This window comes from Seriola lalandi, unplaced genomic scaffold (assembly GCF_002814215.2).
Source record: "Seriola lalandi dorsalis isolate HSWRI2012SDOR001 ecotype SW California unplaced genomic scaffold, Sedor1 jcf7180002054249, whole genome shotgun sequence".
NCBI lineage: Eukaryota > Metazoa > Chordata > Actinopteri > Carangiformes > Carangidae > Seriola > Seriola lalandi.
Genome location: NW_019524802.1, coordinates 1 through 55225, shown reverse-complemented (window position 1 = coordinate 55225; position 55225 = coordinate 1). Strand labels below are relative to the sequence as shown.

At 37.3% G+C, this 55225-nt stretch overlaps 1 protein-coding gene across 1 annotated transcript; it reads left to right on the top strand.

Annotated features, from left to right (window-relative positions):
* Nucleotides 1-3322: 3322 nt before the first annotated feature.
* Nucleotides 3323-39896, top strand: synrg (synergin, gamma; the record flags this gene model as incomplete). Its single annotated transcript, XM_087173531.1, has 23 exons — nt 3323-3391; nt 10714-10754; nt 11971-12107; nt 12588-12715; nt 13687-13792; nt 13898-14009; nt 15026-15436; nt 17072-17350; nt 18581-18661; nt 18845-19041; nt 20341-20586; nt 20701-20840; nt 22679-22803; nt 23413-23475; nt 24904-25890; nt 31317-31868; nt 33170-33333; nt 33487-33540; nt 33994-34090; nt 34452-34600; nt 35331-35441; nt 35568-35606; nt 39864-39896. Coding segments are annotated over exons 1-23 (4287 nt in total), but the record flags the coding sequence as incomplete, so codon positions are not given.
* Between the last annotated feature and the right edge of the window lie 15329 nt (nt 39897-55225).

Here is a 55225-nt window from a genome sequence, read left to right as displayed (position 1 = left end):
CACAGTGGAGAGTGACAGGAAACAGGGAGGCAGAGAGAGGGGGAATGACATGCAGCGAAAGACCGTCCGATGCGGGATTCGAACCGGGGCCAACTGCAGCGAGGACTGTAGCCTCTACACACGGGGCGCCTGCTTAAACCACTACGCTACACGACGCCCCAATGTGAATATTTTTGATTAGATAGGAATAGTTTTCGCTCTGTGGTAGTAATCTCAGAAAAAAAGATTAATTAAATCCTGAGGAAAAACCTCCCACACAGTGTCGTCACCACCTGCATAAAATACAGTAAAAACAATGCTTTTCTCCTCATGTGTTAAAATGAGTTTTTCTCCCAGTCATGAGTCACTCTGAGGCCTACATGGTTGCATTCGTCCCTCTGTCATGTATATGGACTCTGAATCATTGCTGCTGAATAGAGCTGAGGTGTAGGAAAGGTTGAGGGCAGACCAGGTGATGGATAGCAGTGGATCTTGTCATCTGACGCCTTACACTGCTCTCATTAAGCTGTAAATCTTTCACAACAACTCCCGCTAAGACAATGCCAGAGAGGCTTTTCCTTGTTGCTCCACCTTGTCATTGGTGTAACAATGAAACCGCCAACTGAATCACTTTTGTCCAGACTCACAATAGTCCTCAATACTTCAAGCAGCCAGTAAAAATGTTGGACAAGATGTCAGGTTATTAATGCAGCTACTGTCCAATACACCAAAAAACAAGAATATCAGTATAAATAACATATTGCTCATCAAGCAAATCAGAGATAATCATTTATTGACAAAATTTGAAATCAGTGTCTTACACAGACAAGCTGTTAGTACAACAAGGAGTGGATCAGGTGACTAAAGATTTCCCTCTGTTTGAAGAAGTGACAGAGACAGTTTAAATTTTGGATAGAACATAAGTGATACAATAATGATACTGATGGTCTATGTGCAACTTTAGGAATTACACTGTGTTGTATTTATCAAAGAATATACAGTGTATTTAGCATCATCTTGGCGCATAAATATTCAGCATTACAATCCTCTGGCACACTTAAACAATCATCAACAACACATGCATGTAATTCCAAAATGTTTATGGTACTTAAACAAAGATTGAATACAACCAAGTAAATTACAGGAAAGTGTCAATAAAATGACACAAAAGACTTCTTGAGTATTTACATTTCATATAATATTTGGTTGAATACTTCAGTTAACCTACAAATCACATATCTTTAATAATGCATTGGAACAATTAGATACAGAATATAAGATATTGTAATACGGTGTGGATAATTTTAAAGCTACTTTTAAGGTGGAAATGTTGTTCAAAAGGTTACTTGTGCTGCAGTGAACTATCACAGACCTTTAATATTTAGTTTACTGACACCATCTGTTGGGACGTGCAGAACACAGCTTTCTATCTTTATGATCCATGTCTAGTCACAGCAAGGAACAGGGTCCAGGGCATGAGCAAAGCAGCAAACAAGATGAATACTGACCTCTGCTGACTGAGGACATAGATGTGCTGGAAATTTGTTTCCCTGTGTTCTACCCCTCAGGTGGAACTAGATAACAAGGTATGTAATATATATCTGTTTAGGGTTAGTTAGGGTGAGGTTGAGTAAGAGGACAGACACCAACCAATATCAAACCCATGGCATACTCATGACCAACCATGACTCGAGGGTGTCTTTCCTCCTGCTTATTCCCCTCTTACTACCACTATCCTTCTGCATGAAGGTGGCAGCACAAAAGGAAGAATATTATATGGGAGCAGGAGAGTTAGCAGTTTTTGAACTTTCTTTCATTATCATAAAAGCCCACATCCAAGGATGTAATAGTTTCATCTCAAAATTAATTGTGTTCAATAGGCACTTATGTGATTTATAATAAAACAAAGTTAAAATCAACTTTTATTTGAACACAGTAGCTACTCTCAAATGATTTCCATTTCATCTATTGGCTGTGGCTTTGAAAGGCAGAACATATCAACTAAAGAGAAATGAGTCACAAAGTGAAAAAGCTTAGTGTGGAGGTAAATTAATCAAGAGTGGCAACAGGACTGGGATAATGAAGCCAAAGGGAGACATTAACATTCAGTACAGAACAAGGTCGGGGTGACGGGGATCAATAATGTAATAAAAGGAAAGAATGAGTCACAGTGAGCAGAATGAGAACCGAACCTTAACAGCACACTTTTCATCAGAGGGAAACATCCCACAGTCTGTAGTGAGCAGTGTCAGGAAGTACAACACATAGGATATACAGTGGAGTCCAAAAGTCTGCTCTTGTTACTGAGTGTGGTCACTCTCATAAACATAATATCAGAAACAATCCCTGTGCAATTACTCTTTAACACTAAAGCACCCTCTGTGTCCACAAATCACATTCATATTAATTTAAAACTCATACTGTGAAATAACACGTACATATCATCCTTCTCGTGGCTAATACAAGCGGGCCTTACAACTGTAGGCTACATAGATGTGTATACATGCACATACTGTACATAACCATCTACTGTATGTATATAAACAAACTAATTACATTACGCTTTTGATATTCATTTCAGCACTCCTTGCACCTGTCCATACTGCACCACTTGATTCCTTGTTTACAGACATATCTTTTTCTTAACTATATGTATATGAGTGTCTATTTCGTCTCACCTACTGGTTTGTGTAGTAGCCATATGTTTATTCGTTTAGCTTTGTTGTCCTTGTTTTCACTGTATGTGCATGTTTATCTTCCTGAGCATTTATTGTTATTGGTAATATGTACTATGTATGTACATTGAGAGCCACTACAAACCAGAGTCAAATTCCTTGTATGCACAAACATACTGGGCCAACAAAGTTGATTCTGACATTGACGAGAACCAAAACCAGAAGGTGGCAGTAATGCAACGTTAAAGATGCCAGCTGCTGTAAAACACCAAAAAAGAAGAAGAGGAAGGAGAAGTTTGAGGAACAGTAACGATGTTAGTAAATAAATGTAAAGGGCCTACAGAGAGCTGTCCCTGACAGACAAAGCTCAGGGCTGTAAAATCCCAATTCTCCAGCCAGAGAGCTGTGCCCTGGAGGCAAGAGTAGGGCTGTAAACTGCCAAAATTTACCAGGCAGAGAGTTGTGCCTGAGACGCTGAACCCAGGGCTGTAAACTCAAATTTTTTTCAGGCAGAGAACTGTGCCTGAGAGACCAAACTCAAGGCTGTAAACTCCCACTACACTGGGCAGAGAGCTGTGCCCGAGAGGCTCAATTCAGGGCTAAAGAGCTGTGCCTGTGAAACCAAACTCAGGGCTGTGAACTCCCAACGCACCCCTCGTCACTGCTGACATCATCCTCCTACTAGTGACCACTGATATCAAGATGGCGCTGCGGCCAGGATCTGGAGGAGGCAGCAGGTATTTTAGTCTTTTAAAATTAACTCTGTCCCGAAAAATATAATATTTTCGTGAAGTAGCCACCTCTGAAAGCCGTTTAGCCTCACATTTAGCGCACAGGAGGGACCCCAAAGACGGCGCTGACGGCTGTTTTTGTAGTCGAGGCTTGATGTGTTGAGATGAGATGGCTGGTTGTCAGGTGTCACAGCTAACGTTAGCTAGCTGTTCCTGCTTCTGCCTATCAAAGTGGATAACAAAAACGCCATAATGTTAATAAAATTAACGCATTCAACGTGTTAAACCCCGTCGTGCTGTCTGCAAAAGTTATTATCACTGGAGCTTTCCGGATCCAGTGATAAAACCATGATATTTATTGAAAATAAATGCACACAACTCTCTTCCAGATAGGCCTGTGGACGGCTGATAGTGTTGATATCTGGCCTTATTAGCTTCGATTTTCTCACTAAAATATGTCTGTTTATTTAATATTGTGTTGGTACACTGTAGTATTTAAGAAGGTGAAGCAGATGGCACATGAAGATCTTACAAAAAGCTGCTAAATTAGTTAATATTTTCTCTTCCAACCCCAGCTGCTTTCCCCTTTCTGGATTCAGACTGTTCTGCTGTATATGTCCTCTATAGTTCCTCAATAATCAATTCCGTCACTCGTGCATCTTTCATATCTCCAGCCAATAAGAAGCTGCTAGTGTCCAGGTGATGTTCAGGTATCTTATCAAAGCAGTAGGATAATGGTCTGCAGAGGAGATGAAAAGGCCAGCCTCATGATTTTTTCATAAGCTGAGCTGGAGCTGCTTGAATAATAAATATGCTCTGGCTACAAGCAGACTAGCCAGGTGATACTGATCCGACAGGTGAAACCAAAGCCCTCAAGACTGTGTAATTGAGCTTGGGCAGCAAGAAAAAGCAATGGGAAGGCAGATGTGATGAGAGGAGCTGGATATAGTTCTGTTTTATATGATAACCATTTTGCTAATGTCTGATATTGACTTGTGCTACATATCTCTTGACTAAAGTCAGTTTTGTTTGCTTGATGATGGTTTGTAGATTGTCAATCCTCTTCTCAAGTAAAGTGGGAGTTCAGTGGGAAAATTTGACCTAATTTATCAGACAAACAGGGTCAGTGATACGACTATAGGAGGAAATAAAATATATCATTGCTACTAAAGATTATCGTCATTGTTGATTTATAAATTATGTTCTTGATAAATAGTTTGGTCTATTAAAAATGACCAAATGGTGAAAAACACCCATTACAATAGCCTAGAATCCAAGATGACATTTTCTACTGTCTTATTTTGCTGATCAACTGTCCAACACCCAAATATTAAAATGAAAGTAATATGAAACCAAGAAAGTCTGTTGGAAAATAGTGAAATATGTCTGTTATAATTCACCACAGCCCAACAAAATATATTCAGATGTTTTATTTGACCAAAAGTCCAAAACATCAACAACATGTATGACAAAGAAAAACATCAAATCACCATAATGAGACTTGCATTTTTACTTGAGAAATTACTACAACAACTCATCATTATCAAAATAGTTGAGAATTAATTTTTAGTTTATCAACTAATGGATTCTTTTAGTAATCGTTGCAACTCTACAATATATGCCATCAGATGGTTTTTCTGTACTGTTAATAAGGCAACAGCTATCACTGTAATCTCTCTGGTTGTATCAGACAGTTGTGGGCTATGTTGCAATAAAAAATTTTTTTTACCTCAGAAAATGTACTATATCGTGATAATAATGGAGTTATTTACAAAAACACTGGTTTGATACCATATTTTGTTGATTTTTGAAGTGAAAAGAAATAAATACAACCCCTGCAGTAAACGTTTAGCCTTTTTTTAAAATTTGAATGCACTGTTACTTTTTATCTCATGTACTTAAAAATGAAAAATGAAAAACATTGAACAGTAATTGTGGCATAATTAAATGTATGGACATCTGACTAAATAAGTACTTGCAGCACTAATAAAGCAGAGTTGAAGATTTGAAGAAAGGCAAATCTTTTTAATGTTTGTTTGCTGCAGGGAGTTTTACTTCTTTTCACATCCAAAATCAGCAAAATGTGTATAATGAAAAAAACTTTACATACAACTCTATATTGATGCACTGCGATGATGATGATTTTCTCCATATTGGCCACTCCAAGCCAAGTACTGCTTTTGATAAGGCCTTAAATTTAAGAGTAGCTCTGTTAAAAAGATGATTATTATTTATTATTTATTATGTCTGCCAGGGGCATCTGTTATCTTTAGCACATTCAAATCCCTTTTCATCTTTTTGTAAGCTTTTCAATATAAAGGATATGAATTAAGGACTGTTTTGGATAGTTTTGGTGCACTGTTTTTTTACTGCCAGACATGATAATTCAGCACTAATAGAGTAAAATGTGTCAGGAGTGCCAGAGTGGAAAGCCAGGAGGTGGAGCAGTGGTGCAGCTTAAAATACCTGCTTCACAGCTGAGGCGTTTGGAGTAAATGTGTCAGTGTAATGGATAGATATAAAGAAGCCAAGTTGTTAAGTCAAAGTTGCAGTGGATGTAGTTTCCCCATGTGAGACTGTGACAGAGATGCATAATATCAATATGATGAGGTGATGATGGCCCTATGTAAAATTCTCTTTCTTCAACAGGCCATGTGATTACATCTTTCATCAGACAGCTGACTTCCTGAATGTCAGATGATGTCCTATTGTAGTATCCCATTAGTCAAGAGTGTCTTACTGTTGCCTGTTCATGGAGAATTGTGGACATGATTAATACATTTATTGTATGTTATGACAGCCAGAGCTGAATTTATGTCGGGTCACAATGTTAATAGACAACTTAATTTGTCTTTGCCATCTTAATCTGTGGTAACAGGAGAGGGGCCTTTGGGTCCAATACCTCTGGTGGACTTCAAAGGACCCCAATTAATAAAGGGTCCCTGGCCACATGAGTGACTAAAATGATCCAAATTAGACCTGCTACAATTAGTCGATTAACTGATTAGTTGATTAACAGAAAAATAATGTAAACATTATCTGGTTCCAGTTTCTCAAATCAAAGAATTCAATACTTTTCTCTTCATACACAATAGAAAACTGAATATCTTTGGGGTTTTTGACTCTTGGCAAAACAAGACATATGAAGACATCACCTTGAATGGGAAATTGCAAAAGGCATTTTTCAATTTTTTCTGACATTAACAATTTATTGATTAATTGAGAAAATAATCACTAATCATCTGAGGTATGTCAAATCCAAATCAGATCTTGTTTCGCGTTTAGGCTTTTAATGTATTTAATTAATAAATATTCATTATTGATTAGTCTGCTTATTATCTTCTTGATTAATGATTAAGTCAGTAAAATGTCAAAAAAGTGAAAAATGCTTATATTTTCCCAGAGTCCACACAGTCCGAAGCCTAAAGATATTTGTTCATTATCATAAATGACAAAGAAAAACATGAAAATACTTTCATTTTAGAAGCTGGAAACAGCAAATGTGAATGAGTATTTAACAATAATTAATATATAATTTAATTTTTTTTTTTTTAAATGCTTGCTAATTACCTTTCTTTTGATCGACTCATCAATTAAGCGACTTATTAAATGCCAAAAGATGTGAAAAATGCTGGTTAGAGTTTCTCAGAACTCCACGTGACGTCTTCTTATTGTTTGTTTTTTTTGTCTGTCAAAGATATTCAGTTAATGATATGAAATAGAAAAACAGCAAATAATTGCATTTTTGTGTTTGGTAATGTTTTACTTGATAAATCACTTAAATGATAAATAGATGGGCAAAATTATTGATCATCAAGCAGGACATTAATTGTGAACTGATGAACTAATTGTTTCAGTGATAGCCTCTCAATCTGCGTAGGTTTGTAAACGAGTACTTGTCATATCTACAGTAGCAGTTTCAGAATAAGCCCAAAGTAATTTTAGGGCGAGTGTTGGCGTCCTCTGTGATGATGACATTGACTGAAACTCCTGACCCTACCTTCTGTCTCCCAGCTTTCCCAGCAGTTTGATGATAGCTGTTGGATGATTACAGGTCTTTTACAAGCCACTGGCCTGCCTGGCGGCCACAGCTGCTATCACTGCTTATCTCCTTCTATGTTAATCTGCTCAGCCATGACCTGTTATTTGCTGCAGGATAGTGGGCAGCAGTGCCTTAGTGCTCCTGTAAAAGCTTTTTAAGCTGCAAATCTTACAGGGAGCAGATGTGAAAAACCCTACAAGTCAAGCGTCATCATTGAAGATAAAAACCCAGTCATACATCAGTGCTCTGTGAAGGGTAACCTCTGCGTCTTTGTCTTTTAAATTATGATTTAGCAAAATAAATCTAAATCACTATTGCGTTTAAATACTCAGAATATTATCTGAATCATGAGTGATGCTCCTGTAAAGGTTTTCATATAATCTCATTCAATTAGAGCTGAAACAATTAGTCAATTAATCGTTTTGTCCATCACCTATTTTGATCAATTATTCGTTAAAAAGGGAAAAAAAACTACACATTCTCAGGTTCCAGCTTCTCAAATAATAAGATTTGCTACTTATCTTTGTGATACATTATAATGACTTTGGGTTTTGGACTTTCGATCAGACAAATCAAGACATTTGAAGACATCACTTTAGATTAGAAGTTGTTGTGGGTTTATTCTCTTTTCTTTTTAACATTCATACACCAAACAACTAATTGATGAATCAAAAAATAATTAGAAGATTAATAGATAATGAAAATAATCCTCAATTGAGTCTCTATATTAAACACTAAAACCAAGAAAATTTCTCTTTAGTTTTCAGGCTGGTCAATTTTGGATCTATATTTGTAGAAAAGAAGCCATATGCATAAAATGTGTGTGCAGCCCTGCATTGAATATACGAAGCTGCCATCCTGTATCAGAAGTCTTTATTTATTTACCACCACCAGTGCACATAAATTGACATTAGTATAATGTCAGTGTGCCAGTAGCAGCAGCAAACCTAAGGCATGTTGAAATAAAAGGCAGACAAACAATAACGCACACTACAGTAGTTCTGTGGATTACAGCCTTATTCTGGCATAGCATTACTGAACTGAAATGTCCTGTCTCACTTTTTTGGTCCACTTGGGGCAGTGGAAACAACGCTGCTATATTATCATTTAATACAGGTGATATTGGACTAAAGTTGTTTATTCACACATGCAACAGACATGGAGCATCAATAGTCTTTGTGTCCACCCACTGAAGTCCAATATTCACTTTCCTTTTAGCTCTGGTTTTGGTCTCTACCAACTCCTGAGGAAAGAGATATCTCTCTTTGGGCAAATCACTGCAAGAGACCCGTTTCCCATTACACAGTCCATTTGATCTATTGTTAATTTAGAATTTAGAATATTGATAATATCAGCTTTAAAGCTTATTTATTAGCTTGATAATATTTCTGTGTATTGACATTTTGCCTCTTATATAGACAATGTGTGGCTGTAGGACCTGTTAAATATAGCTGATATCAGTTGATTCTCAAAAATGACTCAACAACACCTTTGAGAAAAAAAAAAGTCATTTATCAGCTAAAAATCCAAAAACTTGTGTCTGAAATGTGAATTTTCTGCTTCTATCTGTTATATATTTGTAAATCTTTGAGTCTTGCATTGTTGGTAAGACAAAAGAAATAAATAAGAAAGACATCATCTTGGGCTCTGGGAAACTGTGATGATAATTTTCCACTTTCTGTCACTGTTTATGACAAAAAAAATATTTGATAAATCAACAAAATGATCAAAAGGTTTATTTCATGATGAAAGTAAAAACATTTTTGTAATAAAAAATGATTCAAAATTCCAAATCTTAATCTTGCGTGTAGAAGTCAAACACAAGCTAAATGTATTCCTTATTTGCCATGGGGAGCTGATAATTGCATTAGTAAATGCTTGAACTGTCTTACAATTAGTTCCTTGCTTTTAATGTCGCTCACCTATTAGATTAGAGAGGGTACTTGCAGTCACAGGAGAGGCTGGCTGGCTTATTCTTCTGTTTGTTTCTGCATCGTCAGTTTCGGCCTGAAGAACAGAGCTGTAATAAGTTATTTGACAAATAGCTGAAGGCCTGTGTGGGTTGGCTCTGGTGAGGGAGAGACTTGGCTGACTTGTAGAGACTTCCTCTGATTATTTCTTGAAGGCCTGTTTCTCAGCCCAGACCCAGTGACAGAGTCCAAGTTGCCTGTGGAAACTAAACTGCACCAGTTTGGATGCTTTTTGGCATTAATGTTAAAATTTCAAAGGATCAGTATTTGAAAGCTGACTTTGAATCTGGTCTTTGTGAATAAATTGAAACTACTATTAGGTTGCTGAACAAAGGCTCATTGGAAGGCTCGTTCTGTAACTGCTGCGTTTTGCTGACAGCAAACATAGTGGTTTTTCCCCTTATGTGACAGATTTAATGTTTGTAGTCGAAGTGGTTTTTATTAACGTGGTGTTTGGAGATGGAATGACAGCATTAGCACAATAAGATTCATGCAGCATTCAGATGTGATTTGACTCAATGAAGCAGTAAATGATTAAAAACATGTCAAAAACTGAACAGCAAGTCATTCTCAAGCAGCTGTTTGTACACACATCTAATAATGTAATTGAACAATTAAGAATAGCAAACAAGGCTTTTATGTTCTGTTCAGTTGAGTCATTTCAAATAAATCCAGATCCATTTGTGTAAATAATAACAACAGATAGGCATTTACACTTATATACACAATGGAACCACATCCAGTTAAAGAACCATTTCATGGAGATATAGCTGTACTGTCAAACATCTCATTCACTTACATGTTTTACCTTTACCCTACTTTTTAAGTGTTCTTTTTACCCACCTAGCCTTAAAATATTAACTTACAAAACATCAACACTAACATTAAATGATTATTGGTTCCAAAATATCATTCACAATGCCATTCATTTTATATTTTAAATCTATTTTAGATCTTAAACTGATCATTTGCCACTTTTTTTTACTTGCTTTTACTTACTTGCTTTAGGTGTGGGAAAACATGAACGATGCAGTAATACCCTTATACTATGCATTTTTCAAGACTTATGAGGACATTATGCAATTGTATATTAGATTAGATTAGATTAACTTTATTTATCCCACAACTGGGAAATTCATTTCATTTACCACAGCAGAAAATAAACATCTACAGAATAAAACATCTATGGAATATGTATCTCACTTTATGAGTTCGTATAGAAAGTACACAACTTACCTAATGTGATATTAGTATATTACATTAGTTTAGCTTTAGTTTGAATCCTATAACTTGTATTTATCTTTTTTCTCTTTCAGTTTTATGTATCCTGTTGGAGGGGGCTTGGGACCGCCACAAGGTGAGATGTTCTGCAGTTGACATTACCAGCTCTTATAAATTGTTTTAAAAAAAATAGGTTTGTCAAATTTCATCAGAAGCTGTCCAAATACAAGGGAATTTCAGTGTGCTCAGTAACATAGCATCTTTGCGTGTTGAAGGTCACTCTTTGATCATCTAGTGCGCTAAGTCTGTTATTGTATTTGGATTGAGACTAAAAAAAAGGTAAAAAGCGCAGCGTTGTGAAAAATGTTGATACAATTTCTTGATGTTTCTATGTTGTGATTGTAGTTTGAATCAAATTACTGTAGAAACTAATGAGCTGATTTCCAAACAAGTAAATACAATTTCACTTTTGAGATTCAGGGCACAACATGCACTTTGACTGATTACACACAAATGCAGAACATGTTTAATTTGTTGGGTTCACAAATGACCTAGAACAGGGATCCTCATTAAAGATTCAGAAGTGAAGTCTAAAAAACTCAGGCCAGATTGCCTCAGCTTTACTTCTCATTAGTCTTTCCTGTTAACGTTTGGTCATTGCCATTTAAGAGCACCATGAGTCATTAGGCGGAAGTAAGTAGCAGCAAGGAACACATACCTTTGTTACCCCCAGCACTGTTTACTGTGGGCCTCAGATGTAGTATGATTTAGCTGTGTGTGTGCGTCATATTTAGGCTGTTGACTTTGCAGTATGACTCCTGATAAACCATTCACACACCACTGGGACAGGCATCTCTCAGGGGTCATTACATGCTCCCGTTAGCAATGTCATTTTAGTCAGACAAATTAGAATATGTGCAGCCTCCTAAATAAGCCATTTATTCAGCCCGGTTGAGCCCTAACATGGTGAATCATCTGGAGGCTCCAGTAGAAGCTGGCTGCTCAGCTCTGGCTGTCAGCTTACACAGCATCTGTGAAAACAAGCACACACTTTTCCACTTTTTTCCCCTCCCTCCTCTTGTTTTGCTCCAAGCTGTCACAGTAGTCACCAGAAAAACAGATTTGGTTGTTGCTGAGCCTGTGTCTTTTTCCAGCTCACCAGGAAATGGATTTGCAATACTGAATTATGTCCAGACTCTGGGGGCTTTTTTTTCCAAAGTCCGGACTTGTATTAACTTTCCCTCAGTGTACTTTAAATTGGACTTACTGTCATGCTTCAAATAGTAATTGAATACACTATTCTTTGCCATGTCCACAGTACATCATAACAGTGTTTGTGTGTGTTTCTGCAGGCATGGTTCCCATGCAGCAACAGCAGCAGCAGCAACAGCAGGGCTTCCCTATCGTTCCAGTCATGCAGCCTAACATGCAGGGCATGATGGGAATGAACTTTGGAGGACAGATGCCCCCAGGAGCCATGCCTATGCAGGTGAACTTGTGAATCTGTACTAAGTTTTTGGAGTTTTTTAATCATCCTCTTGATTCTCTGTTTGTCTGTTAGTATTTTGAGGTAGAAATTGTCCTTCTTTTAGTTCCTTTAGGTGTTTTGTCATCTGTGTCATTTGTAGTATTTTCTTTTTAACAGACTTGCTAATGTGGGCTTTGGTTGGTGAATACATAATACTGAAACTCTGCTGTATTGATTTAACCAATTTCATTCAAGTGGAGGTTTGGGATTAGCGTCCCCTTTAACCCTGCTTGCATCCAAATCAATCTAGTCACAAACTGTTTAAGTGTTTTTATTCATGATTAGTACCATTAATGTGATTCTGAATTGCATTGCTTTTTCTTGGTGTGAGTGTTTAAATCAAGTGAAAGGAGTGTGACAGTAGGAATGCAAATGATCTTTCCGAGCTGCTTTCTTATGTGCTTTTTTTTTTTGTTGTTGTTCTGTTTTGGTTTCCAACAGGGCGGGATGGCGATTGGGATGCAGACCCCTGGGATGCAGTTCTTGGGTCAGCCACAGTTTATGGGTATGAGACCTGCTGGACCCCAGTACACTGCTGACATGCAGAAACAAATGGCTGAGGAGCACCAGTAAGACATTTTTTTACACCAATAAAAAGAGACTGTGTATAAGCATGAATGCTCACATCAAACAAAGAGACGCTGACGATGCTTTTAGCCACACTAGCGTTGTGGCTCTAGGGATGGCAATATTGGTCATACTCACCACACTATTAGATGGATTGCTGTGTACATACATTGTACAGCCATTCTTGGTCCAAATGACTTTGGTGATCCCCTGACTTTCTCCTCTGGTGCCAACATGAGGTTGACAATTGTGGTTGTGAGAGAAATGCCTCAATAACTATTGGATAGTGTGTCATTACATTTGGTAGAAGCATTCATTTTCTTGTCAGGATGAATTATAATTGCTTTTATGATCCTTCAAGTTTTTATTAAGTGCCATCAGGTCACAATTTTAATTTGTCCAATACTTCAATTAATGACCATGACTGTCCGTCCTTCTTTCAATATGAATTGTATCAGTCATTGTCAATAAGAATCCTTTTTGGAATTTTCTATTCGCCTCCATCCATCCTGGTCACTGCATCTGCAGTGGGGTCCAAAGGTCTGAGACCACTTGCCCATGGCTGTATGTATTGTACCGAGTATGTTATGTCTGTTAAAAGGGAGTGTACTGTTGGCCTAGGGGTTCAAGACCCTTACCATTGCAATTCCAGTGTTGCATTGTCAGTGTCACATCTCCCATTAGGCAAAGATGCCAATGAATACTTGGAAAAAAGTCCATATATGAGTCAGTATACTATGTTTATACTTAACGCACAGTGGCTTGAGTGATTAAATATAACCCTAGTAACATTCATTTACAGATAACCAATAGAATGCCATTTGACAAACAGATAAATATTGATTTTATTCCAATTAGTGTATACAATCTATCTATCTTAGTTCTTATGTTTTACCTGGCTCCCAACCCCTTCAAGAATATTATTTGTTTGGCTCTACATTTAATGTCTGTACTCTGTACTCTTGCCTGTTAGAAAGCGTCTGGAGCAGCAACAGAAGATGCTGGAGGAAGACAGGAAAAGAAGACAGTTTGAGGAGCAGAAACAGAAGCTGAGGCTGCTCAGCAGTGTCAAACCTAAGGTGAGTCTCTTCCCACATCCAGATTATCTTACTATTTTTCTGACATGTCTACTGCTCATCTTTCTAGCCCTCTGGGCTATTGATACTCTGTTGTGCTGTACTCAGACAGGGGAGAAGAGCCGTGATGATGCCTTGGAGGCAATCAAAGGCAACCTGGACGGCTTCAGTAGAGACGCGAAGATGCACCCCACTCCGTCATCACAGACCAAGAAGCCAGGTACCTTCACCTAAACACTTTTAGTTGTAATCCCTATGATTTTTCCTGTTGTGCTTCTCCATCAGCAGATCTGCTCAGTGTGGCTCTGCTGCAATGTCTCCGTCTGAGAATAATAACTGGATTGGAGACAGGTCTGCATGATAGCTACCCAGCTGGCAGCCAGACGAGCCAAATTTGGGATTTTCTGTCTGAGTGTATAATATGCAACACAGCCACTTAATCACATAATTTTTTATCATATTATTTTTACTGTCTCTTGCTTTTTCTGTACACGTCTCAGTGTTGTCATTATCACTTTTTAGCTTATCTGTGTTCAGTATAGCATCTGTTTGAGGACCTCACTCACTTTCTGCACTTTTTAGTGTCTTAGACTTGTAGAGTTCCCTCACTTTACTTACTTCTGTGCATTTCAGAATATTGTTGGCATGCATTTACAGTAACAAACACAGCTAGGAGTAATGCTGTAAGACCAGAAGGTCCCAACCTTTTTGCTTTATGAAACCTTAAAATGAAGCAGAGCTGACTAGCAGCTCCCTGTCCCAAGCTTTATACGTCTGTGAGTTACGAGCCGACTGATTTTCACCTTTTAAACCTCTCAAACTGTTTGATTTGAATAATTTTAGTGACTAACCAGCTAAAACTTTGCAAAGATTAGAGAAAAGTCAGAAAGAGAATACAGAGTTATGCTACAGAACGGTGTTTTTTCTTCTTTTATATACTGACCCCTCAAGTTGGGAACCTCTGCTTTAGAGCCGTTATTCTGGTGACAACATTTATACTAATGCTGTTTTGAAAATTGATAAACGGTATTTCAGTTAAATATATATATTTTTTTTTTTTTGCTGAATCTGAGTATCAGTTAAATGCTGTATGTTCAGATTTTATGTGAATCTGCAGTTCTACAAGGTCTTGCACAAAATAGTCGTTCACTCTTTCACTGTGCAGCCCTTAATTCATTCTCCATTGTAGTGTTTGTCATGTGATGTGCCATCATCATTATTTCTTCATTTTTGCAGACTCATCGCCATCACACTCGTCTGTCACCACTCACTCCCTCCCCCCAGCTTTGTCTGAGGACAATGACGATTTTAGTGACTTTCAGGGGCCTGTAGATGCCCCAGCCTCTTTCCCTCCGCCCTCCTCCTCCACTTCCTCCACCTACGGCCTCTCCTCTCAGGCTCACATCCAGCCTTCGCCCCCTGGCCCCAAGTCAGGTTTCTCTGAGGGCGATGATGAGTTTAGTGACTTTGTTCAGGGTCCTGTAAACACTCTCCCTTCCTCCAACTTCCACCCCTCCTCTCAAGCCCAAGTCCAACCTTCGTTCCCTTCCTCACAATCCCTCCCTCAGTCTCTCCCTGCCTCTGTGTCAATTCCCACTGCCTCCCAACACTCTGCTGTCAACACCAGCTCCCAATCTACATTTCAAGGTAACTCTTCCTTTGCTTTGTTGACACCTCCTCTCACATCCCCATAATTTATACTCAACCATTCACACTTTGTATTGGTTTAGACGGTTTTTTTTGTATTTGTAGTGCTGCTTTTATTGCTAATGCTGAATATTTTTACTTTTACCTCTGGATTTTGGTTGGTCTTGGCCTGCGCTACAGTGTGAGAGCATGCCGCCAGCACAGTAGATGGCCTCATTACTTAAACCTTTAAAGCTACCAGATACTACAAACTAGGTAAACAAGGATACAGAATTAAAAAAGAAACCCAACTTGCTTCATCCTTAGAGAATGTCAGTCTGTCAGTAAGTTTTAACCCTGTAGTAGTTGAATCCACTATTCAATCAGTTTATGGATTGTGCAGTGATAGGAGAGTGTCACTCTCCTGTGTCATCTGCTGTCTTATCTCTGAGATGAGCAGCTGCTCTGTGACATCTCTAAGTTTTTAGTCTATGAATGACAGGACAGTGAGATCACCTTCTGTCCAGAGAAATGCAACAGCTAGCCCTCCATTGAGTGTCATCCCTAATCCTCTTAAGACATTTCTGACCTAGTTGTTTAGCATCTGGAGTAAGCAGATTAGATGGCGTCAGGATTGCTTACCTGTGATAGAGCAGAACAGAGACCTGGCAGAGGCCTGTTGTTTAAGACTCCTGCTGACCATCTAATAGTGGTTGGAGACAAGATGCTTTTAGAAGCATGTATTCAAACTGCAAGAGTGGTTAAATAGCCTGAAGTTGTCAGCCCAAAAAATGTTAGTGATTGAATGGGATATAAAAATTTTTTTTTGTAAAAACTGTAAACTCCTTTGACAATTATTAAATAGATAAAGATTAAAGGTTCCCTGTGGAGTTTCCTGTAAACAAACATGTTTACAGTGATGCTCACCAAAATGTGTGTATCCTTAAAGACTAACAAACATGTTAAGTGCATATTCTTAAAACATGTGCAAAGCTGATTTTAAATCCAGTAATGTTTACATCCATATTATGTAGCTTGACGTCTTCTTCTTCCCTGCCTTTGTTGGCATATTGCAACATATCTTTGTGTGTTACCGCAACCTGTTGATCAGTGGAATAGTGCAACACCATTGGTAGGACTGTGCACTGTATCACCTGCATATGCACATGTGTGTATGGGGACTAGGGATGGTTGCTTGAAGAAAATTTCCTTATTCGATCATCAGGGAAAATTAACGATCAATTACTGATTCATTATTAATTTTTTATATTAATAAATGCCTATGGCAGAAAATACTAAATAAAAGCGTCTTTTTCCTCAATGAAATCTTTATTCCAAGTAGAAATTAACGGGGACCCACTCAGAGAAAAACAGCACCATAGAGATCTAAAACCATCTCTCTTTGCCAGCTTGCCCTGGCGATAGTCTCTCTGTATGTGTCTGATGAAACCACAGATTTTACACCTGCTTTTCCTAGATGTAATTTTGTTTTTGGAGCTGCTTTTCTTCCATTTAATCACAGATACTTACGTACGACATGAATGTAATAGCAAGTGTAATTGTCAATTTAGCTTCAGATAAATAGGAAACTTGAACTGCTTTGTATAGCTAGTCTGTGTTATGAAGAAGTTTGTTCCTCATTCATTGTTCCTCTAGGCCCGTCCCTGGAAGAGAAGCTATTCTCCTCATGTGATCTTACTGCTGATAAGACGGCACAGGTTAGCTTTAAATCCAAGCAGAGTTTGGCTGAAATTGGCCCTAGAGCAAAGGTTTCAGCCCAGTTTCAATCCAGCACTAAAGCGAGGAATTGGGCTGCGGCCTCTGAGGACTTGAGTTCTGTCTTCGTCGCAGAAAAGCCACCTGAGGCCCCAGTGGCATCACCCAGCGTCCCCCCATCAGCTGCTGACTCATCCTCCCAAACCAGTAGTGACGGTGGTGAGAGAAGTGCCTGTTTATTAGACTTCATAGCTTCTTCTTCTCTCCCATTCTTTGCCAAAGCATTAACACACAATCAAGGCGTTTTCTTTCTTTCTTTCCTGGGGAAATATTTTCACTCTTTCTAACCCTGACAAAATAATTCTGTGCCTTTTGTAGAAGCTTAATCTGTTCTTTCTCTTTCGATCTTAATTGGTTTGTAACAGATTCTAAACTGGGCATCATACTATTGTAGACTATGTGCTGTTAAATTCAACCACAACAACATTTTCTTCACCTCTAAGATTATTATGGAGTGGTGGTCTTTTGAAGTTACATCCCTGGTGGTCTTTACATCTTCTCCTAAGCCAAGTCTCTGCTCTTGTTTCTGCCTGCTTTATACCTTTCTTACTTCAGGCTGGATCTTATTAGAGGGGCCCTCTCATGTTGGTGCTCTCTGTACACATTGTGGAAATGGAGTGTGTCTGTGGAGGTCCCGGGGTAATACCTGCTGACTCAATAAGCTGCTGTCTGTTCTCTCGCTGTGTCACACTCTCTCAGAGAACGACCTCTGGTGCATGCTGACTGCTTTGGTTTAACAGGGCTGCGCATGGATTGGCAGGTGCCACTGAGGTCCAAACATAATCCAAGGCTGATTGTGCATGCTACTCTGCTACTCCTTTGGGCTGTAATTTGTTTGTCTGTGTCCATGTCCTCCATGTCACCGAGGGAAATATAGAGGCCCGTCATGGAGACCAGGGAGATTTGTAATAAGATTCATTTAACGGCCCAGGACTGATGGGAGTATTATGTGCAAAGTCCGTGCCTGAGTATGCTTTACAGACAGAGTATTAGGGACTCAGGGAAAACAAGCCATATCTTCTTTCAAAATGTTTCTTAGTCTATTTGCAGTTAGACAAAAAAGTTTATGTAGGTCAATGTCAGCAGTTAAATTTGATTTTTAGTTATTTTTTTCTTACAAGACAGTCTCCTCTCTCCCTTCTCCTTGAATCTGGAAATAGCTCACAGACTGATTTATAGATGTCTGACATGGCAGGATGCTTGTGACTCAGTGCAGGGGAGCGTTACATCTGCACCAAGCCTTTCAGACATCAGGTGTATGATTTTGTTGAGTTCGATACAAAGCAGGGCTCAGCTGCCAAGAGGCTTGGCAAATCATATGCCTGGACAAGGTTTTTTTCTATAACAACTAACTGTGTGTGCGTCCGTGTGTGTATCTGCTTGTGACAGCAGGTGTTGGCGTGTATCCACAACAAGAGCACATCCAGCCCATGCTGCCAGCCTGGGTGTACAACGACAGCCTTGTCCCAGGTAAACATTTACACATGAAAACATCCAGTGTAACATAACCAAATATTTTGTATTTTGTGTAAAGAAATGACACTCCACTATACTGATTTCCAGTGTAGCTTAGTATTTATTTTCTGATGTCAAGTTTACCTTTAGGTTTATAGTATTCATGAATGTATTCCTCTCTGTTTTTTTTAACCTCAGAAATGTTCAAGAAGGTTCTTGAATTCACCATGACCCCGGCAGGGATAGACACGGCCAAGCTCTACCCAATATTAATGTCATCAGGCCTTCCCAGAGAAGCACTGGGGCAAATCTGGGCATCAGCCAACCGCACAACACCTGGCATGCTGACCAAGGAGGAGCTCTACACCGTACTTGCACTAATTGGTGTGGCACAGGTAAATAGTCGAGTCAAGACAAATTGTCCATTTAGAATAACTTCACTTATCATCCCCCCTGACTTAGACAGAGCTGTGCCATAAACTCCACACTGAAATTTGACGGGCTTAGCTAGAAATACGGAGAAAGAAGCAGTGCTGTGAATCAGCCCAGGGCGTGTGAAGCATCGTAAGCCAAATATATGGCTGAGTCCACATCAGGCGAGTTTGGCAGGAGGCTTCTTATCATCGTCAGCCCGGGCCTGTCACCACCACCCCTGGGAGGATGCAAATCTGCAGGCAGCTCACAAAACACTGCATGCCACTGCTTCCATGCAAGGAATAATAAGACGCCTTTGGAGATGTAAATCTTCAAGAGCCTTAAAACACAAACACAACAAGGTGGATTCTCTAGGGGGAAAAAAGTTTGAGTCTGCCAGTGACATCTATTCAAAGGAACTTGACTGTTGAATAATTTATATGCAAACATCAGTCCAATTTTTTTATAGTTCAGTGAATATGAGAAGGAACTAAGCTTCGATATCTCACCTGATCTTTGTTATTCTCAAATGATCTCAGGATTTAACTGAGCACCCCATTTTGATTTGTCAAGTGAAATCAGAATATACATTTTATATGCAACATTCTTATAAATGAAATTAGGAAACATTAAAAGATTAACAAATAAGGTTAGTATTATTCTATATTTTGTTATTTTATAAACAAATTCCATGAAAAGACCAAAACCAACAACGTGTTAGTCTGTCTCTCAATACTTTCTCACCTCCTACCCTGTCTGTGCTTCTGTGCTCCAAGCTAATTTGTTCTTATCTCATCTGATCTTTAAAATTAACAAAAATATATAGTAGGACTGCTTTATTATCCCCCACTTCAAATAAAGTTGATTAATTGCCCAGCCCTAATATATAGCCCCATTTTTAAAGAGCTAAATACAGCTGAGCACTGATGTTTTTGGCAAACGTTGCCTAAACAGGATTTTGTGCATTTGTATTGTACTATTTTCAGTAACGGCTTAATACTCATTTGGTGCTCTAGTGAGTATTTACTGCAGGAGGGCGATGTATGTGGAACTATCTCAAAATAACCTTGTTCATTTGCAATGGGGCTCATTGATGTGTTTTTAATAGTTTTTGGAGAGTCTGTAACACAGTGAAATAAGATATGTCAGGCTTTGGTTTCACAGTTGATTTTGTTCAGTTTGGTTTCATTGTTGGTTTTGTTCTTTTCATTGTATTTGTTGATAATGAAAACATAAAATGTCACTAGCTGTGTCCTTTAAACCTATTTCTTTTGTTTCAGAGTGGCCTCCCAGCAATGAATGTGGAAATCCTCAATCAGTTCCCCTCTCCACCAGTGCCCAACCTGCCAGCCCTGACTATGGCCATGGCCCCCGTCATGCCCCAGCACCAGCAGCCAATGATGGCCCAGCCCCCAGTCTCTATGGCCATGCCCTCACCAGCACCACCAGTCATGGCCATGACACCTGCAGCACCGGCTCAACCACCCACAAACACTAACTTCATTGCCAGCTTCCCTCCCACACAGGTAACACAGCCATGCTTTTAGTTCAGCCTTTTCTTGGACACTTGTTTTGTGCACTCATTACTATAATTACGGTAATCATAACTCACATCATTAACTAACACGTTGTTAAAGCAGGGAACCAAAGCAGATGACGATGACTTCCAGGACTTCCAGGAGGCTCCAAAAGCAGGAGCAGGAGACCAGGCCTTCACTGAGTTCCATGGGGAGTCAGGAGGAAGTTTCCCCACCACCATAGCACCTCAGCACCAAAACAGGTACAGGATGTGAGTGTTATGGAGACAATGAGTATGCCTAAATGAGTAATTAATTTTTTAAAGTTAAAATATTGCAACATGCAATTTTCATTTTAGCCTACATAATTAACAGTGTCTCAATCTGCAGGTTTTAGTTGGTGACTCTTACTAAATGCTGAGTTTACTTTACAAGAGGTATCTTGAGTGTTCCTCATCATTTCTGACTCCCTTTACACTCCAGCTACTTCTGTTTTTCTGAAGAAATGATGTAAATGTTTGCAATGATGAGCATCTAATATTCAACCCTGGATGGCTATTTATAGCTGAGTTATTCTGCATAATATGTGTGTCTTGCATTGTCTGTCTTGGAAACCTTACAGTCAGACACACTGTCTTAATATCTCGCAATAACCTCACCAGAATAACAATGAGTTTGGGTCATATCTTAATGAATTCATTTTGGTGGACAGTAGATAAGCTCATTTCTTTATATTACTCTCCAGCCCATACCGAGAGACCCACAGAGAGGAAGCAGAAAGGCAATTAAAAACTGAAAGACAAAGAGAAAGCAGAACTAAAGTATCTCACATCTAAGTGGCACAGGCGATTTATTATTCTCTTCTGTTTCTCCCCTTAAAACATACACTCCTGACTGTTTCAGCACTGTAACAAGAATCTCTCACAGTCTGAGATCGTTGTCTAATTAAATGAGAGACTGAAAAGCTCTTGTTAGGTTGCCAGCCCGAAGTGGCAGGCATAACTTACTGTCAGATGTCTTGCTGAGAAAGGGCTTTGAGGAAACTAACATTCACTGGAAAGTGAGCTAACAGATTTCCCTTAGTGCTTGATTCTTGTCTGTTGTCAGATCAGCAACTTGTGCAATGTAAAGTAGGCTTTTTATTCATGCTCAGCTTTGTTTTTTTTTGTATCTCACAGGAGCATCAGAGCATAACACAAATTATTATTATGTTTAATCCATACAAAAACCAATGTATAATTTATGTTTTGATGGGGGAGTTTTTGTGCCAGACTATATCTTATACCATCACATAACTCCCAATAAAATAGTGTCTTTGTATGGATTAAACAAATGAGCTATAACATATTAATTAATGAGCTGGTTTCTAGTCTTTGTGCTAAAATAAACTAAGCTAAACCAACTGACTTCTGGTTGTAGCTTCAAATTTAGCATACAAACATGAGGGTCATATCAAACTTTTCAACTAACACTAACCAAAAATGTGAAGCTATGCCTTTTAAATTAATCTTGGTTTGATACAAGGTCCAGATAGTAGATAAGATAACTGAAAATCCTCATGAACAGGACTCTAAATTTAAAAAACCAAAGGCCCAATTTCATACACTCCAACAGAGCTATTTTTATTTGATTGAATGCCATTTGGCAGCAACAGAGCTTCAAAGAGGCCCAGACATCTGTGCCCCAAGAAGGTGCACTGGTTAAAATAAAACAGTATAGTTGTTTATTATGTCAGGGAGACCCTTCGCATAATCAAAACAGCATAAGGTTAAACATCGACAGACTGCAGTGATAACTACACAAATACTGATATATGACCCACCTCTGTAGCGCTTTTTGCAAGTGTCATTTAGTCTCTTTTCATTAATTATTTTCCTGTATAAATCAAAGGTATAGATAAAAGCTCCCTCAGCTCGCATCAGAGTCACTATAATGGTTAGTAGAATGAAAAAGCTTTTAACAAAAAAAAACAACCTGTGACTCCAAACTTTTGGAGCCCAGAGCAAATGTTCAATCAGCTCAGGCAGCTTATGGGGATTAAACTCTACTATTAAACCTCACTTTTCCTGATGTCTGACTATAGCTATTGTGTCCCTGCAAGCGCGCCTGCCATGCTGACTCCAGTGTCTGGTTCCTCCTCCGCCTCCGTCACATCCTCTGATAAGTACGCTGTCTTCAAGCAGCTGTCTGTGGATCAGCCCGCCGAGCCTACACCACATGCCTCAGGTAACGTCTACATACACCTCAGAGAGGGTTTATGGTGTGTTAGGAACATTGTCTGCTCTCCAGCCAGGTAAACCCTGGGAGGAAAAGATAAAGTAGGTCAGGAAGGGAAACAAATATGATCTCCAATGTTTAAATCACCACAGCAACACAGAGAATAACATTATTCCTGCTACTTTATAATTAGATAACAGGCAAGGATTGATTGAAAGAAGAGAGTGACACCATCACCTCTGGTGTCTCATCACTCATATAGGTTTCATTCCACATTTCACCAAGACACAGCTGAGGCATAGTTCAACCACTGTTTTGTAGATTCTGAAATAATATCCTTTCCTACTCACCTAATATAGCATTTGTATGACTTTTAAAATAATATAACCCTGAAGGTTACCTACTGCAACTTCAAGTCTTGTTAAATTGTAATGCAGATGAAATGATTTCCAAAGCAGCCTAAAGAGTTTTATGCAAATGTTTTTAACTACTTAAAAACAGTTTTTTGGCTAATACAGAGAACTGGTATGTTATAGCAAATTGCATGAAAGCAACCCTAACCCTAACCCTGCCTGCCTGGTAAATGTGTTCTTTCTTTTTTTATTTGTGGTGATCCAGATACTGGAGACAAATACAGTGTTTTCAGACAGCTTGAGCAACCTGCTGACAAGAAACCAGTTGGTAAGAAAGTTACACATTTAAGCCAACATTCTTCCATTTACATGCATATTAGCAAATCCATTGTTTTTTCTAAATAAATGTTTTTTTTGTATTCCTCAGTCAATTCCTTTTGGCCTTTTTACCAAACAACAAAGAGGTTATATAAGGCTCTGAGATGGTCCCTGTAAGCAAATGGCTAGAGGAACAAAAACAATGTCACAACCTCCTCAGAAAACAAAGCTTGGTTGTATTTTGGTTGGAATTTGCAGTGAAGAGAGTGCCGTTACTCTTATATTCCCTCTAGTTAAACACTTTATTATAACTTGGGTAAAGCTGTCAGGCCACTATAATGCCATGTTAGTATTGTTCCATATTTGCACCGTATCTTGTTTTGCAAGTCTGCAGTGTTGATACCAGTGTGTTTCCCGTCCCTGTTTCATTAGAACAGTTTCCGATGGGGACGTCTCTTACAACTCCAGTAAGTCATGCTTTGCAGTGACCTTTCCTTGGCATTGTCAGGCTCCATCTCCTTAATGAGCCCATTAGTTATCTCTTTTCCACCGCACACCAGCAGTGTGAACAGACACCCTATTTCAGTCCATGCATACCACAGTGGATTAACAACCGCGGAAACTCGAAAATGCATTCTGACTTTCCTTCTGTGTGGTTTTTATCACTGTCATGTTGCATCATTTGAGACAAAAAGACAACAAATGTTATTGCTGCTTTAGTTTTTATAGCATATGTGGAGTTTTCTCATTGCAAAAAATACCCATCTTAACTAGTAATTTCAGTTACTATTAAATCTTTGAACTAATCTTTCTAAAAAGAAAAAAGACAGTTAAAACTACTGTAGGATTGTTGCAGTTTATCTTATATGAGTCATATCTTTGCAAAGCTTTATTTTTGCTTTATTTTTTTGAACATTGGCTCACAATTGTGCTTGGGTACAAAAAATCATAGCACAGTATTTACAATTGGTTTTATTCCCAATACTATGTTGTATTGACAAATCTGTCTTTTTAAACCAATTTGGCATGCCAATAAATTCTTTTCCTGATTCTCAGACATAAAGGGCAAAATAACACGTTAAGATGGACATTTTTTTTTTGCAGAATGACTTTATCATATTCTGTTCCATTTTGAGCAGTTGACTGCATGGTAGTGGGGATGTATGTGCCTTTAGATGAGGTAGCGTTTTTGTGCAGTGATGTTTGCCGTTCTGTCGACACGCTGCAGCCCACAGTTCATCTGAAGACTGGAAGTTTACGATGAGCATTTGCGATGCAGCAGAGGCAAACTAATCCACCCGCTTCCTTTCTTGTAGGATTGTAAAATGACAGAATCGTGGCGGTCGCAGCTGAGGCTTTTTTGTCTGATATCCCAAGAGATCTGCCAGCCATGTTAAATGTTTTTCACTGACCTTAAATTGTCATCTTTGGTTCACAGGGGAAGTATTTGCAGATTTCAAGTCTGTCAGCGCTGATGATGGCTTCACAGACTTTAAAACCGCCGACAGCGTCTCTCCACTAGACCCTTCAGAACAGGCCAAAATCTTCCAGCCTGCCTTCTCCTCTGCTTTCCCAAACTCTCAATCTCTACAACAACTACCACAGCAGCAGCAGCCAGCAGTGTCTCTCTCTCAGCCCAAAAACCCTCTAAACATGGCCGACCTGGACCTTTTCTCTTCTATAGCTCCCTCTGTTCCCGCCCCCACTGAGACAAAACCCAGCACCTTCCCCTCTGTGTCTGTGCCCCCCTCTTTAGTGCTCCTACCAGGTGGAGCCAAACCCCCAGGGGGAGGGGCAGATGATTTTGGTGACTTTGCCCTCTTTGGTGCCTCCTCTGATGCCGCTCAAGCTTCAGCAGCAGGTGGCGCTTCGGCGGCAGGCGGCGCTGCAGCAGCGCCTCAGGACGACTTTGCAGACTTCATGGCGTTTGGCAGTTCTGGTGGGGAGCCTAAAGGGGAGAGCGTGGGTGTCCAAGGGGAGACCTCCACACAGCAGCGGCCTCAGCAGAGCTCAGACAAGTACGACGTATTCAAACAGCTGTCTATGGAGGGAGGCCTCGCCTATGATGACACCAAGGAGAGCGGCGGCGGCTCCTTCTCTTCCCTCAAAAGCGACACGGACGACTTTGCTGACTTTCAGTCCTCAAAGTTCTGCACAGCGCTCGGGGCTTCGGAGAAGACTCTGGTGGACAAGGTGGCCGCTTTCAAACAGGCCAAAGAGGACTCTGCTTCTGTCAAGTCCCTTGACCTCCCGTCCATTGGGGGTAGCAGTGTTGGAAAGGACGACTCCGAGGACGCACTCTCAGTGCAGCTGGACATGAAGCTGTCGGACATGGGCGACCTGACTTCAGGAGACCTGAAGCACGTGATGTCGGACAGCTCTCTGGATTTGCCGGGTCTATCGGCTCACCAGCCCCCCGCTACAGGTGAGGAATTAGTGCGTTTGCTCTGGTGAGGCCCCGTCCGGTTACACAGTATTAATTCCAGGGCCAGCAGTGGCCTCTCCTCCTCAGTGCCCACTTGTGACCACCAAACAAGGGGTCAAAGGGCAAGTAATGAGTTTAATTTGCTCAAATACAGAAGACTGTCATAACACTACATGAATAACATATCATATTAGCTGCATCATATATTTCATTCTACATTTCATCATTCATCTCAACATATTTATTTATATATTTATTTATGTATTTATTTGAATCTTAGTTCCTTTTTTATTTCCACATTCCCCTCCCTCTTTATCTGCATATATTATGATTATTATGATTATTATTATTATTGTAGTGACAGGAAGGTCCTGGCCCATATCTCTATTTATTTACAAATGATGAGTGCCTGGTTTTGATGTGTTGGCAGTCATAGTTTGTAGATAAGGTCCCTGGTTGCCGTCTGTGTGACTCGGATAAGCTCCCTGTTTGTTGTGTCCACGCTGCAGCAGCAGACTTCGTGCATCCCTTCAGTGTACCTTTTGTCTCCACAGGCCTGTGTGTGTGTGTGTGTGTGTGTGTGTGTGTGTGTGTGTGTGTGTGTGTGTGTGTGTGTGTGTGCGCGTGCGGGCACGTGTGCGTGCGTGTGCGCACAGGCGTGTTACTGACGTGTCCTGCAACACAAACAAAAAGGCTGAATTGAATACAGACGAATACAGGAGGGTGTTAACGGTGATGATCCTCTTGTTTGTTTTAATCACAGGTTTTGCACAATAGGCTGCAGTTTACCAAAGGCATAATCTGTAAGCCATCATTCACTTTTTTAACTGTTTAAGCATCTGGTCTGTGCTGATTGAGCTCCAGATAATATAATTTTGAATAGCCGAAAATGAAATACTACCGTAACTAGGAGATTCTGCATGCAGCAACAGCAAACAAGCTATTTTCAAATAGAGCAACAATATTTTGTGTCACAAAAGCAGCTGAGATGTTAGGCACATTATAGCTGGATGCAGTACAATTTTAGTGTTTGAATGTGAGTGCGTCAGCTTTTGTATTACCCTGCAGTATTTTCCAACTTGTAATGCAGTATTATTTGAAATGGCCCTCGAATTACCAGATGTTTCCATTATAGCGTGTTGGCTTTTTCTCCCCTACCTCACGTCCATGAAAGTGGAGTTAAACTTTACCTTAAGCTTGTTGCTGGGTCATTTATTTTAAAGGAAATCAAACTAATTTCCGTAATAATCAGGTAATGTCCATGTCAGTGCTCCCTTTCCTCCTCTCCATTGCTCATCATTTATTCATCAAGCATCTCACCTTCCGTGTCATGGCTCATGTTCCACAGAAAACATTCAAGACCAACTCTTCATATAACCCGAGACTGCATTTAATCTTTGTCAGATGAAAACCTTGCAACTCAGATTCATGTGATTTTCATGTTCCAACTTTATTTGACAATTTTCGGTGGTTTGAGAAAGTCATACAAATTGACAAGGTCTTCACCTGACAAGTCGTGCACTCACGTCTGCATGCATGTTAAAGTATGTCACGATATCAGTTAATTATCAGTTAAATCCACATGTAAAGAAACTATATCACTTCATCCAAGGAATATATAATTATTTCCTTTTTACCAGAGGAAATCATAAATGTAAACATCCCATTGCCTTATTTCAGTTTCTGTACAGTGGTCAGATATTGGTTCAACCCAAACAGGCCTCTCTGTGCTGAGAGGAAAACGTTCAAACAGTCCATGGAGATGCAGCTTAACATTTAGGCTACTGCTAATTGGGCAGAGACGGTGCCCAGTTTAACATTGATACATTCCTAAAAGCTTTACGCTACCATAACAGCTGCTCCACATTTCCCTTTCACACCTATCTGCTGTTCTTGTTCTTGGAGAGCTCTGGGACAAACCTGTCTTTAAAATTGTAGCAGGCCAAGCAGTTTGAGCGCCTCACCACGCTTTGCACTGTGTTTCTGGACATACGTACGTAATGTTAAAGAGACAGTATTTCTTTTGCGAGTTTCCTTTTGAGTCTGGCGCACAAAAGGAATCTGTGATTTTCCTTTTTTTTTTTCTTACTGTTATATCTCTGATATTGCAGCATGAATTTATCATGTGTGGCTCTACGGTCTGGCTCTCTGAGAACACAATGAAGTTAGAATTACCCTTCCTGCCTTGCTTTTTGCTGCAGTGTGCCTGCCTTTTCAATTTGTGAAATTGACAAGAACGTAATACAAAATAACCATTTTATGCATAACAGTACTGCAAGTTGTTTTTATCAAAGGAAAAAAACTGTATACATACAGATTTAATAGTGTATTTTTATTACAGGAATATGAGCTCTTATTTTGAGACTAGAAAGACTCCCTGATCTTGTGATTTGCCAATTATGTAAATTAAATGTAGCGTACAGTATTTAGTAAGACTAATATGTTCATTAAAGTATTTTATGTTAATGTTCTAATGTGAACATTATTGTCTTTAGAAAATAATGACGTGCTATTAGGTTAGGGGATCACAAGAGTTTGTGCACATTAGCCTGTTTTTGAGAAACAATCACTGTAGCAAGAGAAAAAGGATACTGTCTCTTTAAATCTGTTTTTGCATCTGTGATTGGATGTAATCAAGGCCCTTTCTGGGATGTCAGGTGTAAGGGTGGCCCTCTTTGTTTTCTGTAACCCTTTGAGTGCTTGAACAAGATAACTTCATGTGTTTACATGCAGAGTAATGCAGATATTGTGATCTCCTCACCATAATTTTCTGTTAGCATGAGCACCAGGACTTAATCTTATTTCATAATTGACAAAATGGATAAAGAGCCTCTGAAATTGTGGCTTGTAACTTCTCACTGCTTCTAAACTGCAGTTTGTACAAAACCTTCTTCACCAAATTTTCCCCTCAGGTCCTCAAAGGGTTAATGCCTCCTGCCTTGAGCTTGTTCTTTGAAATATCTTTTCAACCTGGCTTTTCAAGTGTTCTGTATTCAAATCTTTTTTTCCAAAAAAAACACCTGTTGCTTTACATCCTAATATTACAACAAAGTTTGTCATCTCCCCAGAATTACTGATTTTAGTCTGTGAATGTGCCTTCTCATTCTGGTTTCTGCTTCTATATCCTCGGATAATCTTTGTTTTACCTTCTCACTGTTTGTTTTCTTCCTTTTCTCCTGATTCTGCATGCCCTTGTATTCTAAATGACTGAAATCTAATTTTACAAGTGTTAGTTTGACAAACCTCTTGTAATGATAGACCTCTTTCACAGTACTTTGTGACCTTTCTCTCTTTCTCTCTACTCATGTTGTCGTAATAAATATTACTGTTGGTATTGCTGAAACGCGTACCGTCTTATTTTCTCCTTTCCTTTCTTGAGAGGCCGTAAAGTGATCTAATGTCACGAGGCTTACAGCACTAGATCCTTGTCAATTTCACAAATTGCTTTGTGTATCTGAGGGTTCTGTCATGCAAAATAGGAAGGGTTCAACAAAGCCGATGTGTGTGTTTTTGAGTGTGTGAGAGAAACTGAGAGGGAGACCTGAATACTAAAGTGTTGACAGATGTGTGCAGGTTGTAAAGATCTGTCAGTTAGTATTAGTCATAAAGAAACTGATCACAAACAGCACAACACACTGTAAGAAACAGAGCAGAAGTAGTGACAGGAAAGATCTTTTATTAATGTTGCTGTCAGGAGACAAAATCCTTCAGGTTGCATAAAGAGATCGGCTCTGATTATTGTTAGGCTTTTGTTAAAGCTGTTTGTCACCACTGAGAACAGAATAGAGAATCTGTCCATTACAAAAAAAGCGGTGTTAGTGTTCACTGTGTTTGATTAAATGATGGCAGTGATTTCATAAACATGATTCAGCTCAGACATCAAAACAATTTGTGTACCCTGCTTGAGATAATTTACCAAACACAGTTCACATAAATGTGGGCAGGAAGATGTATTACTCTAACAAAGTATGTATTACTGTTACAACGACATTAATTAGTCATCTGCTAGTATAATTACAATACAGCTGTGATCATAATTGTGTAGAATAATAATATCCATAATTGGCAGGTTATTTCAGCATTTGTTTTCACATCTTAAAAGTGCAAAATATGTGGAGGGGGTACTTTACAACACATCTGATCTCATTCTTGCCAGTGTTGACTATGTAGTATGTGGAATATGAGTAAAGTCAGGGTCAGTTCACCCAAATTACAAAAAAATATATTTTCACAAAACAGTATTTTTTCACTCGCCTGTAGTGACATCCATCAAAGACGATACTTTTGGTTTTGTGTGCACGCATTTTGTGAAGACCTGTGAGGTTTTGGCCTCCAGCCCAGTATAGTGGAGGTGAATTGTGTTTCATTTGATTGAAAAATTATATTTCAACAAAAACATATCTTTCCAAAAACAATGTTCAGGATTCTGTAGATAATCCACAGAGGAGTGTTTTCTTGAGGTCTGGCTCTTTGGTTGAACGTAGGGCTGCAAATAATAATTATTTCCATAATCAATTAATCTGCTGATTATTTTCTTGATTAACTGATTCATCATTTACTCAATGAAACATCAGAAAACAGTGAAAAATGCTCATTACAGTTTCCTAGATCACAATGTGACGCCAATGAATGTCTCGTCTGTCAGTCCAAAACAGTTCACTCAATTTATTCAGTTGTATAAGACAAAGAAAAGCAGCAAATCCTCTCATCTGAGAAACTGGAATTAGAAAGTATTTGACATTTTTTCACAGTTTTTTCTTGAAAAATGTCTGAAATGGTTAATTAGTGACAAAAAAGTTGCAGATTTATTTTCTGTCGATCAATTAATTAATAATTGTGTCAGCTCTACTAATAAATAAGACAAGGAATAGAAGCAAATCCTTTCAGTTGAGAAGCTGGAACCCGAAAATGTCTGAAAAAATAATCAACAATCAAAATAGTTGCCAATTAATCTTCTTTCTAATTAAAACAATTGAAAGTAGTTCCGATGTGGATTATTCAGAGTAACTGGGATATTGTTTTTATTTTACAATTCTGTTGATTGCAGTGTGTGTGTGTGTGTGATTCTGAATCCTGTGAAAAAAAATTTAAAAAAAAAAAAAAAAAAAAAAAAACTGTGCTGGGCTGGAGGCAGAAAGCAAACCAGGACAAATAAAACTAAAACTGTCTGCATTGCCAGGCATCACTTGAGGTAGTAGGTAAGTGAAAAAATATCTTTTGTAATTTTGGTGAATTGACCCTTTAAAAGTCTCAACACCTTTCTACCACTAGAAGAAAAGGGATATTACTTGAACCATAGATAAGTGACGTAGTGATAATCCAGCAGAAATCTCAGTCCCTCATCCAGGCTCATTAATCCACCTCCTATCATGACAGCATCTCTTCTCTTCCTGGGAACCACTGGTATGTTTGTGTTGTCATTACAGAAGGAGACGACATGAAATTTGACCCCTTTGGGACATCGGCCCTCAGCACCCTGGCCAGCTATGACTGGTCAGACAGGGAGGAATGTCTGCCCGGTGAGGTCAGAAAGCCACAGTGCTTGGAAGGAGCTTCCCTTCCAACCTTAGTCCAGACACAGGCAAAGGAGGTGACCGTTGGCAGCACTGAAAACATCACAAGCAGCTCCTTAGCAAAGATCACCACCTCCGTCCCCGCAGAGGATGGCTCATCGACAGATGACAAGTTTGAAGCCTTCGCTGATTTCGGCTCAGGTGACCAGGGCGGTGTTGATGACGAGGACGACTTTGGGGACTTTGCAAGTACAGTTTCTGAAAAGTCGGACTCGCCTGCTGCTACTGCTGAGGTGGGCTCTGAGGGGAACCAAAGTGAGGCCTCAGATGAGTTTGGTGCCTTCCAAGGAGACAAGCCAAAGTTTGGCAAGTCTGACTTCCTCAAAGCGAGCACTCAAGCCAAAGTCAAGTCCAGTGAGGAGATGATCAAGAACGAACTGGCAACCTTTGACTTGTCTGTTCAAGGTGAGTCTGTCATCATGTTGATCCTTTTTGAGTGCAAGTGACAATAATTTTCATTCAGTCATTTCAGTCAGTCTAGAAATGAAACAATTGACAAAAAAATCACCTGCAGTTGTTTTGATATTACAAAATCATCTCTGGTTGCAGCTTCTTAAATGTGAAGACCTTTTGCTTTCCTCTGTGTTACTCATTGTAAATTGAACAGATTTTGTTTTTGGATTATTGATCAGAAAAAAATAACACATTTGAACATTTGATTGACAAGTTTGACTATTTTCTGACATTTTATAAACCAAACAGTCAGTCAATCAAAATAAATCACCAGATTCTAGATGGAATGGTCACTTAATTTAGGAATAGTTTTAGCACTAAAATATGATGTAAATATGTAAATTTAATCAAACTTTACATGTTTTTATTTAAATCCCTGAGTCTCCTGACCAACTCCAAACCCTTGGCCCTAAAATGGTACAACACTCTCCCCACCCCCACACCATAGTGTCCATCAGATCTGCAATACAGCTGTCAGACATTAGATGGCAGTGTTGGGATGACAGCACTGCTCTTATGGTATTGACTAGTGAGATAGATCAGCAGAAGGCAACACATCTATGAGCAGAAATTAGCCGTATCCACTTAAAGGCTGTTCATTTTTTAACAACTGTTTGCTGGTGTTATGTTCCACAAATAATTTATTAGTATTTCCTGTGCTGTGATAAAAGCCTATTTGCCCCATAGATTTATGTCCCTGTGCTAGATTTAATTTGTGTGAAGAAGAGGGCTTTACTTATTCCTCTTCAGCCAGTGGACCAGTTATCTGATCATGGTGGGGCTTTGGGGGGTTGTGGAGAGGATGACGCATGTCTCTATGGGTGGTGCAGGAGTTTGTGGGGAGGATTACCTGTGTGTGGACAACACAGACACACGCATGCATGCACGCACTATCTGGCAGACCCACTGGAATACTTTAAGTTTAGCATGTGTTTGTACCCGTGTTTGTTGTGGTGTCGTGCCAGGGTTTGTGCGCGTGAGAGTCCCTATGAATAATTCATACCTGCATATTTGTGTCTGTATGTAATTATGGTTTGTCACAAATTAAGTATTTACTCATGCTGTCCTTGTCCAGCAGGAATTAGCTGCAACAGAAGTGAAGTATAATGATTGCAAACAAACAGGTGCATATCTCAAAATGAGTCATCACCACGGATTGCTGAATTGATAAAGTACAAAAAAAAATTGTGTATATGTGTTTGTGGTTCTCTCAACATTATTTATCTCCCTGTCCTCTCCTGTCATTGCCTCAGGCTCCCACAAACGTAGTCACAGTTTGGGCGAGAAGGAGATTGGGCGTTCGCCCCCGTCTCCAGCTCCAGAGCAGCCCTTCAGAGACCGATCCAACACTCTAAGCGAGAAGCCCGCTCTGCCTGTCATCAGGGACAAGTACAAGGACCTGACTGGGGAGGTGGAGGTGAGGAGCGAACGGTGATAACTGACCACATGTTAGCTGCTGGTTAATAACCGCCAGATTTCAGCATAATACTCAGGGAGTGTTACCTCTGTTCTGTTGTGTTCTGTTTTGCCTTGTGTTCATTTGAGAAAATTTTGTGTTGTGTTGTTGCAGGAGAGCGAGCGCTACGCATACGAGTGGCAGAGGTGCCTGGAAAGTGCTCTGGAGGTTCGTATTCTGTATCTGACCTGATTGATAAAGGGACTCTATAAGTAATAGAATAATTAAGAGAACAAAAAGGCACTGAAATTACGTTTTTCTTATCAATATTTTGAGAATTATTTTCTTAAACCCTGTAAACTTAACTTTAGGATTTAGACTCAAAACACTGATGGTTTTTTAAAATGTCTTCAAGAAATTAAAGTCACAGAATACTTGAACAGCAGTAAGTGAGACAATGTCTAGGAGTTTCTCAAGTTTTTTTTAAGACAAAAAAACGAAACAGTTCTCTTGATGATATCCAGAAAAAGTGGGCAGTCGTCTCCTGGCCCCTAAAACTGGTGGTCTGTGTCAGTCAAGGCAAGAGATGTGAGGTGCCACAAAAATATTGGTCAACAGTTGTATGATAATGATGATTATGAAGAGCGAAAACACTATAATTGACTGTCTTCCCACGTTAAGGTCATCACCAAAGCTAACAACACCCTGAACAGCATCAGCAGCTCTTCTGTCTGCACCGAGGTCATCCAGTCTGCCCAGGGCATGGAGTACCTGCTAGGTGAGGAATTACAAACCACACACACGCACAGCGCGCGCACAGCAAAATAAACAAGCCAGTGCTAGCTGTATATTGTGAAGAAGAGGTTGTTAAAGAACCCGGTGTGTGGCCTTACACCCTCTGAAGGACAGAGGTACAGAGAGGACGAGATTAAAACAAGCTCTGGTGTGATGGCTTATCTCTGCCTGGTCTGACAAGGTCTTGCTCCCTTATTGTGTTTCTCTGCTTTTAATGAGCAATGAGTGGCAAACATGTCACAGCGAGAGACTGAACACAGCGTGCCTCTTGAAACTGGAAAGAAAAGAGCAACAAAACATGTTTTTTTTTGTGTGTTTGCGTATTTTTTTTTTTTCCCTGTCAGGTGTGGTGGAAGTGTACCGCGTCACCAGGCGTGTGGAGCTCGGCATCAAGGCCACAGCAGTGAGCTCTGAGAAGCTGCAGCAGCTGCTGAAGGACATCAGCCGCGTGTGGAACAACCTCATGGGCTTCATGTCACTAGCCAAGCTCGCTGTAAGATACTCAAAAAAAAAAAAACATAAACCTGCCAGAGCACAGGACAGTTATAAAGCACATGCTTATTTATGTATGCAGCTGCTTTTACTGCCTTCTGTCATCACCCAGACATGTTTGCACTCTCAAGTGCAGGCACACAAGTACCCATGATAATAGAGCAGTGAAGGTCAATTCACAATAAAAAACCTGCCAATAACATAATGAAATGTTAGTGAATCCAGTATTGTTGGTCCATTAGGGTAAAATCAATGATCCATTGATCTGGATGCAATGTAGCTGGAGTCTTTTGATAGACAAGGACGGTATAGATTTATTTATCCAGCTGTCTGCCCGTGTCTGTAAAACAGAAACAGAGGTGGAGAAGTGTCGTCATCCACAGAGCCAGCAGAGGAGGAATATGGTTTTCAAACCGCTGAACATAAAACTGACACAAAAAGAGCTAATGTTTAATTGAAGCAGGCAGGTAGTTTTTCTTCTTAAAAGTATAAGGATATACCTGTATGTGCTGGTATTGGTTGTTTTTACTCTAGAAGTTAAGCAAAGTCCTTGAAATTGCTGATGCTCTGAGATGTTTACTGTAGGCAGACTTGTTCTCACTGGTGTTATTATAAGAATAAAATGACTACATTTTCCCCTGTAGCTGGAAGTAAAATTGCTTTGTGTGTGTGTGTGTGTGTGTGTGTGTGTGTGTGTGTGTGTGTGTGTGTGTGTGTGTGTGTGTGTTTAGCCTGATGAAAGCTCCCTGGATTTCTCCTCCTGCATTCTGAGGCACGGCATCAAAAATGCCAAGGAGTTGGCTTGTGGGGTGTGTCTGCTCAACGTTGACGCTCGCAGCAAGGTTTGTGAACACACACTCACACACACGCAAAATAACTGTTAAGGGATACACTTTTACATAAATGTTGTTGTGCTCGTCCACAGTGGATAACAACTGACATTTCTTTGACTTTGAAACGTTTTGCAGAACAAAGAAGAAAGCACTATTGGACGTCTGTTTAAACGAGTATGAGACAGTCAACTGTCAACCAAATCTCATTGCACTCTTTCCTACTGGGGGCCTGGGGGTCCTATTCTCCTCTTACCGACGAGCCCACTGGGGGGCCAAAGTGACAGGATTCATGTCTTTCCGCTGTTCCTCACTCACAGGCGAACAACAGTTTTCTGCCTAGAAACATAATGTAACAGATAGAAAGCATCAGACTGTTCTCTGAGCCCCACCAACCTGAGTTACTGTTTGTCTGTCTGTCAGGCCTTTAGTTCTCCCACAGCTCATAGTTTACAATGACAACTGTGGCAGATTTACCACTCTTTGGTAACTATTGGTCCCTTTATTTCAAACAGAAGTAAACAGTTTGATGTTACTATGTGCTTATATTTCTAGCTCACTGGTTTGAAGTTAGCATCCTCACCAGCTGATGATCTGTGTCAAAGACTCATAAAGAAAGAGAATAGTTCTTGTATTGCAGTTTAGAGCTAGTTAGTCCTTTCAAAACAGTATGTTTCAGTTTTAACATTACAAGAGGGAAGACTTTTAGGATGAGAGTAATGTGTTTGGCAGATGCAATCCTCTTTCAGGTAAGATGGCTGGAGTGTAAATTTCCCCAAATCCAGTAAAAAGCAGAACAAAGGTGCTAAGTTTAGCTTAAACTCTGATAGCACCCAGGACCTGCTTCCAACGCAGTAAGGAAATACGACACAGCGGATAGAGTTGGATAGACGTGACAGGTATACTGTGCCTAGTTATGGTTGCCAAGCTATTATTGGACAATCACTGTTTGGAGGTGGGGTTCAGCAAACTCTCAGTTTAGGTTATTGTTGTCTCCCTGCTTTTATACTGACGGATGACTAAAAGAAAGTGTCTAAGGATAATAATGTGAGGTCTTGAAATAAGTGAGAGAGGAGAGTTGTCACTTTGGCGCCTCAGGGTGGGTTTTTGCACTCTGGGATTGGTTCTTCAAGGTCACAAAGGTCGTCACTTTGTCTTGAAAGGGTTTCATTTTCTATTCTGTCGCCTCTATCTCAAGGTAACTGCTCACCTGCAACTTTCATCTAACAACCATCGGTGTTTCTGATAACTGTTCAGTTATTAACTCTGACTGGGGCACTATGTGCAGAATTGCTGTATGTCTGCCTCCTCGCCTACGGTGGCTTTGATTTTCATCGACGTGGGCCATTAATGGTACTCTCAGACCCTGCGGTTTAGAGGGCAGGATGGTGGCGCAGATTGTTTCTTGCGTTCCCTCTGCTGCTCAGCCAGAGCCAGATGGATGGTCCAAGCAAGATATGGCTGACTGAGAGGCATCTAGGCTGCGAGCAGATGTGGCTTACACATTAGTCATAAGCAGGGAGTACAGCTGATAATAGACCTCAACACACAAACACACTCTCTCACTCACCTCTCACTCTTGTGTGCATACAGACAGGCTGAAATTAAAGCAGTTTTATTTTGTCTCTGTGCCACTAGCATGAGATTAATAACCCATCTTTTAATTACATTTTTGGCAGAGCCACACTGGTAGGAATGCATAAAAGCCAAGTTGAGAATAGCAACCCCTCAGAGTATAATGAAGTGAAAAAATGGCTTTGGCTTCAGCAGACGGTACTGATTGTTGCATTGTCCTTTAGTGAAGAGGCACTGATTTGTTTTTCAACCAAAGGTACAGAAGGGTGGAGATGTTGATGTGTCATCAAAGAAATATGAAAAGTGCTTGACAGCTTAATGGCTCCTGTTCAATTCATGCTATGAATTTTAACCTTTCAAATGATTCTTTCATATTTTTTTTTTACCATTTGCTGATACAAATAAAGCCAAAAAATCATATTGTCATATTAAGTCAGAGTTGAAATTTTCTCAGTCTCACTTTGTTGCTGTTGGATGTTGGACCAGTAATTCTGGGTAGGTTGCACTTTTGGGATGGGCGACCAGCAGCAGCTTCATCTCAACTCAGATTGTGACTCAAAGGCAGCGGCAGCAGTTATAAGTTTTATCATAAGTGCTACTATTTCAGCTAATGATGCTCCAGCTCCTCCGCTGAACGATAAATGCTAATTTGAGCAATTACAGGCAGAAGCACTGGAAAGGATTATAAGTTGAATAATTTAGCATTTCTGGCTATTTATATTAGTGCAGGTTTCTGAAGTGCCTCAAGGATTTGGATTGATTATTGAGTCTGTGTGGCTTCGACAGCGCTGCTGATATGAATTTAGATCTAAACTTTGACAGTTTATTCTGTGAATGTTCTCATCTCCTTAACAGTTTATTTTATAAATCTGTTGTTAGGTTGCCCATCTCTGTCACAGCATGCTTTATTGTGGCTCAGGTTAGTGGGGTTCCTACACAGCTAAACAAAGACTTACTCGGCCTAAAAAAGTCTGAGAGTTGACAAAATGCTAAATGTCTCAAAAAGTTAAAAAGTAAAGAACAAAAAAACACATCACAAGCCAAGTCTTGTTGCTGTAAAGAATATTTTTTAGCTACAGATGAATTCAGTTGCTTATTCATGTGTCGTGGTCTCAAGCCCCACTGCCATTACTGCTGGGAGAGAGTTGAACAGAAAATATTTACACAGACAGTGAATCAGAGATGTTTAAAGTTAATCACGGCCATTAAATGAAGGTAGGTGAAGTCTGTGTTAGTGTGGATGTTTGGATGTGTGTCGAGTCTCAAAACACTAGACTGACATTGGTTATGACACTGGCTTTGGCTTTCGTTGTGTCCACAGTCCATGTTAGCTCATTAAACCCAGCAGGAATTAAATGTTAGCTTATGATTTAAATCATTAAATGTAGTTATTTCATCATTATCAGAAGCAATGTGTTGTTCAATTAAAATCAGAATAGGGCTAAAATTACTTATTATTTTCTTTATAATGTAATGATTATATTATGAATTAATATAACTAACTAAAAGATTTCAGAAAATAGTGAAAATATCCATCACATCTTCTCAGAGTCCTATGTGACATATTCAAATGGGGTTTCATCCGACAAACAACCCAAAGATTTTTGGTTTATCATTGAAGAAGACGAAGAAAACCAGCAGACCTTCACATTTGGAGCCAAAACTGAAGCTGTAGCTGGTGAATTTAGGCCATTTTTGCTAAATAAATGACTTAAGCAATTGATCATTTTTCAAAATAGTTTCCAATTAATTATGTCGATCAAATAATCAATCAATTCACTAATTTTTTCAGCTCTAAATCTGAGAGCTCTAAACATGTGCTACTGTGAAAGTGGAATTGCAGCCAGGAAACGTAGTAGATCGCTCTGTTTTCAGCAGCTCCTCCTGGGGTCTTTGTTGGCAAAACATGTAGATTTAGCAAGGTGAAATTGATTTCATGGGGCAGAGGCTTGTGGCTTTTACTTTAGGTTTGTTTTGTTGTTGTTGGAACAGCTGAAAACAGTACAGCCCTGAAGAGATGCCTAGACGTCTGTTCAAACTGGACATTTTGCTGTAGTAATGACAACTAGGCCTGCAACTCGCAGTTATTTTCATTATTGATTAATCTGCTGATTTTTTAAATTGTTTAGCCGATGAAAATTGTTCTGAGCTAAAGATGATGTCTTCAAACGTCTTGTTTTTTAGTTAAACCAAGAGTCCAAAATCCCACAAGTTTCCAATGAAACAAAAAAGCAGCAACTCTTCTCTTTTGAAGGACTGAAATCTGCAAATATTTAGCATTTCAATATTTTTGCTATAAAACTATAAATATAGAAAAAAAAATAGTTGCATTTTATTTTTCTGTCAATAGACTGATTGATTAATTGATTAATTGTTTCAGCTAATTATTACCATTATTAATAATCAACATGTATTTGGTGCTACAGGATGTGCTGGACAGATTTCTTGGCAACAGAACTTAAAGAAATAAAATACTTTACATACATCACAGTGTTATACACGGGTCCATAAGTGAAAAGCCATCGTAGTAATAGCAGCTTGTCTACTTCTCTACCTTGATTGGTCTATAAACAACAGTGGCCGAGCTGTGATAGACTGCTACTATGAGCATCCCCAGCACTGACTAAAATCTTCAATCAATATTTAAATGAATCATCTCTTGAATGGTGAGATAGAAAATTTGTAAGAGCCTTTGGGGTAATAACTTTGATTCCTTCATGTTCTCACCCACAAACATGCTGGTAATAGGGAGCTCCTGGTGATACAGCTGATCTCAGTGTTTGCTTGCTGCCTATTCTGTATACACTTTCTTTCCCTCTGGGCATTGCATAAACATGTTGATTCCTCTTATGCTTTCAGGCATTGACTAAAGACAGTGAGAGGAGGTTAAGGGTAATTATGCCGCATTTATTTTTAATTCTTATAGAAATATTAGACAGTCTAGAAAGCAGAGTGTAGATTCAAGGTAGATTTTAATGTTATCTAACCATGTAGTGGCTCAGTCTGAATCCCTAACCTTTACATACAGCTACAAAGGTCAGGAGAATTAGAGTCAGTTCTATCTGACCAGCATGAATACTCTCATTCGTGTTTTAGAGTGGAGTTCCCAGAGGCTAAAAGGTTTAATAATGTACAGCATCAGTCTAGTTAAAACAGCCTAATCTAGCCTGCATTCCCTGCCATACAGGTGAAGTCTAAGAGAAGCTGGAGAGTTAGAGAAGGAATGGCTCTGCAGTGAGAGCAGGAGGTGTTACTGTGTGACCACCCTTTCATTTTGCATCCTCTCCCTTCAACATTCCCAGCATTGGAGGTCTTAAGTGCAGGCTTGTGGAAACAAATAGGCCAGGGCACAGAAGAGCTCTGAAAGGAGATTGCTCTGCTTGTGAAATCTGAGCATGTGAGACAGTGTGGAAATATGTCATTCAGTTTGCGTGAGAAAGCCCTTCATCCAGCGGAGTGTCTGTGCTGCAGACTGCGCTTGGGCAGGTGGAAATATATTTGTCTTAATGGTGTGTTGTGGTTGGGTATTTTTTTTTGTATGCAGTTGTTCCTTTTTGCATGCGTCTCCCCTCTCCTTCTGTGTGGGAGGCTATGATTCACTGCACATGACTCATTCCTCTCTCTGGCTTCAGCTCCAGTATTTCACCAGGGATGCAAACTCGTAAACTGCGCATCACACACATTAGCATCTTCCGATTGCATACGCAGCGCTACAGCTGGGCCCTGGTGAAAATCCAAACTCACATCACGGTGCTCAAATGGCGGTCAGATCAGGCACAAAAGCAGATCCTATTATGAAGCAACAGGCTGAAAACATGTTTTGCCAGAGTGAAAGTTCATGTCGCCCTCTTGTCTTGAGCAAAATAAATGATCCACATTTGCTAGAACAGAGCATGGGCAATAATGGACAGTGCTCCAGCATTATCCTCTGTTAAACAATGGCACAGCAGCACGTGGTCAAACTTCCTTGCAGTACTTAGGTTCTTGCCAGTTTGAAGATATAAAATTACCAGATTCAGACTTTTAACATTGTGTTTTAGATGAATAAACTGCATAAAGGCAGTGATACACAGGCATCACTGATGGAGTTAAAATAAATAAAAGAAACAGCAACATCTTGGCCAGATTAATTTAATTGTCTGTAAAACAGATAATAAGCTAATCTACAACATCCAACCTTTTAGAGAATAGTTTTACTTTTGTTGCACCACCTTGCAACATGCTTTTAGGATTCAGATATTAATCATTTTTTGTCATTTTAATACATATATTGTATGTCTCAGCTCCCTTTGTGTCTCTTTTAGTGTTATGTGGTGTACATTTATTTATTACACCGCAATCACAGAAATACCAAGCAGGCTGTCTTGCCTCTACCAGTCTCTCCAACGGCTTAAATGTGTCACAGCATGTAGGATCCTTGCTCTGAATTCAGCATTCTTCAGAAAAAAAATTGATTTTCAACTTTGCTGAAAGTCTAGATGTATTGGAACGCTTTAGTGATTGATGAGATGTTCACAGCATGTGCATCAATTCTGTGGATTGAGATTTTCACCTTTTGAGCTGTACCTATTTGATGTTATGTTTTATTTCAGTGCAGTGGAATCTTTTAGGCTTCTTTTTTACCTTTGCACAATTACTCACACAAATTCATACTAGCCATTTTGAAAAAATAAGATAGAGTCTTTGAGAGCCTATCCCAGCAGGTATTGCAAAACCATGTGTATTGGAATCCTTTTTTAGCCAGAAAGGGCAGGAATGTGCTGCAGGGTCATGAAAATGTAATTCATATACTGAAGCATATATACTATAATAAGGCATAAAAAGTCATAGTATAGTAAGGCATAAAAAGTCATAATATAGTGAGGCATAAAAACTCATTGTCTAATAAGGCATAAAAAGCCATAGTATATTAAGGTACTGAAAGTCATAGTATAGTAAAGCATAAAAAGTAAAATTATAGTAAGATATTAAAAGTCATACTATAGTCATGCATAAAAATGTTCTAGTAAGGTACAACAATGTCATATTATAATGCATAAAATGTCATTGTCTAATAAGACATAAAAGTCATAGTACATTAAGGTACTAAAAGTCATAGTATAGTAAGGCATGAAAACGTTATAGTACATTAATGCATAAAAAGTCAGTAGAATAAGGCATAAAAGTGATACTGTAGTAAGGCAAAAGAAATCATAGTATAGTAAGGCATGAAAAGTCATAGTATAGTAAGGTTTAAAAAGGCATAGTATAATAAGGCATAAAAATTCATAGTATAGTATAGCATAAAAATGTTACAGTATAGTTAGAAATTGACACGTCATATTATAGTAAGGCATAACACGTCATAGTATAGTAAGCCTAAAAATGTTGTAAAACGTCATCATTTAGTAAGGCATAAAAATGTCATAAAACGCCATAGTATAGTAAGGCATAAAAATGTCATAAAATGTCATAATATAGTAAGGTATTAAAATGTCAAAAACGTCATCCTTTAGTAAGGCATAAAAATGTCATAAAACATATTAGTATAGTAAGGCATGAAACGTTATAGTATAGTAAAGTGTAAAAATGTAAAAAACCTCATCGTTTCGTAAGGGATAAAACGTCATAGTATAGTAAAGTATTAAAATGTCAAAAACGTCATAGTATAGTAAGGCCAGTGGCGATTGCTCTAAGACTGCAAGGGAAGCTCAGCTTCCCCTAAAATGTCAACAAAATAATTGGTCAAATATGTACTGTTGTGTGTACATTTAATTGACTAAATATGCGCTAGAACACGTTCATCTTTTGTTCAGAATCAGCTACTTATCACAGGTAACCGACACGACTTCTTCTCATTCATCCCCGCAGCGCCACAGTGCTTTACACAGTGCAGACGCCGAGCGTCTACTGACTTCAATGGGGAAGCATAGAGTGGGTTGTTCCACTGCAGCGAAACTAGACGGTCATTGGATAAATGCTGGGCTTTGTCCCGCCCATCGGACGCTCAGCGTCTCTGGGGGTCTATGGGACAGTGGGCTGGCCTGGACCCTCGGCTTCTGCATGATGATTGGATGATCTGTCTGAGGCTGAGTCCCCTTTTGATTGACAGCGAAATGAGCGAATCAGCGATCTTGAAGTATAAGCATCCACCGGAGCAGTTTTCAAGTTTTTCATTCCGTTGTTCGGAGTTGATCTGGAGACGTTACTGATCCTCAGCGACTTTGTCTTTGTTAAAAACGACTAGCGTTTGGTGACTGTCTTCTGTCACTGTGCGAATTTACATTTAAATAAACGGACACATTTTATGATGTAGGCCGAAAAATGAGCTTCCCCTCCTTATAAGACCAGCAGCCGCCACTGAGTAAGGCATTAAAGGTTATAGGTATATAAGGCATAAAAATGTCATAAGACGTCATAGTATAGTAAAGTATTAAAATGTCAAAAACGTCATAGTATAGTGAGGTATAAAAATGTCATAAAACGTCATTGTTTAGTAAGCATGAAACGTCATAGTATAGTAAGGCATAAAAAAGTCATAAAATATCATAGTATAGTAAGGCATAAAAATGTTAAAAAACATCATCGTTTCGTAAGGTATAAAACGTCATAGTATAATAAGGCATTAAACGTCATAGTATAGTAAGGCCTTTTATGCCTTTTTTTGACGATGTATGGCATACTATACCATGACGTTTTTTGATATTTTTATGCCATATCATATTATAACGTTTTTTGGCCTTTTTTCCCCTTACAATAGTATGTTGTTTTATTCCCTGCCATACTATGACGTTTTTATGACCTTTTTATGCCTCAATGTACTATGACGTTTTTTGTCATTTTTATGCCTTAACATACTATAACTTTTTTTGACAAATTTTGCCTTATAATTCTATTTCATTTGATTACTTACCATATTATAACGTTTATATGATCTTTTATGCGTTAATATACTATGAGGTTTTTTTGACGTTTTATGCCATACTATACTATGACGTTTTTTGACATTTTTTTGTCATGCAATATCATGTGAGTTGATACCTTAATCTACTATGACGTTTTTATTACCTTTTATGCCTTAATACACTATGATGTTTTTTTGATATTTTTATGCCATACTATACTATAACGTTTTTTGGCATTTTTTTGCCGTACAACACTATGTGAGTTGATGCCTTACCATACTATGAAAGTTTAATGACCTTTTATGCGTTTTTTTTTGATGATATATGGCATACTATACCATGACGTTTTTTGATATTTTTATGCCATACCATATTATAACATTTTTTGGCTTTTTTTCCCCTTACAATAGTATGTGAGTTGATGTCTTACCATACTATGACGTTTTAAAGACCTTTTATGCCTTAATATACTATGATGTTTTTTTGACGATTTATGGCATACTATACTATGATTTTTTTTGTCATTTTTATGCCTTACAATAATATTTCATTTGATGCCTTACCATACTATGAAGTTTTTATGACCTTTTATGCCTTAATATATTATGATGTTTTTTTTATGTTTTATGCCATACTAGATTATGATGTTTTTTGGCAATTTTTTGCCTTACAATAGTATTTCATCTGATTCCTTACCATGTTATGACATTTTTATGACCTTTTATGTCTTACCATACTATGATGTTATTTCGGCGTTTTATGCCGTACTATACTATGACCTTTTTTGATATATTCATGCCGTACTATACTATAACGTTTTTTGGCATTTTTTTGACTTACAATACTATGTGAGTTGATGCCTTACCATACTATGACAGTTTTATGACCTTTTAATGCCTTAATATACCATGATGTTTCATGCCATACCATACTATGACTTTTTTCTGGCATTTTTATGCCTTACTATACTATATATACAAATGTCAAAAACGTCATCCTTTAGTCAGGCATAAAAATGTCATAAAACGTCATCGTTTAGTAAGGCATTAACCTTCAAATTAGAAAAGTAGGAGAATAAAAATGTCAAAAACCGTCACAGTATGCTATGGCATAACAATGTCACAAAACATCATAGTATAGTAAGGCATGAAACATCATAGTATAGTAAAGCATACAAATGTCATAAAACGTCATCCTTTAGTAAGGCATAAAAATGTCATAAAACGTATTAGTATATTAAGGCATAAAAAGTTATACTATAGTAAGCCATAAAAGTCATACTATAGTCAGTTATTAAAAGTCATAGCGTGCTAAGGTTTCAACAGTCATATTATAGTAATGTATAAATATCATACTGTAATAAGGCATAAAAAGTGATAGTATAGAAAGACACAAAACATCATAGTATAGTAAGGCATAAAAACGTCATAGTATAGCATGGCATAAAGAGTCATAGTATAATGAGGCATCAAAAGACATAGTATAGTAAGTCATAAAAACGTCATAGTGTAATAAGACATAACAATGTCATGGTATAGTAAGGTATCAAAAGTCATTTTTTAATAAAGCATAATAAGTAAGTAAGTATAGTATAGCATAAAAACATCACACTATAGGAAGGCATAAAAATGTCATAGTATAGTAAATGTCATGACACAGGTCACGGTTAGGAAAAAGGGAAGTAACATATACAACCAGATGTTATTGGTAAAGCAAATTTATTGTGTAATCAGGAGGGTAAATTAGTAAACAAAACTACAAACAATGTGAGAGGACAATGAACAAAGGGGGACAAGGCAAAATGGATGCTTCTTTAAATTTTTTGATATTTTAATGACATACTATACAGTGAAAAATGTAAAAAAAACGTCATAGTATAGCATGGCATAAAATGTCAAAAAAACATCATAGTATAGTATGGCATAAAAGGTCATAAAAACGTCATCGTATGGTAAAGCATCAAAGGAAATAGTATTTTAAGGCATAAAAATGCCAAAAAAAACATCATAGTATATTATGTCATAAAAATGTCAAAAAACGTCATAGTATAGCATGGCATAAAACGTCAAAAAAACATCATATTATATTAAGGCATAAAAGGTCATAGAAATGTCATATTATGGTAGAGAATAAGATTACATAGGATAGGGAGGCATAATAATACCAAAAAACGTCATAGTATAGTATGGCATAAAACATCAAAAAAACATCATAGTACATTAAGGCATAAAAGGTCATAAAAACACCATAGTATGGTAAGGCTTCAAATAAAATAGTATTTTAAGGCATAAAAATGCCAAAAGAACATCATAGTTTAGTAGGTCATAAAAATGTCAAAAAAACGTCATAGTATAGCATGGCATAAAACGTCAAAAAAACATCATATTATATTAAGGCATAAAAGGTCATACAAACGTCATAGTATGGTAAAGCATCAAACTAAATAGTATTTTAAGGCATAAAAATGCCCAAAAAAAAGCATAGTATAGTATGGCATAAGACGTCAAAAAAACATCATAGTATATTAAGGCATAAAAGGTCATAAAAACGTCATAGTATGGTAGAGAATAAGATTACATAGGATAGGGAGGCATAATAATACCAAAAAACGTCATAGTATAGTATGTCATTAAAATATCAGAAAACGTCATAGTATAGTATGGCATAAAAGGTCAAAATAACATCATAGCATATTATGGCATAAAAGGTCATAGAAACGTCATATTATGGTAGAGAATAAGATTACATAGGATAGGGAGGCATAATAATACCAAAAAACATCATAGTATAGTATGTCATAAAAATGTAAAAAAACGTCATAGTATAGCATGGCATAAAACGTCAAAAAAACATCATATTATATTAAGGCATTAAAGGTCATAGAAACGTCATATTATGGTAGAGAATAAGATTACATAGGATAGGGAGGCATAATAATCCCAAAAAACGTAATTGAATAGTATGTCATAAAACGTCATAGTATAGTATGGCATAAAACGTCGTAAAAACATCATAGTATATTTTGGCATCAAAGGTCATAAAAACACCATAGTATGGTAAGGCTTCAAATAAAATAGTATTGTAAGGCATACAAATGTCATAAAACATCATCCTTTAGTAAGGCATAAAAATGTCATAAAATGTATTAGTATAGTAAGGCATAAAAAGTTATACTATAGTAAGCCATAAAAGTCATAGTATAGTCAGTTATTAAAAGTCATAGCGTACTAAGGTTTCAACAGTCATATTATAGTAATGTATAAATATCATACTGTAGTAAGGCATAAAAAGTGATAGTATAGAAAGACACAAAACATCATAGTATAGTAAGGCATAAAAGCGTCATAGTATAGCATGGCATAAAAAGTCATAGTATAGTGAGGCATCAAAAGGCATAGTATAGTAAGGCATAAAAATGTCATAGTGTAATAAGACATAACAATGTCATGGTATAGTAAGGTATTAAAAGTCATTGTTTAATAAAACATAATAAGTAAGTAAGTATAGTATAGCATAAAAACGTCACACTATAGGAAGGCATAAAAATGTCATAGTATAGTAAATGTCATGACACAGGTCCCGGTTTGGAAAAAGGGAAGTAACATATACAACCAGATGTTATTGGTAAAGCAAATTTATTGTGTAATCAGGAGGGTAAATTAGTAAACAAAACTACAAACAATGTGAGAGGACAATGAACAGGGCAAAATGGATGCTGCTTTACTCAAAACCAAAATATAACGAAAAGAGGACTCTATCTTAAGAGAGCTGCAAAACTCAATTTCTGATATTAAAAGAAAGATCAAACAAAATGAGCTTAACTACGTTAATTCTAACAAAACGAAAACACAGGAAGTAACACCCCTGTTTTTAATCTATCTTACAATCTTTTTCTAAGTGTGAGATGCACAATCAGGATTTTGAACCTAGCCCAGTCCTCAACAGTTACTGCTTGTACCTCAGACCAAATCGCAATTTACACAAAAATGTTCACAATAAGGATGTAAAGAGGCGAGCTCCGTCTGTTAGTGATAGCTGCCACGAATGATGTGCTGGCCGGGCTTTTAAACTCTTTCTTCCTCTGAATGCTGGAATGGCTGCAGCTTTGGTGTGGACTGGCAGGGTCCATCAACGCACCAATACGGGAAGCATGCTGTGGAATTGGAGGCTCCTCTTCTCTGCTCCAACCAATCCGATTGTGGAGTTGTGGATTGTGAAAAACATCACAGTATAGCATGGCATAAAACGTCAAAAAAACATCATTGTACATTAAGGCATAAAAGATCATACATACGTCATAGTATAGTAAAGCATCAAAGGAAATAGTATTTTAAGGCATAAAAATGCCAAAAAAACATCATAGTATAGCATGGCAAAAAACTTCAAAAAAACATCATAGTGTATTAATGCATAAAAAGTCATAAAAACGTCATAGTATTGTACAGAATAAGATTACATAGGATAGGGAGGCATAATAATCCCCAAAATCATCATTGTACAGTATATCATAAAAATGTCAAAAAAGTCAAAAAAACATCATATTATATTAAGGCATAAAAGGTCATACAAATGTCATATTATGGTAGAGAATAAGATAACATAGGATAAGGAGGCATAATAATACCAAAAAACATCGTAGTATAGTATGCCATAAAATGTCAAAAAACGTCATAGTATAGTATGGCATAAAATGTCAAAAAAACATCATAGTATATTATGGCATAAAAGGTCATAAAAACGTCATAGTATAGTATGTCATAAAAATGTAAAAAAAATGTCATAGTATAGCATGGCATAAAACGTCAAAAAAACATATTATATTAAGGCATAAAAGGTCATAGAAATGTCATTATTGTAGAGAATAAGATTACATAGGATACAGAGGCATAGTATTACCAAAAAACGTCATAGTATAGTTTTTCATTAAAATATCAAAAAACGTCATAGTATAGTATGGCATAAAACGTCAAAAAAACATCGTAGTATATTAAGGCATAAAAGATCATAAAAACGTCAGAGTATAGTAGGCAATAAAACAACATAGTATAGTAAGGCATGAAAATGCCAAAAAACATCATAGTATAGTATGGCATAAAAATGTCATAAAACATCGTAGTATAGTATGGCATAAGACGTCAAAAAAACATCATAATATATAAAGGCATAAAAGGTCATAAAAACATCATAGTATATTAAGGCATAAAAGGTCATAAAAACGTCATAGTATGGTAGGGAATAAAACAACATAGTATAGTAAGGCATGAAAATGCCAAAAAACATCATAGTTTAGTATGGCATAAAATGTTAAAAAAACATCATAATATATTATGGCATAAAAGGTCATAAAAACCTCATCGTATGGTAAAGCATCAAAGGAAATAGTATTTTAAGGCATAAAAATGCCAAAAAAACATCATAGTATAGTATGTCATAAAAATGTAAAAAAACGTCATAGTATAGCATGGCATAAAATGTCAAAAAAACTTCGTAGTATATTATGGCTTAAAAGGTCATAGCAACGTCATAGTATGGTAAAGCATCAAAGTAAATAGTATTTTAAGGCATAAAAATGCCAAAAAAACATCATAGTATAGTATGTCATAAAAATGTAAAAAAAACATCATATTATATTAAGGCTTAAAAGGTCATAGAAACGTCATATTATGGTAGAGAATAAGATTACATAGGATAGGGAGGCATAATAATATCAAAAAACGTCATAGTATAGTTTGGCATAAGACGTCAAAAAAACATCATAGTATATTAAGGCATAAAAGGTCATATTAAGGCATAAAAGGTCATAAAAACGTCATAGTATGCTAAGACATGAACTCACATACTATTGTAAGGCAAAAAATGCCAGAAAACATCATAGTTTAGTAGGTCATAAAAATGTCAAAAAAACGTCATATTATATTATGGCATAAAAGGTCATAAAAACGTCATAGTATGTCAAAGCATCAAAGGAAATAGTATTTTAAGCCATAAAAATGCCAAAAAAACACCATTGTGTAGTATGTCATAAAAATGTCAAAAAACGTCATAGTATAGCATGGCATAAAACGTCAAAAAAACATCATATTATATTAAGGCTTAAAAGGTCATAGAAACGTCATATTATGGTAGAGAATAAGATTACATAGGATTTTGAGGCATAATAATGTCAAAAAAAGTATAGTATGGCATAAGACGTCAAAAAAACATCGTAGTATATTAAGGCATAAAAGGTCATATTAAGCCATAAAAGGTCATAAAAACGTCATAATATGCTAAGCGATCAACTCACATACTATTGTAAGGCAAAAAATGCCAAAAAACATCATAGTATAGTATGGCATAAAAGGTAAAAAAAACATCATATTATATTATGGCATAAAAGGTCATAAAAACGTCATATTATGTTAAAGCATCAAAGGAAATAGTATTTTAAGCCATAAAAATGCCAAAATAACATCACTGTATAGTATGTCCAAAAAATGTCAAAAAACGTCATAGTATAGTATGGCATAAAACGTCAAAAAACCTCATATTGTATTAAGGCTTAAAAGGTCATAGAAACGTCATTTTATGGTAGAGAATAAGATTACATAGGATAGGGAGGCATAATAATCCCAAAAAATGTCATAGTATAGTATGGCATAAAACATCAAAAAAACATCATAGTATAGTAAGGCATAAAAACGTCATAGTGTAATAAGACATAACAATTTCATGGTATAGTAAGGTATCAAAAGTCATTGTTTAATAAAGCGTAATAAGTAAGTAAGTATAGTATAGCATAAAAACATCACACTATAGGAAGGCATAAAAATGTCATAGTATAGTAAATGTCATGACACAGGTCACGGTTAGGAAAAAGGGAAGTAACATATACAACCAGATGTTATTGGTAAAGCAAATTTATTGTGTAATCAGGAGGGTAAATTAGTAAACAAAACTACAAACAATGTGAGAGGACAATGAACAAAGGGGGACAAGGCAAAATGGATGCTTCTTTAAAGTTTTTGATATTTTAATGACATACTATACAGTGAAAAATGTAAAAAAACGTCATAGTATAGCATGGCATAAAATGTCAAAAAAACATCATAGTACATTAAGGCATAAAAGGTCATAAAAACACCATACTATGGTAAGGCTTCAAATAAAATAGTATTTTAAGGCATAAAAATGCCAAAAGAACATCATAGTTTAGTAGGTCATAAAAATGTCAAAAAAACGTCATAGTATAGCATGGCATAAAACGTCAAAAAACCATCATATTATATTAAGGCATAAAAGGTCATAAAAACGTCATAGTATGGTAGAGAATAGGATTACATACGATAGGGAGGCATAATAATACCAAAAAACGTCATAGTATAGTATGTCATTAAAATATCAGAAAACGTCATAGTATAGTATGGCATAAAATGTCAAAAAAACATCATAGCATATTATGGCATAAAAGGTCATAGAAACGTCATATTATGGTAGAGAATAAGATTACATAGGATAGGGAGGCATAATAATACCAAAAAACATCATAGTATAGTATGTCATAAAAATGTAAAAAAACGTCATAGTATAGTATGGCATAAAATGTCAAAAAAACATCATAGTATATTATGGCATAAAAGGTCATAAAAACGTCATAGTATGGTAGAGAATAAGATTACATAGGATAGGGAGGCATAATAATACCAAAAAACATCATCGTATAGTATGTCATAAAAATGTAAAAAAACGTCATAGTAGAGCATGGCATAAAACGTCAAAAAAACATCATATTATATTAAGGCATTAAAGGTCATAGAAACGTCATATTATGGTAGAGAATAAGATTACATAGGATAGGGAGGCATAATAATACCAAAAAACGTCATAGTATAGTATGTCATTAAAATATCCAAAAACGTCATAGTATATTATGGCATAAAAGGTCATAAAAACGTCATAGTATGGTAATGCATCAAAGGAAATTGTATTTTAAGGCATAAAAATGCCAAAAAAATATCACTGTGTAGTATGTCATTAAAATATTAAAAAAACACCATAGTATGGTAATGCATCAAAGGAAATAGTATTTTAAGGCATAAAAATGCCAAAAAAATATCACTGTTTAGTATGTCATTAAGATATCAAAAAACGTCATAGTATAGCATGGCATAAAATGTCAAAAAAACATCATAGTATATTATGGCATAAAAGGTCATAACAACGTCATAGTATGGTAAAGCATCAAAGTAAATAGTATTTTAAGGCATAAAAATGCCAAAAAAAATATAGTATGGCATAAGACGTCAAAAAAACATCGTAGTATATTAAGGCATAAAAGGTCATATTAAGCCATAAAAGGTCATAAAAACGTCATAATATGCTAAGAGATCAACTCACATACCATTGTAAGGCAAAAAATGCAAAAAAACATCATAGTACAGTATGGCATAAAACTTCAAAAAAACATCCTAGTATATTAAGGCATAAAAGGTCATAAAAACGTCATATTATGGTAGAGCATCAAAGGAAATAGTATTTTAAGGCATAAAAATGCCAAAAAAACATCTTAGTATAGTATGTCCAAAAAATGTCAAAAAACGTCATAGTAAAGTATGGCATAAAACGTCAAAAAACAGCATAGTGTATTAAGGCATAAAAAGTCATTAAAACGTCATAGTATGGTACAGAATAAGATTACATAGGATAGGGAGGCATAATAATCCCAAAAAACGTAATTGAATAGTATGTCATAAAACGTCATAGTATAGTATGGCATAAAACGTCGTAAAAACATCATAGTATATTTTGGCATCAAAGGTCATAAAAACACCATAGTATGGTAAGGCTTCAAATAAAATAGTATTGTAAGGCATACAAATGTCATAAAACATCATCCTTTAGTAAGGCATAAAAATGTCATAAAATGTATTAGTATAGTAAGGCATAAAAAGTTATACTATAGTAAGCCATAAAAGTCATAGTATAGTCAGTTATTAAAAGTCATAGCGTACTAAGGTTTCAACAGTCATATTATAGTAATGTATAAATATCATACTGTAGTAAGGCATAAAAAGTGATAGTATAGAAAGACACAAAACATCATAGTATAGTAAGGCATAAAAGCGTCATAGTATAGCATGGCATAAAAAGTCATAGTATAGTGAGGCATCAAAAGGCATAGTATAGTAAGGCATAAAAATGTCATAGTGTAATAAGACATAACAATGTCATGGTATAGTAAGGTATTAAAAGTCATTGTTTAATAAAACATAATAAGTAAGTAAGTATAGTATAGCATAAAAACGTCACACTATAGGAAGGCATAAAAATGTCATAGTATAGTAAATGTCATGACACAGGTCCCGGTTTGGAAAAAGGGAAGTAACATATACAACCAGATGTTATTGGTAAAGCAAATTTATTGTGTAATCAGGAGGGTAAATTAGTAAACAAAACTACAAACAATGTGAGAGGACAATGAACAGGGCAAAATGGATGCTGCTTTACTCAAAACCAAAATATAACGAAAAGAGGACTCTATCTTAAGAGAGCTGCAAAACTCAATTTCTGATATTAAAAGAAAGATCAAACAAAATGAGCTTAACTACGTTAATTCTAACAAAACGAAAACACAGGAAGTAACACCCCTGTTTTTAATCTATCTTACAATCTTTTTCTAAGTGTGAGATGCACAATCAGGATTTTGAACCTAGCCCAGTCCTCAACAGTTACTGCTTGTACCTCAGACCAAATCGCAATTTACACAAAAATGTTCACAATAAGGATGTAAAGAGGCGAGCTCCGTCTGTTAGTGATAGCTGCCACGAATGATGTGCTGGCCGGGCTTTTAAACTCTTTCTTCCTCTGAATGCTGGAATGGCTGCAGCTTTGGTGTGGACTGGCAGGGTCCATCAACGCACCAATACGGGAAGCATGCTGTGGAATTGGAGGCTCCTCTTCTCTGCTCCAACCAATCCGATTGTGGAGTTGTGGATTGTGAAAAACATCACAGTATAGCATGGCATAAAACGTCAAAAAAACATCATTGTACATTAAGGCATAAAAGATCATACATACGTCATAGTATAGTAAAGCATCAAAGGAAATAGTATTTTAAGGCATAAAAATGCCAAAAAAACATCATAGTATAGCATGGCAAAAAACTTCAAAAAAACATCATAGTGTATTAATGCATAAAAAGTCATAAAAACGTCATAGTATTGTACAGAATAAGATTACATAGGATAGGGAGGCATAATAATCCCCAAAATCATCATTGTACAGTATATCATAAAAATGTCAAAAAAGTCAAAAAAACATCATATTATATTAAGGCATAAAAGGTCATACAAATGTCATATTATGGTAGAGAATAAGATAACATAGGATAAGGAGGCATAATAATACCAAAAAACATCGTAGTATAGTATGCCATAAAATGTCAAAAAACGTCATAGTATAGTATGGCATAAAATGTCAAAAAAACATCATAGTATATTATGGCATAAAAGGTCATAAAAACGTCATAGTATAGTATGTCATAAAAATGTAAAAAAAATGTCATAGTATAGCATGGCATAAAACGTCAAAAAAACATATTATATTAAGGCATAAAAGGTCATAGAAATGTCATTATTGTAGAGAATAAGATTACATAGGATACAGAGGCATAGTATTACCAAAAAACGTCATAGTATAGTTTTTCATTAAAATATCAAAAAACGTCATAGTATAGTATGGCATAAAACGTCAAAAAAACATCGTAGTATATTAAGGCATAAAAGATCATAAAAACGTCAGAGTATAGTAGGCAATAAAACAACATAGTATAGTAAGGCATGAAAATGCCAAAAAACATCATAGTATAGTATGGCATAAAAATGTCATAAAACATCGTAGTATAGTATGGCATAAGACGTCAAAAAAACATCATAATATATAAAGGCATAAAAGGTCATAAAAACATCATAGTATATTAAGGCATAAAAGGTCATAAAAACGTCATAGTATGGTAGGGAATAAAACAACATAGTATAGTAAGGCATGAAAATGCCAAAAAACATCATAGTTTAGTATGGCATAAAATGTTAAAAAAACATCATAATATATTATGGCATAAAAGGTCATAAAAACCTCATCGTATGGTAAAGCATCAAAGGAAATAGTATTTTAAGGCATAAAAATGCCAAAAAAACATCATAGTATAGTATGTCATAAAAATGTAAAAAAACGTCATAGTATAGCATGGCATAAAACGTCAAAAAAACTTCGTAGTATATTAAGGCTTAAAAGGTCATAGAAACGTCATATTATGGTAGAGAATAAGATTACATAGGATAGGGAGGCATAATAATATCA